General features: G+C 32.1%; 2 protein-coding genes, 1 long non-coding RNA gene and 1 pseudogene across 3 annotated transcripts in view; 1 reads left to right on the top strand and 3 right to left on the bottom strand.

Moving 5' to 3' along the window:
• Nucleotides 1–9,525: 9,525 nt before the first annotated feature.
• On the bottom strand, nucleotides 9,526–10,427 carry LOC112728311 (uncharacterized; annotated as a pseudogene).
• Nucleotides 10,428–11,647: 1,220 nt separating this feature from the next.
• On the bottom strand, nucleotides 11,648–21,878 carry LOC112728310 (brefeldin A-inhibited guanine nucleotide-exchange protein 2). Its single transcript, XM_025778392.3, has 11 exons — nucleotides 20,152–21,878; nucleotides 19,169–19,486; nucleotides 18,591–18,933; nucleotides 18,092–18,514; nucleotides 17,711–18,003; nucleotides 17,035–17,308; nucleotides 15,297–15,802; nucleotides 14,304–14,625; nucleotides 13,806–14,187; nucleotides 12,981–13,663; nucleotides 11,648–12,551 (listed from the first exon to the last, which is right to left on the bottom strand). Exons 1-11 carry the CDS (start codon nucleotides 21,357–21,359, stop codon nucleotides 11,940–11,942), a joined length of 5,364 nt encoding a protein of 1,787 aa, XP_025634177.1. The 5' UTR covers nucleotides 21,360–21,878; the 3' UTR covers nucleotides 11,648–11,939.
• Nucleotides 21,879–43,221: 21,343 nt separating this feature from the next.
• On the bottom strand, nucleotides 43,222–49,122 carry LOC112728308 (LOB domain-containing protein 30-like). Its single transcript, XM_025778390.3, has 2 exons — nucleotides 48,507–49,122; nucleotides 43,222–43,931 (listed from the first exon to the last, which is right to left on the bottom strand). Exons 1-2 carry the CDS (start codon nucleotides 48,858–48,860, stop codon nucleotides 43,503–43,505), a joined length of 783 nt encoding a protein of 260 aa, XP_025634175.1. The 5' UTR covers nucleotides 48,861–49,122; the 3' UTR covers nucleotides 43,222–43,502.
• A 19,725-nt stretch (nucleotides 49,123–68,847) lies between these two features.
• Nucleotides 68,848–70,267, top strand: part of LOC112728307 (uncharacterized) — a 5,284-nt gene continuing 3,864 nt past the window's right edge. The window contains exons 1-3 of the long non-coding RNA XR_003166209.3: nucleotides 68,848–69,204; nucleotides 69,307–69,449; nucleotides 69,541–69,769. This is a non-coding gene — a long non-coding RNA (uncharacterized lncRNA). The remainder of the gene's footprint in view (nucleotides 69,205–69,306; nucleotides 69,450–69,540; nucleotides 69,770–70,267) is intronic.

Below are 70,267 nucleotides of genomic sequence, written 5' to 3'. Positions count from 1 at the left end.
AATAAAGTATTAAAAAAACATCTTTTTTTAAAAAGTTATAATTTAAATTTTTTTAAAAAAAAATTATTAAAAAAATATTTTTTTCGCATAATAAATAAACAAAAAAAATATTTTTATATAATTATACTCAAATATAATTGATAAATAAAAAATATTTTTTTGCATGATTATTTTTATTTTTTTATAAAATCTTTTTAAAAAAATAACTTAAAAAAAAAAGCTTTTCTTAAAATTTCATCCAAACAAATCCTAAATGAGCTTAAAAAATTTTTACATGAGAAAGCGTCTTAAAAATAAAATTATTCATATGTATGTTTTTATTCTTTTAGCTTAAACTTAAGTGTTACTACTTTATTCATAGGTAAAATAAATGTAAGTTTACATTTTCATAATAATCATATCTAGTAATTGGTACATCTCTAAATTATTATTTAGGTTCTGTTAGGTAGACAATAATTTTTGTGAACAATGTGAATAATAGACTTTAGAATTGGTCCAATAAAGTAAAAAAATACTTCATTCCTAAATTATTTCCTAAACCCTAATATTAGAATAATTATTCGCACATCTAATGAATTGAACATCCACCCATTATTAATTGTGCATGAATAAACCAAATCAAAAGAAATAACCATCCAATTAAAAATAATGAATATAATTATCTGCATACCTATTAAATTGAACATCCGATATATCCATTATTCACATTATTTAGTATTCTAATTGTCTACCTATACTTTTCCTTATTATTTTCAACGAAAATATATAACGTTTTAAAGATAAATAGCAAAACATATACCCGTTTGAGTTGTCTGTAAAACATGAAGCAAACACATCTTTTTTATATGCAATAAATTGATTATCTTTATACATATCTTGAGTAAGCATAATAAGAACAAATGTTCATACTTTAAAAACTCTCAAACAACAAACAAATATGACAACAAGGATGATGAGTAGTTTAATTTATCATTATCATTTCAGAGATCCATTTATAAATTTGTATGTTCTCAATAATAATTAAAATAAAGAAAGATAAGAAAATCGATGAAGAACAATAATGTACAATAACAAAAAAATATAATTAAAAGAATTTGGTATGTTGATGAGGTAGATAGGGTTTTGTTTGATTGGTTGAAGAAGAAGAATCAATTTATATTTTATTTAATTAAGGGCATTTTTCCGGAACTATCGGTCCGTTTTCTTCTCCTCTTTCATGTTACTTTTCGTCTTTCTCTAATCACATATTATCAAAATAATTAATCTCTTTCTTCTATGAGAAGATGACAAGTTGAAAAGAACCTTACAATTTTTATATTAAAATGTGACAATACACCAAAACCCTCTAGCTATACCCCTCTATCTCTTCTCAATACAAACAAACAAAACATTATAAAATTACAATTAATTAATTAATTAATGGCAATTAGATATTTAAAAATTAACAACAAAAAGCATCGCTTTCTGAATTTGCAGTCAACGATTCCTTCACCAACTCACTTCCTAGTTCTAAATCCAAGTTGTTTCTTCATCACACCACAATATATTGCTATGAATAATTTTACAGTTAACATCCCTCACATCATATACTCACCACTTACATCAAAGAGCCAAATTAATCAAATGATAATGTAGAAGGCAATCATATTTGATTTATTTCTATATGTGTTCACTAATTAGATTTTAGTTTTGTTTCAACTATTATTATTAGTCGCTTTAATTTATGCGAAACGAAATGGTACCGTCCGTAATAAAACCATACAATTGATTTTTTTTTTAAATTAGCGGTATTTAAACCGTCACAAAACAAATTCACAATATGTGTTTAATTATTGACATGAGATAGAAAGACAAAAAAAATAGGAACAAAATATGGGAAAAAATAAAGTAAGAAAATTTTTATATTTTCAAAAATATAAACACAAATATTATATGTAGGCAAAAACATAACCATAAAATTATATTTTATACGAATAATTTATTTTTGTGTACTAGTATAGTTAATATAAATAACATATATTTGAGAAATAATTTTTAAATTAATTTATATAAGCAAGAAATAAAATATAAAAAAATATATCTCTTTATTATTTATTTCTCTATATATCTTTTATTTCTTTCTCAGAACATCAACCATTTGGCACACCTTGTTGATCAATCTTTTTAGTTTGTTGGTGATACTATATAATTAGAGAATTTAATTGGCCTTTTGGGTACACAAATTTGGTTTGGCCACGCAGTTATGGAATATGAGATTGAGAAGGATAATTATTAGGTAAAGTCTTACAAATGAAAGTTAACTATGATTTTGGTGCTTTGTGTGGACTATGAAATAACTCCATTAATTATATATTTCTTAAGTTGTAACAGATTACGCATAATGACTTTGTTAATTAGTTCAGCAGAGCTGGAAGAACTTTATATATGTGTGGACCACTAATAATAATAAGTTCATGTCAATATAAAATATTAATGAATGGAAATGAACTCATCATCATCATCATCATCTTGCATTGTTATGGTAGATGTGATAGGCATTCCTTAATTTTTCACTTCTGGCTTTGTTGATGTGTTTAGGGAATCTATATCTATGTCTACTTATTAACAATTATTAATATTAATACTAACATCTATTCAGTTCAAAAATTTAAAGATTATTCTCTTGTTCAGAAGTAAGAGTACATTAAAGTTTCAAAATTTATTAGGTGTTGAAGCAATCCCTAGATTATTTCCGTTAGCTTTTACACCAATGGATTGAAGTAGTTCAACTTCAACCTAAAGGCCAATGATTTTTCCAATAGCATCACAACACTACTTGCCATGTACATATTATTATAAGTATTCATATACTTTATCTCGCAGTGTAATTTTTTTGAGGTGAGTAATTTTATAATAATAATAATCAGAACTTTTATTACTAGAGTTCAATTTTTATTATTTTAACAAAAAGTTTTAGTATAAGATAAAAAAAAAGTTTATGTAAAATTCACATTCTAAATTGTTTAAAACAAAAAATTTTATGGGAGAAAACCTATTATGTTTGTTTGGGATGCTATTAAATTTTTTGAAATATATATAAAAATAGTAAAAATAAAAAATATTTTTTTAAAACAAATTATAATTTGTATTGTTTTTAAAAATACCTTTCTTATTTAAAAAAAATACTTTAACATAATAATAAATAAATATTTTTATATTATTATACCCAAACATAACATAAATATTTTTATATATAAGATACTCAAATATCAAACTACTTTTATCTTTTTAAAAAATATTTTTTTTTCAAATAAACTAATTAAATATATAATTATTTATGTACACGTTTCCTTAATAACTGAAACTTTTGGAATGTATGTAGTTTCATGACACACAATTAAGATTTAGTTTAGAGGCATTTTTAGTGTAAAACAAAATTATACAATTATTTAATTATCTATTGTCTATTTTTTGTCTTATTATATATTAAAATATTTTTTTCCCATAAGAAATGCATTTGATTTTTATAATAAATCCCAAAAATCATATATATTAGTTGATAAAATATAGAGAATACTGGGCACAAAAGTTTGTCAAAATTATTCTCTTTTATATATATATATATATGAATTAAAAATGTCCATAAAGCTGATTAATGAACTCATCAAAATTTTTTTTTTCCTGAGGTTGTGACTGAATTCTCCAATACTGCTGAATCTGTTATGGGATGATTTTTTCTTCTAGATTAAGCATGAAGTGTTTTTCACAAAAGTATTGCTTTTATTAGTTTTAGTCAATGATGACTCCAAGCAAACACTGATTCAAATATCAAAGACTGAGGAGGTTCAGAAAGTCAATCATAATTCACACACCAAGTTCAAACCCAGTTCATATGGATTTGATTTATCTAAATTTGTTGAAATTTGTGAATGATATATGCACTTCTCGAGATAAAGACATAGTCATTCCTTAAGAGACAAGAATAAATGAATCAAAGTGTCCGCAGGGAGGGAAATTTTGAGAGAATATTTTAATTGAAATATTATATTATTATAAGAATTAACTAATTTCAAAATATTATAAAAGTATATCTTAATATAATTTCTTTTCTATCCAAATAAATAACTTGAATTTGAGATTATCAAATATAGAATGATATTATCTATTATTTGAATAATTCGATATTGTTTAAATATTCCCAATAAATTTTTATTTTTTATAAGTCTTTAAAAATTATTTTCATCTAATAGATTGATTCTTCTATTATTTTGAGAGGAAGACTAATTTTTTTATAGTATATTTTTTTATATTTAATTATCTTATATTAAAATTTGTCAGAAATTTATTTATTTAATGTACATATTAAAAATTTAATTAAAATAATTAAAAATTAATCTGTTTAATAAGAGTAACTCTGGAATAATTTTAAAGAAAAAAAATTTGTTTAAAACCAAAACATTCATATAAAATTGTTTGATACCAATTTAAGTGTTTACTTGTATTGTTACTAGTTGTAACATCATGTTACTATACTGCAAGATTAATATAATAATATATATGATGCTTATCTTAATCAACTCTATCTTTAAAAACTAAACAAATGGGAACCCACTATGTATAGCCGAATTAAAGAATTATTAATTAAAGTTAATCGAAAGAGCATGGACCACACATACACCTAATTAAATGAATTGAAATAGTGTATTATTTAAAGAATGAAATCCATGTGAAAGGCACCTATTTTGCATCGAAGGAAGCACGATGGTGCATGTTCTCTCACTCTTCCACAAGCCGCTTTTCACTCCAAAGTGGGTTGAGATTGTTGCACACATCTCTTTGTCCTCATCAATGGAAACCCAATCCAATTAAAGCTTTCAAACTTATCTTAATTAATTAATTCAAAATCCCATTATTTAAATTGTCTAAACAACCGACCAAACTGAAGGTTCCATGTGATAGACTATGATAGATTTGGACCCTTTCTTGTCATCTATGCACTTATATATGATCTACCTTAATTACCTTCTTCTCTTTCAATTTTTCAAATTTAGAGTACTTTAACAAAGGATTGGATGGCATAATAATAATGTCAACGATTTTGCTTCAATTTGGTTGGTGGACTCCATGTCCTTATTAGTTCCAATCTAATTCAAAGTGTTCTCATTTTTTGTAATTTGAATTTCAAGACTTTGAGGTTTTGATTTTGGGGTTTATTAATTGTTTCTCTAATTGATGAGATCATATTTATTGTTAGGTCAACTTTGATTAATGAGGGACACAACATCATCATCTTTTTTAAGTGTTAAATCAAGGTGATCTTGTTGAAATTTAGGTCAATTTTGGTGCATGCCATGGCTATTAATATGATAGATTTTGTTTAGAGCCATAACAACACTAGGATATAAGATTAAGAAAAAATTTTGCTAATAAGAGTTAATAACTTTGTTCAAATATCAAAATGTATATATATTTTACTAAAATTCTCTATATATACTAAAAATCAATCACTAAATTAGTTATTATATATTTGTAATATTATTTAGACATTTTTTCAAGTAAACAATTAGCTATGAAAATAATTAAACTTAGTTATCATATAGAATAATAGAATAATCAAATTTGTTTACAGTAATATAATAAATTTTTTTGTGATGAGATGATAAAGACATATTTTTATACATAATAATAATTAGTGATTAATTATTTTTGAGCCAAATATAATAATATGATTCATTATTTACTATAATTAAAGATTGAAAGTTTTAAGTCTGTCTTATTGTTAAAGAGTTAGGGTGAATTTTTATACATAAGGGAACACATCTTATCCTTTAATTATTTTGTGAAATCCTTAAATAATCCTCAAGACAAAAGCATAAAGAAAGAGTGGGGAAATTTTCCCTACTTGGTTTCTTAACTATATACCGCATTTTGGAAAAAGGGATAGATATTGGTGATAATATAAAACGTTATTAATTTAGATATGTAGAGTTATTTATGTTAAGTGAATATTAATATAGGTTGATGCTCATCACCTAGGGAAATAAAAAAGGAAAATAGCACTCCTTAAAGAATTTGGTTCCTACATATTTGGAAGTGCTTGCAATTATACTTTAGAAACTTCTGTAGCAAATTTTATTAAAGTTTGCTAGTAATTAATTTGATCTTTGTTGGGGGTTTAGGGAACTTATATATATAATAAGTAGCATAATAAAATAACAGACACATTGGTGCTTGATTATATATACACACACTCGAAATTAAAGAATGATAGTTTTTAGAAACATGATGTGAGTTGTGAGAGTTCACTACTGTAGTACATTCTAGTTTAAGTTATCAATGAAAAGTGTTTTTCTTTTTTAATTCTATATAATAATAATAATAATAATAATAATTATTATTCGTTTAATTTAGGCCATTAAATTTTTTTTATGTGCAATAAGGGAATGATTGTTGATAGAACCTTAAACATCTCAATAGATTAATGCCTAAGATACTAGTGAAATAAAGTGTCACAATATCGCGTATCTGCTTTAGGTAATTTAATTTGCTAAAAATAAGAAAAGGGTTGTCGATTAAGCCACTTGAGATTTTAAAACCATCGTTAATTATGAGTATGTTTGATTGGGTTTTTTATTTAATATATATGTATGTTATTTTATTTATTTATTTATTTAATTTAGTTACTAGCTAATAGATCGTGTGGAACATATAGTTCTCTTTATATATTATTCTTGTTCTTCGGTGTCCAATCAAAGCAACCTAAACAAGTAAAATAACAACGGATTTTTTTAGTTAGTTATTAATATTATTACAATAATGTATGTAATAATAAAGTTAGGATGATTGAGATGTATCTGATAATGTGTAACTAATTAATTTATAGAAGAAAGAGTAGTTAATTAATTACACCAAGTTTTTTCTTCTTGTGCATGATGATGATGATATTAGGGTTTCAAATTTTAACAGTTGAGGAGAAAACTCGAAAGTGATAGCTAATTAACATATATTGTTGTGTTGATTACTCACTGTATGATAATTTAATTATATCAGGGGACATAAACAACTTTTGGTTGTTTTTAATTCATGAATCCAGAAACTATTGTAAAGCCTTTTAACAATCTTTCAGATCTTCAAAGTTCAAACTTCCAACCCACCAAAATTTTCAGAAAAACAGTTCGTGCTGTATTTATGTAAAAGTATTAAGATTAAGAAGTTTTGATTTATTTTTTTTAAATCAGATAATCTTAAAGAATTGTTTCTATAATTTATCAGAAAACTTAAATTTTATAAACTAAAATATTATTTATTATTATTATTATTATTTTTTCAACCATAAACTCAATTTTCATTAAGATGAAACTAGCATTACTCACGCTTTTTATTACTTTTTTGGTCAAATAGTATTATTAGTAATCTTTTTATATTTCTTCTTTTTTTTTTACGATATCTTCTATTTTGATAGGATAAAGACTAATTTTTTATGGATCAGCAAATCTCAATTTAAAATATTATTGTTGACTAATAAATTATTGTATGTACAGAATAAAATTCAAATACATACTTAATTATTTAAATAGACGAATAAACTAATACTCGACAGGTTGAAGACTAATCCGTCGCGAATCTGAGCTGACTACTCCACCAACCCAAGTTGGTTAATTGATTATCTTTCTATGTTTGATCATTAATAGCATTACTCGTACAATTTGTGTGTATTCTTTTTTTTTTTTCCGTCTTCCAACACTCGACTTTCTTAGTTTTCTTTTACTCGTACTAGGTTCAGTGTATTTTTGGTCATGGAGTGTCCTCTTAAGAAATGATGGGTCTCAAGATTTTAGACTCGAAGCTGTGGGCCAAATAAAGTTTGGTCCTACAAAAGAACAATAACAAAAAACAACACCGTTCTATGAATTGGCTTATTTGAAAAAGTCATGGTTTTTGGAAGATCTATCTCGTGTTTAGTAGGGCATGATTTCACCTTGTAAAAACTGCTTTGAATCATTCTCTTGAAGTTCATTCTCTTTCTCAGACCTGACCCAATATGAAAATCCTAATTCATTGGACTTTTTGATACAATCAAATAGAAAGTCCAAAGGGTATGAAATTTTCCAACGTATTAAAAAATAGTTTTATTATGACCAAAAACAAGTTATTATTATTATTATTATGTAGTGGTCCAATAATTAATGTCAAACAAGATAAGTATGAAATATAGAGCTATGAAATTCATAATTATCTTTAATAAATAAGATGAATTTCACTATGAAAAAGTAGTTTGAACTCTGATTAAGACCAAACATTAAATAATTGAGATACACGTTGCACAAAAAATAAAACTATTGAAATTGAACTGTATATCTTGGAAATTAAATCACAAAAGAGGAAAAAAGACAAGCCATGATAAAAACTCAGTACCTTTAATACATGGCTCGTTTTGGCTCTATCAAATAAAAAAGACAAACATATCAATTTGACTCATTTGATAATCTCTCTCTGGAATGGACAAAAGGATAACACTGCCCATAACTCATATTTTTTTTTTGGTTTCCCACGGTATCCCCAACCCGGCAGGTCAAGGACTAATCCGTCGCGGTACTGAGCTCCATTTAAGGGTTTGCCGCTGGCCAATGGGTTGCCGCTGGCCCATAACTCATATTTAATCTTTCAATAAAGTACACTCAAATCTTCTAATCAGTTTAGATATATTTCTTAGTTTATCATGCTTATACTAAAATTCTTCAATAAAAAAGATATCAATCTTATATTTATAAGGAAAATAAATATATCCTATTATTCTATATATATATATATATATATATATATATATATATATATATATATATATATTCACCAAAAATTAATTATTTTTTTTTTTACCAAAGATAGAAGACTCGAACCCGCAACCTCTTAATTGAGTATGGGAAAACTATGCCATTTGAGTTATTACTCATTGGCCGCCAAAAATTAATTATTAAATCAATTATTTATATAAAATATATATTAAAATATAAAATATACATAAAAATAAATTAAATAATATATATATTTATACACAAATATATAGTAGTTAATTATATATATAACATATATTAAATAATAGCAAGAGCTGCAAGTGCAACTTATGTTTAATATTTAGTTTAAATCAAATAAAAAATAATACTACAGAAAAATAAAACGAATAATTGCTTCCACTTGAACATAAAACACATATCCCATGCACCTTCCATTTTCTTGCTCATATAGGACCTTAGCTTCTATGATCAATCATACCACAAAACTATTGTTTGCATGAAATTAGTCTCCTAGGCAAACAGAATATACAATAATTCTCCTCTGATAATAATTATTTTAAAACAAATTTGATTGCTTCTCTCATCCATTTTGAGGCTCCTTGTTTGGAGTATGAATACATTATGTTAGTAAAGTGAACAAAAACAAAGAAAAATATTTTTGACAACCATTATTATTGTATTTCAAATTAAAATATCATCTATTTATTATTGGATGAGACTTAAACTTTACTATGAATAAAGATTACACTTCATCTAATAATAAATTGATGATATGTTATTAGCATAAAATACAATAATAATTATTTGATACTTGATCAAAAAGAAGAAAAATTAGAGAATAATGAAAGATACATGACAAACCCAATTTTGTTCTAATTTTGTTTGGATTTGGAAAGTCCCTTTTTCATCATGGATCTAAATTCATCAAAATCAACAAACCCATCACCATTCTTGTCAACACTTTTGATCATACGCTTACACTCTCTGATGCTGCAACGATCACACCCAAGATTAACCAAAACTCTCCTCAATTCCTTAGCAGAGATTAATCCATTCTTATCAGAATCAAACACATGAAAAGCATCCATAAGATACTCATCTTGATCAATACTATTATTGTTATTGTTCTTGCCACCTTCTTCTTCTTCTTCTTCTTCTGTTGTTGCTATTCCTTCTCTCATCACAACCATGAATTCATCAAAGTCAACAAACCCATCTCCATTAAAGTCCAAAGCTCTCACCATTCTCTCAGCTTCTTTTTTAGCCATGCACTTGTTGTATCCAAGACATAGAAGAGTTTCACTGAGCTCAGTGGTTGAGATTTTTCCATCACCATTGGAATCAATGAGCTTGAACACTTGTTGGAACTGCCTTGACAGATTCATGTCTAGGAAAGACGCTGAGAATTCATCAAAATCAAAACTTGGTGAGAATTTTCTTCTGGGTCGCTGTCTTCTCCAGCACCAGCATGAACAGCAACTACTACTCGGTGCTGGTTTTGGGAGGTTGAAGAGTGATTTGGATTTTCTATCAAGAAAGGAAAAGAAGGGTGTGAAAGGTTGCAACATTATGATTGAAGGAAGGGTTATTGGACTTTATTATTATTGGTATATGAAATATGCAATGATTTATGTATGATGATAAGAGCTGTTGAATATAAAAGGTAATTGTTGATTCCGTGTGAGAATGATATTTATTTTTCGACAATGCTAAAGAGAAAACTTATTTTATTTAATATTTATTAATTATTATATAAAATAAATTTTATTTTTAATTAATTTATTTTGGTTACCAAATATTTTGTATCTATTTTCATGAGACTATATGGTGAATGTAGCTTTAGAATGTTATGACAAGACATTTTTTGTCACATTCTAGTTAGAGAAATAATTACGGGCATATTTTTATTTTTTTTATTTTTACATCGAATTAATTCACTTTTTTTTTTCTTTTTATATGGGATATATTAATAGTTAATACACATGTTTATGAATTTCACATTTTATTTAATGGAGAAATGGTTTTTTCCCAGAAAACTTTAGAGCTCTTAACTTTTCAAGTCTCTTGAGGGGTTAACCCTTTTTTATGTAATACACAAATCTTGGAATTTCATATTTTATCAGCATGCATGTCTTGAAATTTTTGTTCCTTGAACTATCTATACCTACCATAGCAGATTAGTGATTATTACCTTTGGATTTGGCTAAGGTTTTTGTATGTTATGTGAGTGGTGGGAAAAGTTAGAAAACTCAAGCACACAAGGCGGCGGAAAATTTCACTTTCACGGTCCTAAATTATTTTTGTTCTCTACTGTGGCATCCAAATGACTTCAACTGAATCAATGACAAAGCAGTTTTCGGCTAAGTTAACAGTACTTGGATTTTGTGGACAAGAAGACAGCATTCTTAATAGCGAACTTGTGCTCCATACTTACATGTGGGAAGGCCTATGACATCCTGGAATTGCATGCTGAAAAGCGTTTTGGATATTCTTCTAAAATGTAATTACAATCTTGAACTTTAAAAGTGTTGTACAACATTTGAATAGTTAATAAGAAAATCAAGAATTTCAAATTTAATAAAATACAAATACATACATAACCAATTATGTAATTTGTAATTCAAGTTTGGCATTATTACTTATGAAGACAGCTTTTGTGAAGGAAACAGGTAGCGGAACACTGGAAAATGTGATTAGGGTACAAATTAAGACATCAGCAACAGCATGGAAACTAGATGTCTGTTTACATTTTCACACACAGAAAGCATTCGTCTTAATTATTATGTGCATTAACTTTTCACCAGATAATTAGAAACAAATATTCATAGAATGTAGCTGTTTCCAATCATATTCACATTTTACTTACAACCACCAAATTAATCGCAAAAACTAATTCAGAGTTGAATAAATGCTTCAAAACTAATTCCTCTGAAAAATGAGTAGAAGTTAAGCGTACAACACTAAGCCTCTAGTAATACAAATTAATTCTGACCGCAGAAGCTAAGCTTCTAAAATACAGAACTTGAAAAGCGTAAGCTATAACACAATCATTACTAACTTTTCATACAGAGTTTCAAACTATATTATTGACAAGTAATGGAAAACGACGGAACAAATTATGAACAAAAAATATCCTGCATCTCAAAATGCAGGGTTAGCCTTAACTACTCAACATGACTTCAGCAGAACAGGACCAACTGATAAACTGAGCATATCACAGAGAGCAACCTGGACTTCGTGCGTACCATGTTCGCAACTTGCCAAGCTTGAAAGGAGAGGGAAAAATTTAGACAGGTTCTTCTCAAATGAAGCATCTCCTAAACTACAAATAGCCTCAAGCGTAGCCACGACAAGAGGTGAACGTGTAGCCAGTTCTCTCCGCTTCCCAGACCCTAATGGAATTAACCAATGTGGCTGTCTGTCACGAGAAGGCTGAGTTGTAAATCCAGAACTTGCAACTACAATATAAAACTCTAAGATCTCCTGGCATAGCCGAACAAGATGAGATTCAACCTCACTCTCCTCATAACTATAAGGCCTGTCGATAATGAGGTTCTGTAAAAATGTAAGGCATATTTGGTACGACTCATTCTCAAGTCGTAATAATGGAGGGTCTTGCATTTGGGTCATGGAACCAAACTCTTGAAGCTTTGAACGTAAAGTAGTATCGCTGTTAATCTTGTGAGCATGTAATGCCACCTCATGCAATGCATCAAACAGGACTAGCATGTGTTTTGCTGACAGGCGAAAACGATGCATGTTATATATCTCCATCACTGCCTGCCAATTTCAGGAAGAGTGTTAAACATTATTCCTCAAAAAACACATGCATCAATATTTCAGGGATGCATAACAGTGCACATTGCTGTGTACCAGAGCAAGTTTGAGTGTAAAGAAACAATCCCCCCAATTTTGTCATATTCCTAAATTTACATATTTTTAGCAGAACCAATATATTAAGAATCTAATCGTCATGTAAATAATAAAGATCAAGACCAAAATTCCAAGAAACTGCTAAGTGCTAATTGAAATTTCATAATTTTTAAAAGAAACTGCTGTGCCTTCTTTCCATTACAAAGGTTGTCTAAAACTTGATCCCAAACTGGACAATGTCAAAGTCTAACTGCTACTTGAGCTACAGCTCTTGGTCTCCTCTATTTTTGGAGCAAGGCATTTAAGAACGTCTGAAGAAAGAGAATTGGAATTTACCTGAATCAACAAAAGCTCAACAGCAGCTCGGCTTTTTGCATCAGACAAATACGCAAAAAGATGGCGAGTCCTCAAGTTTGCTAAAGTTTCAGGTGACGCCGAGTCAGGAAGATCTCCGTCATCTTCAGCTGTTGGTGCATGTTCATAATTTCTATTCACAAAGTCTTCATTTTCAAAGAATGAGAAGTCAGGGAGAGTTGCAATAGCTGCTTCTTTTAACGACAAAACCACTTCGAACCACTTTTCATCAGAAAATAGCTCCCCAGCATTACTCATCAAACGTACAAATGCAGCAATACCGATGCCAGCAAGGTTTTGATGAGGGCGCTGTATAAAGCTTACCAGTAGCATCAGGACCTTTCTTAAAAGTGGATTGACAGTGTCGTAAAAGTTGATAAAAAGATCTACAACCAATTGGAGGGCCAATGTGCATGTCTCATAAAGCCAAGCATCGTGCTCAAGATCACCAACAATCTCTACTTCATTATTGACAGGGGAACTACTCCCAGAAGGATCTATAGTATGTCGTACAAAATCAAATATGGGAAAGAGGACTGACTCAAATACTCTTTCCCATAAAGGTAGTGAAAAAAGATGACCATGATTGCGCAAGGATTCAAATAGGATTTCTAAGGCGCTCTTCCTAATCTCAGGCCTTGGATCAAAACTAAGCTCAGATAATCCTGCACAATGTTGACCAAGAATAAGTACTTCTAACAAAAGCCAAGCTTCTTAAAACATGAAAGAAGATGATAATAATCATTTGAGCAACTTAAGAATATTGATAACATAATTTTGCAAGAAGGGTTAATACAGCATCCTCACCAGCCAATAGAGGAAACCAAAAATAGAGATGATCCTCCTTTTGAGTCACCTCTCCATTGTCTTGTTTCCCCTCTTTTCCTGTTTGAGGTGAACGCGGGGAAGCCTTTCTAGAGACTTCCTTATCCTTATTTCTTGACGATGAACCAAAGTCTCCTTCTGCTAGTTTGGTTGCGCAGAACCGAAGAAAAGCAATGGCATTCAGGCTAATCTCTTTGTTGAATCTAGTATTTGTAAAAGCAATTAGACAATTCACACAGTCAGTGAATGTGGTGGTCTCTGTCTCAGTAATGTATGGAAAATAATCTCGAATAATCTTCTCAATAATTTCAAAAGCCAAGAATACAATGTTCTTATGGTCATCATATGCTGCTGTAGTGAATACCTGAAATCAAGTTTATACTTAATAATGAGAAAAAGGAGTTAAAAGACAACAAACAATCGACAGAAAAGAAAAAATGTCCCTATCATAAACAGAAGAGAAAAGTTGATCAACTCTACCGTGAACATGCTCTTCCATCCAGATTTGACATTTTTGACACGAGATAAAACCATCTGAGAGACACATCGGATAATTAGTTCTCTGATCTCAACAGCACTACTCTTTTGCATGACAATTTCAAAAGGCTTCATAAATTCATTTTGAAAATTGTAATTAGCCAACTCTTCCCGCTCTAGAAATTTCATTGACAACTGACGCAAGGAATCCATCGCAAAAATTGCAACTGAAAGGTTTCCAGAACAGCCAATAGTCACAAAGAAATCAGAGAGAACATGCCAGATGCTCGACCACACAAGCCTGATGCGGTCCATATTATAGTGCCTGTTGCAATATAGTCATGTCAACATAATAATTAGAAAAGCAAAGATATTAATAAATCATAAAACATAAGTCATTAGCTTGTTGCTCTGCCTCAACTTTAGTTTTTTCAATCATCAAACCTAATAAGCACTTTGGCAGTTGTTTAACATCTGAAATAGGGAGTTGAAAGAAAAAAGTAGCCTCTTACACAGGCAAGCCAATATGGTGACCACCGGAATTTGAAATGAAAAGTAGTTCGATTCACCAATTTTCCCAAATGCATGAGTTTGAGGACTCAAAAGTTAAACCAAGAGTAAAAAAGGTAGCAACATGCTTAGTTTCTACACAACAAAGAATAATGCAACAACCAAGATCAACATGCCAAAGTGCCATTATCTATATTTTTGTAATAAACCCTATCCATAAATAGTACGAGCCATAACAAAAAGCTCAGACAGAGATTGGGGAATTTGGAATGAACAATCAACCAAAAAAGAGAAAACTAAGGTGGCAGAGTGCCAAAGAATATTGTTACACCCTGAAAGATAAAATCTACCAGAATGCCATGTGCTGTTTTTCTCTAATAACTCGCCCACACCCTTAAACCTTGAGCCATGAGAAAAAGATGATGAAAAGTTTAGAGGAAGAGCTAAGGTGTAGAATGCAATAAGCACTAGGCAAGTAATACATACGCAATCTCAACTATCTTTGTGAGGCTGAAAACTCGGGGATCAGACGGAGATCTTAGTTCGTCCATGGAGACCTTGCACAGAGCCTTAACAAAATCTACTATGGCCTCACTGTTCAACTTCTGACTCCGAGTGAATATGCGATTCATTTCAGAGCTTCCAACTTGTTCCAACATGTGCAAATTAGAAACTATATTGTTCACCTGTTCTGATGTGATGGTTCCAGAAGCATTGCCACCAATTCCAGCACTGTCATACGAACCTCGCATCAATGTGGCAGCAGCATACTGTAACCTACCAGGTCCCTTCTTTTTCAAAACAGGAAGAATGGTTGATTTCGTTTGCTTTGCCTTTTCTGACTCATTCTGAGGAAAGGAAAAGAATGTAGCGTCTGGTGGAGCGCCCTCTCCGAGAAGAAGTAGATGCTCAAACCGGGAAACACAGGTCAAGATATGCTCCCAAGCTTCTTGTAAGTAATTTCCATCCTCATCAGCAATAGTAACTATTGCCTATCAACAATTCAGACAGAAAACCCAACGTCATAATGTTATCAACAACTTAACTTTGAGTCAGGTACGAAAAATGTATTACAACAATTAAAAGATCCAATATGCAAGAACATTTTAATACGTCTGGAGATCTCGCCTAGAAAAATTTCCAGCAAATGCAGCAAACTCCGCAGAAACCCCATAAAATTTCATAATCAACATATTTGCAGAAGAAATGATGGCTAGACTACTTATTTTTAATATACTCAGTGATGAAAGTAAATCCAGAAAGCAGCTTTACAACTTACTTTGATAAAAAGTAAACATGAAGTTCAAATAATAAAAGATGTATACATTCAATACACAAACAATAGCAAGTGATATATGGGTCTAGCTATGGGCACATGATATTTTACAGTAGGTTTTAAATAATTTCATAGTTTTTCCTAAATATAAAATACTCTATTTTTTTGGGCCTGAACGTTGCCGCTTGGGCAGAAAAGTGTGTAAAGAGTACTGTGTAGTGACATTTATACCTGTTCTCCACAATCTACACAAGGCATTACTGAACTAAAATTGATACAGGTCAGTAAGTTTTTTTACTTTTTACTAAAAAAAAATAAGTTTTGGCAAATCCAAGAAATCAATAGTAAAAGGGGGAAACGAGGGTGACTCTTTGAGGTGAATATAAGATCCAACTCTTGCGGACACGCGCGCGCAGGGGTGTGTCATTTGAAAGCCAAAGTGGGAGACAATGTAGGAAAGTTTTGGAAGAAAGAACCACTCCCTTGTCCTTATTTGATAACATATGGATGAATATCGTTTCCATGCTTGGTTTTTCCCCTCTCTCTTCCCCACTTCTCTCACAAGATATCTATTTTTTGCTCCCACATTCTAATGAATACTGCACCACTCATTGGTTTTTCCAGAGATATGATTTGAAGCAAGTGATAGATAGAGTAAATAGGAAAGGCATGCTTCAAAATTCATTTTGTGAAAAAAACAAGCACCTGATGAGTAGGTAGCTGGAAATGAATGAGAACCATTGATTTATTTCAAGATAAATCTAATGGTTAAATTTACAAAGTTCATAGCTGAACCTGTATGACAAGGTCTATAAACTGACCCTTTGGCAAGGGGGGCAATAACTGCATAAAGTATCATAACATACAATATTAACTGATAGTTGATTATAACATCAGCTTATTAAATTTCACATAAACCAGTCCGGAAAGAAGTTAAAGGTAACCAACCTTAATTGCATCTACATTTTTTTGCTTAATGGCAGCAGGAGAATGCAGAGAGGTAAACTTTGCTAGTGAAGTCACAAAAACATCTCGATGTGTCTTCATGGACGTTCCACAAGTAACATGAATAGCATAGCGGAAGCCCTCGAGACACAGAGATATTACAACTTCATCATCACTTTGATCAAGAGGAACACTGAAGGCAGCTAACATTGGTGCCCAACACACCTCAATCATGAATCTAAGGATTACAACATTTGTTGCCGCATAATAGACCGACCTACAAGTAGCAAGCACATAGAAATCAAGTAAAATAAATTCTGGGAACAAAATTTTTCCCTCAATAAATGTGTAAAGGTACTGCAGTAAAAAGAAGAAATCATAGTCAGAAATTCCAAACAAGTTATATAACTGCCATTAAAAGAACTAATCAACATACATGCACACATAAAAGGAATTTACTTTGGTGAAAATTTAAGATTGATGCACCACACTTCAGATAGACATGGAATGAGTAAAACAACAGATAAATACTAGTAAACATGGTAGGATCCATAAACAGCCATGAGATGAATGAACAATTGTAACAGAAGGTTCTCCATGCCACAAACAAAAACATGTTGAAAGGCATGTTTTAGATAATAATTCTGTCCAAAAATATGGAAATTTTGACTGAACATACTCGGATTTGCGAGCTTTTTCTTTGAATTGTTGTTGCATATGACGGATAAGATCATCACTGGTTTCCATATGGCTGTCTTCCCAATGCTTGTTGGTCACGATATTCAATATACTATCCAATCCTAAAAGTCTATTAGAGTTTGCAGCCTGTTTTTGCTGTGGAACCATATTGTCATCTTTCATTTTGATCTCAGTTCTGGATATTCTCTCAAACAAGGACCTCAAATACTCCTCGGGGAGATCTTTTCCATCATCAATGCCACGATTGTTTCTTATGAAATCATCGACAGACATCTGCACAGCTCAAAGACCAAACAGAAAATAAGTCAATATGTCTATCGTAATTATTTGAAAATGAATCCAGACAATTATAAGAGCACACCTTGTTCTTCACCATAGGATTGTGAGCATCTGTGTTGAGCAATATTACAGAATAAGCAAGGACATAGGCTGTGTCGGCACTAGAAAAGGCCTTTGGATTACATTTGGAATAACGTTCAGCAAACTTTTCCATGATCCGATCAATCTTCTGTGCCTCACCAGGCAGTCGAAAGCCTAGAAGAAAGACCCTAATTGCCTCATCAAACTCCATCCCTTGGAAGTCAAATGAATCCACATAGGCATGCATAACCTTCAAGGATAATTCTTCCCTTTCTCCCAGAAAATCACCAATCAAAGTCTTGTTCAACCCAGATGCATCTTTAAGAAAAGCAGCTATATCCTCTGGTGAATTACCCACTTTTTTGGCATTGATGAGGAACTCGATTCCTTTCTTAGGTTTCCTGTTAAAAAGTGATATACCTTCCTGCCATAAACTTGCATTAGCAAAAGCAAAAGCAACAACAGAGCCAAACTTCTCAAAACCTTGTAAATCTGCTTACCAGAAGTTCCAGTTTATAAGCCCGTCGCTGCCCAATATTTGAAACATCAGATGCATCATTTGAGATTTCAGGTGGAGAGTCTTGTCCAACGGGATCTTCTCCATTTCCATTTACCATGGTCAAACCTCCAGCCTCAGCACTGCTGTCAGCTGCTTCAATTTTCTTAGCAGAATGAGGATCTGGAATTATCAATTGTTTGTTCAGCCAGCTTCCCATTGATTTTAAAACAGCAACCAAGGTTTTCATGGCTTCAAGTTTTAGTGTTGCCTCTTGAGGTGGCAGAAGTGTGGTGGCTGCACCAGGAGGGACACCTTGAGCAGTCTTAAGAAGTCCATTGACCATCCTAGGAGGAACTGAACAATTAGATATAAAATAGACAAAGTATAATAAGTGACAATCAAGATCACAGCAATACCATTACGAAAGTAATCCATGAAAACACATTGGCAACATGGAAATAATAGTAAACTCGATAATCATATTATGAACAGAAAAACTGCATATATGATTCATAGAGAAGAAAATCAAATAAAATAAAATACGTATTAAATGTCCGTATAAAATAAAATGGAGCATACCTCTCAAAAATGTTGGATGAATTGACATCACAATCATAGTTGATAAATATGTCGACCAATATCTGTGAATCAATGCAAAGTTTCTCGAGAAACCGAAGCACTATCATCTTTTGCTGAAAATTAGGTTGAGAAACATTTTCCAGTACCCTGAGTATTATCATAGGGAAAAAAACACCAATTTCGGCCTTCAATCCAGCTCTAAATCTTGATACCAGACTGATGAAGATGGAGCAAGATAGCTGAAAAACGATCAAAAGAGTTGAAGCACTGTTCTTCAACAATGATAAACATAAGTACTGCTTGATGGCACCTAGAAACCTGTTTACTCAACCAATTGTACAACCATCAGTAGTGATCAAATAGAAGAAAGAATAGCATTATGTAGAGATAACTTTTATTTTTCATTTTACTGAGATAGAAGATGAATTGCCACTTCAGTTTCCTCTTACAATTGTTTCAATCTCAATAGGGCTGAATACAAATATAATCACTTAAGTGAAATAGGGGCTTTGTATATCCTGCTCAAAATATTCTATATTAAGCTTGGTTTCTAAAGCCTAATCCATGACTTTATATTAGTAAATATAAAGTAATGGTTGATTATCTGCTTCCCAGTCTGTGTTTTATGACACCATATTTAACATGGAAACTACGTATAACTCAATGGAAAGCTTTACTAACATTGTTTTCATAATGAATTATTAGATGTTGTAACCTATAAGTAAGCTAATTCTTACATCAATGTCAGCAGATCCTTGATTCCTAACCGTCACAGATGATAAATTAGTATGAATTACTGACAGACCCTTCCTCAGCACAATCTAGTCATGCTGACCTCCTTCTTTACTAAGTTTGGCACAGAAACTACACATTCTAGATCGTCTACAAACTGAACTAAACCAAGATATGCTTTTCGCCCTAACTGCCAAAAATGTCAATGTTTCAAGGAAGCTCTACAAAGGAGTGACACAAAAATGAGATACCTTTCACTAGTCCTGAAAACAGCTCCAGCGTTCTCCAGCAAAATCTTCAATAGCTCCAGAGCCACAATCTTTCCCTTCATTAACTGGGGATCGGAAGAAGCCTCTTTAGGGGGCGTCTTCATCGACAATTTACAGAGTGCCCTGAATACCAAAAAGGCATCCCTCCTCAACTTGTTACCAATCTTGACCTCTAAATCATCATCCCTCTCCACAATGTCACCACCATCCACAAGCTCTCCCTTCCTCCCTTCTAGAGCCGTCTTATACATACTGATCTCCCAATACTTCGCATCCAACATGTCCTTATCAGTCGAATCCAACAAATCCGTCGGGTTTGTCCCCTCCACCGTCGCCGTAGTCTCAAACGCACCATCATGGCCACCTAGCATCGAAACCTTAGCACTAGGTGTACCAGGGTTCAAAACACCATCAATGTCCTGCATAATCTTGGTGATAAAACCTTGCACAAACTGCGTGGAAGAATCAGATTTTTCTGCTGGCTCCATCAAATCAGCCAACACAATCGGCTGAATAGGAACCGTGGAAGAATCCGCTTCCATTCTCCTAAACACAATAACCAGCATCTGAATCAACGAGGCTTTCGCCGTTGTTTGATTCACCGCGGTTTTACTCGTTAGATATAAATCATAACAGGTTCGCACTATCATAAGCAAGCAATCACCGTGAATTCGCAACGAAATTGAGGTTACCGCGGACAACAGCGTTTTCAGAACCTGCAACTCCATTGTTTCGTCTCCTAACTCATTGCACTTGCAAACCGATTCGATCATATTCGAGAGCAATTTCGCCTCCGGTGAGGAGCCTCCGGGATCCGCCTCGCCGCGCAGGTAGCCGTACGCGATGAGCTTCTGGATTGCGTCTACGGCGGGCTCAGCGATCTTCAGCACGCCGGATTTCGCGGCATTGATGAGAGGACTGAGGATCGATTCCGACTCCGCGAAGGAGTACTCCACGGGACCGCCGTCGTGGAGGGGTCCCGGCGACGTGGAATCGGGCTCCCCGTCGGAAGGAGAGCCCGACGGCGACGCAGCCGTCTCCGCTGCATTGTTATTTCTAAGCCTGTCGATCACCGACTTGCATTCGTGCGCGAGCTTCGCGTGCTTCCTCCATGACACGTTCTTCACGATCGCCTCGAGCGCGGGGACGACGATCCTACTCAGTCGGGAATCGGCTTCCGCAGAAGCCATTCCCGAGTTGCGGAGCGAGTTACGACTCGATAACACGCGCGCTCGGCGCGAGATCTGAGACGTTCGGGAAAATGTGAATGATTCTAAGCTAGGATCCTCATTCCATGAGCTGAGAGAGTGAGTATTGGTGAAGCTCGGTACGCTGTTCAACAATGGCAGCGAGCTGACTCAGTGAGTTGGCGCCAGAGCGAGTTGAAGTGTTTGTGGTTTCGTTTTCCGGTGCGATCTCAAATCGCAGAGAAGAAAAGTAAAAAATGGTTACTGTAATTTTGTTTGATAGAGAGCGTTTTTGGTTCTCACTAGCTCTGCAACTAACTATGAGTTTTGGATCTGAATTGACGCGAAAGCCCTTTCGTTCGTTCCAAATGGTATGAGTTTAACGCTTACCAGCGTAATAAAGGATACAACGTGAGGGTAATTTTGGGTTTTCGCGTATCTTGCAGATCTATAGCTGCCGGAGAATTGGAAAATTCTTTTTTTTTTTATTCATTTTACTTTGAATAATTTAATTTTTCTTATAATTAATCTCTTTAGACCGTTTTATTTATAGACTAATGTAGTCATATTCCCTTAGCTTGATTTTTATAACGTACGTTTATTAATGACTTTAAAATTTTGACCTTCACAATTACTGTTATTTTAAGAATTTGATTAGGTGTCATTACGTTGTTAAAAAATAATTTTAATAGAAAAAAGCTTTAGTTTATTTTTAACTTATTTAATAAAATTTTAATAATAAAAATATTTAAAAATATTTTTTTAAATTATAATTTAGAAATTTTTTAAATATTATTAAATTATTAGAAAAAGAATTTTTTTTATTTTTTAGTGCGTTTGATAAAATTTACTAATAAAAGTAAAAATATTTAAAAAATAAAAAATTTCTTTTAAAAATTATAATTTATATTTTTTAAAAAATTACTTAAAAATATTTTTTTAACATAATAAATAAATAAAAATATTTTTTATATTATTATACCTAAATATATTTATTAAATAAAAATATATTTTTGTATAGGATTTAAATATAAATTTTTTTAAATCTTTTTAAAATATTATTTAAAAAATTATTAAAAATTCAACCAAATAAATTCTAAATGTTGAAGTTCAAATTGTTGAGGAAAATTCTTATTAAACCGCTATTTTTTTCACCTAGTTTCGGGAACATTACTCCTGGAAACTTGAATAATAGGATATAACATAAGTATTATATATCCGGATTTAATTATTATCTAGATTTAAAGTCATATATTTTTATTAGAAGATTTTAATTAACAATTTTAACATATATTTTTACAATATATGTATATATAGGGTTGTGGGATGAAAAAAAAATATTTTATTGCGCCATCTATATTATATAAGAAAAAAAAAGAGCATATCTATGGTATAGATGGATTACTGGATTTGTCTGAAAAAGCAAATCACAATTAGTTAATAGAAAGTCACGTGACAGGTGGAAGCAGTAAGCACCATCCTAGGTAGATTTAAAATATAAGCTCTCTTCAAGAAAGCATGCATGATCATGTTAATAGAAACTGAGATCTGAGTGAACCTCAAGATTTGGCTTTTCGTACAATCAAATGATTACTTAACGTCCCCTCTCTTCCGTACTTTAGTTATTGGGGAGGGTACCTTTTGTTATAAAATGCTTATTTGAATGGCATATCATGGAATATGATCAAATATATATGAAATATTATTTTATAAATTTTTATAATTTATTTTTAGTAATTAATAAGTGAGTTAGATAAATAATATTTTATTAGTATTTAATTTAAAATATTTATCTATAAATAAAAATTTTTTTAAGAGTTTTAACATATCAAAAATAACATATAATAGAAAATAGAATAAATAACATAAACAAATTAAATAGCCTCTAATATTACATTAATGTCCTACAATAAAATAGTTTACGTGTAGCCTGAATGATTCTATATAAATCGAATTAATTATATTCGATTTACACCTTTTAGTAATAAATCGGATCAATTGGATTCAATTTAGCATATATATAGTAAATTGAATAAGCCTGATTCGATTTACTATTGAACAACATATATATAATAAATCGAATCAGATTGATTCGATTTACTACTTGTACAGGATATTGACATTTACCACTTTTAGTACATATATATAGATATATAGATTCATGTGTACTTATTATCATGTTGCAACTTAGTGTTTCCGAGAATATTTGGACAAATTATAAAATTAAAAATATAATTTTGAAAAATCTAATCAAAACAATTATCTTGATAATGCCAGTAAATTTATTTCCCACATTTTTTATTCTTATTATCTAGCCATTGGTATAAGTATTTGTTCTGTCTAAGATGAACTGGCTGAGCTGTGGGTCGTTCGAGATGATGTGGCTGAGTTATAGGTCGGTCAATCCTTCAAACACCGTCGGGGGAATATTTGTAAAAAAAATTTCGACGCTCAAGTCAAAAAAATCTTAAGTATAAGCAAAATAATAAGGGAGTCTTTCTTTCTTCTTCTACTTATACCAGTGATAGTTCTTTTTCTCAACCTGCCTGCTCCAGTCCCATGGAGGTCCTTTTAAAATGAAATTTTGTGCGGTTGAGTACTTGTTTACCGAGATATTCTCGACCATATCTGATGTGTTTGTTATATTTGATTTTCGAAATGTCTTATTAGTCGTTGTTCCTATCCGAATTATAGGGCACGTGAGCATCGTGATTTCTGTTTTCTTGGGCCAAGGTTAATGGTTTATATAAGTATTGAATATCAAGTAGCTCATGTTTATATACAAAAGTAGGGAGTAGTAAAATCACTTATTAAATGCCTTGAGTTAATTGCTAGATGCTTTTTCATGAGAACAAATATCCCAATTTTTACTTGAGTGATGTTAGATAGCTAAAGAATAATTACAATATAGAAATATCATGTAAAAATTTTCACTCTCTTGATAAGCAAGTGACATACACCTCCTTATCACTTATCCTCCTTATTACTTACCATTTTGCTTTAGAATCATTAATGTTATTTCCAAAATCAAATTCAGTTTCTCTCAAATCAAATTCCTAACATCTCTCAATCACATTATTATCCATTAAATTCAATAATTCTTTGCAAAAATTATGAAAGTTAAATTAAAAATTTTTAACAACTTCTACTATACAACTTATATTTTACATATAAAATATTAAAAAAATATAAAATACAAACAAAAATTTAAAAATATTTTTTAAAAATAATTATTAACTCGTCATATTAAAATCAATAAATAAGCATACATATGAATAGAAAAAGTATAGGGTACCAAGAGTTGCATCTGCCAACTATTACCAACACTAATTAAAATTAATTAAATATAATTTGTTATGTCAATTAGGGATTTAGTGGGTCTAGTACAATGCAATTTGAAATAGAAAGGAGTGGTAACGTACTAACGTAACATGAGACTTTCACGCCAATTACGAACGCAGCAAGGCACACCGTCACGCAAACCTAAGCCTCGTTCTTCTCGCTAGTTGCGTCTCCGTCGGGTTGCTTTTCATCTCACCAAGACGTTGCCATTTGTTCCATCGACGGTGACTGCGCCTTCACCTGAAGGCCACTTCTCCTTTGTGAAACTTTTCAAGTCACTGAGACGCCGACATTACCCTTCAACGGTGAGTGCGCCTACACCCGGATCCCGCTTCTTCTTCGTGGAACTGTTCAGGTCACTGGCACGCCATCATTACCCTTATACGGTGATTGTGCCGTCACTCTGATCCTACCTTGTTGCACCACTAGGCCCGTTGAATAGAAGTGTGACGTCAGTGGTACAAGGTGTCATGCAACCATCTTCTCCTCAACCATATCCGGTAAGGTATATGTGTCTCCATTGAAGTCAAATGAACTAACCATTATTTCCGTGGAAGAGACACATCTGTGGTTAACAAGCCACATCCAAACAGAAGACACATCCGTGAAAAGAAAAATCTGTTACTATCACATGTCTATGATAGCCATCTCCAGTGTAAGACACATCTATGCTGAGACAACTCCGAAGATGTCACGATGAAATTAGGAGGAACATGGAAAACACATATGCGATTACATGCAAACACGAAAAAGACACATTCTTATAAGACACATGTGGCAGAAGACACATCCATATAGACTAGACACATACGAGAACCGGCAATTAGCGAAAACTTTGAAGACCCACTTACCTGTTGTTGTTGCGCTGGTGTCGGAGGGAAGAGACACTACAAGGGGGGCTCGAACTCGAGACAGAGATCGACGCTGGGAGGGTGATGCAGCGGCAAACGAGTTGCGAGGATGCTAATATCTCCACGAGGCCAGAAGAGTCCAGCCGCAGCATGTCTTGTGGTGGAGCTACTGAAGGGCGTCGCGATGAAGGTTTCATGTGTGGATGCGTCTCCACGACGGAAACATGTAGCCGTGCCGGGTGTCACTTTGGCGAATGTGGGACCGTACTTGTTAGTGGCGGCAACTGGTTTTCCAGCGGCATTGACTCAGTCGACGAATGCGACCGGCGAAGATAGCAATCCGGAGTTCTATGTATTGCTGCAAGTGGAGATGGGGAGTGGGGGTGTGTCTCAACGGTAAGAACAAGTGAAAATGGGTAAAGTAGGGTTACAGCGGTAAACAAGTGGTATTAGGATTAACTGGGTTAATTTAGGATGTGTTTTTTTGAATAAGTAGGCTTTGGCTATTGGCAGATTTCATCTTGGTAATGTAGCACGGTTAATATGAATATTAAATAAAAATATTAAAATAATTAAAATCATGACCTACTAGTACACATATGAGATAATTTGAAGAATAAAATAAGACGTATAGTTTAAAATTTGATAATATTAATTATAAATATTTATTAATTATAGACATCATAGGTATGAAATTATGAATATTATGAGTACAAATTATGGATGTTATTAATATGAAATTATGGATATTATGTGGATGAATTTATGGGTGTTATGAGTAAATTTATCAATTGAATAAATTAATTTAAGAATTTGACATTTTTTTAAATTCAATTATGACAAATTTAAAAATATTTGTGTTAATTTTATAATTACTTATGCAATAACTAAAAATTAATATGTGTATGAATATAATATCTAATAAACATGAATTTAATTTTTAGATGTTAGTTGTATGTAATTATGGATGTTATGTATATGAACGTATGAATGTTATGTATATGAACATAGTAGTACAATATAATTATAAATACACATAAAAACAAAAAAAAGCAGTTTATTACCATATCTCATCAAAACTAGGTGATTTTTCATATTCTCAATTGGTTGTTGACTGACAACAACCTCGTCGGGTGAGTCCGTCTGTTGTTCAAATTCTTCATCAGCACATTCTACCATAGGTACCATATTAAGATCGAATTCAATTGCCATACTATTTGCAATGATAAAGATGACTTCTTATAAAATTTTTTGACCTATTCTAAATTTTTAATTGTGCTTGCAATGGTATTAGAGTTGTGAATTTTGAATGAAAATAATTGAATTAACGGAAACAAAACCATATTAAAGTAGCTTTTAGATTTTGTATCTCCATTGAATGATGATAAATGACTTAACAAAAATAAAAAATCAATTAAAATTAACTCATTTAATATAAATTATCATTACCGTTCTTTATAGTTATTATTAGTCTTTATTGTGTTCTTAAATATAAAAATCAAATCATAAAAGAAAATATTAAGTATTGATTACAAGAATGCCTAATAGTAAGAAATATGATATTATAATTAATGCCATTAATAAATGGGGCTGATAAGAATATGATAAATGGATTGATAAGAGAGTGAGATAAAAAATAAAACTGTTATTAAGTTATATAAATGAAGTAAATTATAAAAAATTTTGGCTAATTATGACTGAAAATTTTTTGTTACCAAAATTTTTTCTTTTTACTTGGAACATGCTATTTTACATGCTGCATTATTTATTTATTTAAGACCAACAAGTTAGCACAATTATCTCATTTACAATTGATTTTTGGCCAACAGCCAAATATATTCCATTTGAAAATATTTAGATGTATGGTATATATTCCAATTGCTCTACCTAATCACACCAAAAGAGAACCCAAAAAAAATTTGGGAATATATATTGGACATTATTCTCTTTCTATTATGAGGTATTTACAAATACAAACAGAAAATGTATATAGAGTTCGATTTGTAAATGGTTAATGAGACAATGTTTCTAATATTAGGGGAAAAAAATAAACGGCTGACAAAAGAGCTAAATTAAGATGCATCATTGTTAATACATTTAGATTCTTATTCAATATAATGTAAATTAAAAGTTCAAAAGATTATATATTTGTAAAAAATTATAAATAAATTGCTTAATACATTTTTTGATACTGAAAGTATGACAAAATTCTATATACAATCTAAAAGTGCTCCGATTCAAATTGATGTCCATATTGGACAAATAGCCAATAGTGTAAACATATGCCAAAATCATGATAGACTAATTGGTTCTAGAAATAAAAATTTTCATAAAAGAAAAAAATTGTGATAAAGAGGCAAATACTCTTTCTATCAAAGAGGACAAAAACAGTAAACATAGTTGAAACACATGCAGTTGTCCAAAATCACGATATAATTAAAATATCGGAAGATGTTCAAGTACCTAAAAATTATCAAGATGATAAAATCTCAATAAACTATATCGTTATGGAAAAAAAATAGAATCGAAAAGAAATAATTGTCAACAATATATTTGCATGTCATGTAGCGCTAAATATTATACATAAAAATGAGGATCTTGAAGCAAAAACTCTCAAAGAATATTGACAAAGGGATGATTGACAAAAATAGAAAGAAGCCATGAAAAATGAATTATACTCACTTGCGAAATATGAAGTCTATAAACCTGTAGTCCAAACACCTAAAAGTGTGAAATCTATTGAATACAAATGGGTATTTGTGAGCAAACGAAATGAAAATAAAAAAATTGCATTCTACAAAACTCGACTTGTAGCACAAGGTTTCTCACAAAGGCTTAATATAGACTATGAGGAGATGTACTCTCATGTAGTTGATGTAATTACTTTGAAATATTTGATTAGCTTATTTGTATATCATAAGCTAAATATGCACTTGATAGATTTGTTCACAGCCTATCTATATGAGTTATTGGATCGTGATATTTATATGAGAGTCTTTGAATGGCTAAAAATATTTAAATTACCAAAGAGAATTCTCAAAGATTATACTCGACTAAATTGCAAAAATCTTTATATGGTTTAAAATAATATGGAGGAATGTGATGCCACCGTCTTATAAAGTATTTGATGAAAAAGGGGTTCAAAAATAATAATATTTACCCGTGTGTTTATATAAGAAAATCTACATATGGATTCGTTATAATTGTTGTGTATATTGATGATTTAAATATAATTGGATCTCCTAAAGAGATTCCAACGATCATAAATGTTCTAAAATAAGAGTTTGAGATGAAAGATTTTAAAAAAAAATCAAATTTTGTCCTGGCCTTCAATTGAGTTTGTAACAAAATGGATATTATCCATAAAAAGACTTACATAGAAGAAATTTTAAAGAGATTTTATATAAACGAATCACATCTAATAAGAACCCCAATGATTGTTAGATCATTAATTGTGAAGAATAATCCATTCCGACTAAAAGAAGAAAATAAAGAAACACTCAATCCTGAAGTATCATATCTTAGTACCATAAGTAGTACACTAATGTATCTTGCTAGCTAATAACACATGTCTCGATAAAGAATTTGTTGTAAAGTTATTGGCGAGATACAATTTCTCTCCAACTAGAAGATACTGGAATAAAATAAAAAATGTGTTCCAATATCTTCGTGGAACGGTTGATATAGAATTATTTGATCTTTATAGATCCAAGTCACAATTGGTTGGCTATGTAGATGTAGGTTATCTATTGGATTTCCATAAGAATAGATCACAAATAAGATACTTGTTTATATTTGAAAACATAGTTATATCATAGAGATCTATACAGCAAACTATAGCTGTAACATTTTTCAATCATGCTAAAATACTTGCAATGCATGAGGCAAGTCATAAATGCTTTTGACTCAGGAGTTTGATTGGATATATTCAATCATCATGTAGGTTGTCTGATAAAAAGATAGTCCTTACAACATTGTATGAAGATAATGCGATGTGTATTGTTCAACTTAAAAATGGATACATCAAAAGTGACCGAACAAAGTATATTTTTTCAATTTCTTTTTTACACGACCTTCAAAATCTTAGAACAATTAACATTCAACAAATTCATTTCAAGTGATAATTTGACAGACTTATATACCAAGTCATTTTTTATCTCAATCTTTGAAAATCTAGTACACAAAATCGAAATGTGTTGTCTTCGAGATCTTATATTATGTTATCAAGAGGGGAGAGATAGTATTTTTATTATAAGATTTTTATCCCATTGGATTTTTCTTTATGAGATTTTTTAACAAGACAGTTTTCGTTACAAAGGATATTGTACTATTTTTTTCTCGATCAGATTTTTATCTCACAAGATATTTTTTATAGGATTTTTAACGAGACATATCTCTAATAACATTTAAAGGAGAGTGTTATAAAATACTTATTATTGTGGATGTCATATCATGGAGCATTATCATACATAATGAAGTATGTAACTGTTGGTACTAAAAATAGATTTTCTCGACAGGAAGGCGTTTCGACTACCGATTGCTTCGATTACAGAAGTAGAAACGAGCAAGCCAAAGTCGAAGAAAGATGGTGCAAAGAACATCGAAGTCGAAAAGCAGTTATTGTCTTTCTTTGAACATCAAGACTTGTTACTCGATCTTCAAACTGAGTTGAGAACATATGTGTGAAATTTGAGGAGCAAGCTAAAGAAAACGTGAGAGTTGAAAACCAAGAAAGACGTGGAATGTCAAAACTTAGGAGTTAAGGTTCTTCATAGTCATGGTAAGATCATGGCCTAAGAAAAAATAGAGAATAAGATCGTGGTCAAGATGTTTTAGGCAAATCTATCCTCATGATCTATAAATAGGCGAAACTCAGAAAAGTTCTGAGACTTCAATAAAAAACACTTCACTATCACACCGAAATTCTGCAAAAATTTTCAGTCCCAGCGACGTAACAGAAGATCATGTAGTATAAATGCAGAGTCCACTCTTTTTCAAAAGAATCGTATCTGCCCCGAAACTGATATCTTGATACAAACTTGATTCGACACTTTGTCGATGATTACCAAAAATAAAGTGAACCAGTAACATTATCAATTAATAGAGCTTGAGTTTCCATAATATATTTTTACTAATTAGTAAGAGTGTTAAGTAAATAATACATTACTATTATTTAATTCAAAACCTTCATCTATAAATAGATCTTAAATTTTTTTTAACACACTAAGAATAATACACACTAAAAAACACATCTAACTACCTATTTCAAGTAGTTTTTTTACTATTTAAAAAAAATATTATATATGAAATATTAGTATAATGTAATATTATATCGAGTGACATATATTAAAAATTAATACAAAGTTCTTTAAATCTCTTTTATAATTTTCCAACTTTATTTCTATTTATTCATCTTAATTTCACATCACCTTTTACTTGTTATAAATTTTGAAAAATTTTTAAGTATATAAAAAATATTGCATTGGTGTTCTAACTGTTTTAATCATTAGTCTCATCAATCATGTATATATTTTATGATCAAGATCAACAAATAAAAATAGTAAAAAACTAATATTTTTTACATGTTTAAAAGTCTTCCATAAACTTTTATTTTTTTATTTTTCCGAAATTTAAACTTAAAATCTTATATGTATGTTATTCGATATCAATTCCTTTGCTTAAACTATTTGATGCATTTTCTGGTTACAGCCTTATCCAAAATTTTCTTTGTTTCAACTTTCAATTGATCAAGCTAAGCTTAATTGGCGACTTAGAACTTTCATTTGTATTATTAAATTGAGTGAGTTAGTTTTATATTTTTTTCGTTCGGATTCAATTTAGATTAAGAACATTTCTATATGCACATCAAAGTTGTTTTTATCAGACTCATTAAATTGAAATTTCGAATTCATCAAATAACCAATGCAATTAGTTTGAATTAAAGATATATTATCGGTATACTTCAAGTCATCGGAATTGCTTTGGTTTTCATTTTCGTAATTATAATTCTGAAAGTCTAAATTGATTCCAAACACTTGGTATGATAGTTCTATCAATTATTAATTTATTATATATCCATTTTGTATTTGTTAGAGTATTTAACTTCATTCTACAAAATATAAATATAGATTAATATAAATATTTCATTGTCCGATGAAAATACAAGACCAAATATAGTTTTTTGAAAAACAAAGATAATATAACGCATATTGATTGTCATGTTAAAATAAGTTGGGATAAATAAAATTTGGAAGTCTAATAATCCGAAAATTTATTGGATCTACTTAATATTTAAACAAATATATATATATATATATATATATATATATATATATATATATATATATATATAACAAAATTTTAGAAATCTTTTAAAAAATACATAATTTGCAACACAAGAATCAAAAGCAATTATTTTAAGTAACACAAGTTTCACCATCTTTTTTTCCTCAAATTCATGAAAGAAAAAGGGCTTCATCTTTTTTTTTTTTGGTGCTACTGATAGAACGTGTGTCTGTTTTTTTTTTTTTCCAAATATTTTATCATGAGGATAGAGCCTAAGGTCGAATAACTCTTGTCACCGATCATATAATAGGGTTTTTTTTTTTTTTGGTTAGAAAACAATTGGTTTTTATAAGATATCAATTTATGACACTATTGGGCCTTAAATTCGTTACAACCATTATTTGTTCTTTAAATTGGTTGTTGAAAGATTTTATCATTAAATTTATTTTTTAAAAATTATAAATTAATTATTTTTGTTCTTCTCACTTAATTAATAGTTTTCATCAACAATTGATGATACAGGATGTTAATTCATATCATACATGATACTTAATATATCCAATTAGATACTAAACAAATATATTTATCAAAAGTTATTAATTTAGTATCGAGATATTATATTAGGATTAAGATTTATATAATTACAAAATAGACTAAATTGATAGACTTTCATAAATATATTTATTTAGTGTCTAATTAGACATACTAAGTGTTACGATAGGTAACCAAAGATTGTTGGGCTGGACTCGCTGGGTTGGCTCAATTGTCTGAGGAAGGAAGCCTTCAAGCGGGTCTGCGCCTTGGGGGCCTCCGTCCGACTTGTGAGTATGAACGAATGGGGGTGGTACCTGCAAAGACACTCCGATGCCTAAGTCAGCAAGGGTGTGAGCAGGTATAGAGAGTATTGGGGCTTAGAGATACCTGAGAGGTGTCAGTGTATTTATAGTGGTGAACCAATAACCATCGTTGAAGTGGTGCCACTTTTTTAGTGTGTTAGCCGTCCCTTTATCTCAGGGAGGTTAAGATATGGCTCTTGGAAGCGGTTAGAGAGATTCTAGGGGCAGTTACTCATTCAAACGAATGTTTATCTGCCAGCTAACTCTCGTCCCCGACTTCTTTAGGGTAAGTCGTGGTAAGAACCGACTTTGCAGGAGGAAGGTCGGTGCTAGGTGAGGCTCAACCCTTCGGATTGAGCCTTTTATTTGTACCTGGGCCTTATCGTTGGGCCAGGGTATGAACATTGCCCCTACTCGAGCCCAATTTCTTTTAAGATTTTGGGTTCGTGTATTCTACTCGGGGACGTAGCCGACTTGGGAGGAAATCGATGTGTTTGTTCGAAACCGACGTGACTTTCGTGACTTTTGATTTTTCACATTTACGTCTAATCAAACGTCGCGTCTGTTAGAGGTTCGCGTAGGTATTGATTACCTTGGTAACGGTGCACCCATTAATGACTGCCCCGTTTTTACCATTATGCCCCTAACGTGTTTATAAATACTTTTTTCCTCTTTCATTGTTTCGTTTCTGCGATTTTTTAAATTTCCTCTCCACCTGTTCGTGAAGCATTCTTGCGTTTGAAGACTTTCATTTCCTCCAACCTTTTTCAGATAAAGGTTAGATTTTTCTTCTTTTCCTTTAACGACATGCTTTCTGTTTGCATGATTTTATTTTTTAGATGGATAGGTTGATCCATAGACCTCTGTTTGATTCCGTACTTCCCCTTAGAGACCATGTTTTTTTATTTTCTTTTCTTTTTTCCTTTTGTAGGTTTTACCAACCCTTTTTTCAAAGAAAGAAAATGTCTTCTGTTGAAAGTCTTGCTCAGTGGGTTGATATCACAGTCCTGGGGGAGGAACCTTGGGTCGACACTGATTTTCTTACTGATCTTCGCGCTCGCCACCGGCTCTGCACCTCTGATGAGGATGAGCCGAAGTATGAACTACTTGCCCCGAGTCCAGAAGACCGGGTCTGTTTTGGGAGGGCTTCGGAGGCAGTCCCTCATTTCTTTTTTATGTATGAGAGCATGCTTACCCACCTGGGCGTTTTCCTTCCCTTTTCTGACTTTGAGATTGATGTTTTACGCCACTGCCGTGTTGCACCTACCCAGCTTCATCCCAATTCCTGGGGTTTTCTGAAAATTTATCAATTTGTCAGCCATGCTTTAGACTTTCCGACTTCCTTGAGGATTTTCTTTTTTCTTTTCCATATGACTAAGCCCTTCAGTGGGCAAAATAATAAACAACAATGGGTGTCCTTCTGGGCTATACAAGGTCGGAGGGTCTTCACCCTTTTTGATGAATCTTTTCATGACTTCAAAAATTATTTTTTCAAAGTGCAAGCTGTAGAGGGTCACCACCCCTATTCCTGGATGAGAATTCTTCCCCTCGCTTCCCTCTGTATTGGTTGGAGGCCTCCCCCTGTGAGAAATATGGTCTGGATGACCTGGATGAGGTGGAGGCTGCCATTGTGGGGTTCCTCCGAGAAGTATGGGGGAGGGCCCCATATCTGGATACTAAAAAATTTCTCCAAGGGTCTCCGACCTTTGTTCAGACACAATTAGGTAGCTTTTATTTGTTTTATTGGATATCCGACTTGTCTGACTATCTTTTTCCGACTTGTCTAACCTTTTGGCTACTACTTGTTTTTACAGAGATGGCGAGGAGGAATTCGAATGAGTCTTACCAGAGGGTCCAGGAGGCTAGGGCGAGGTCCCGGGCCAGGACTGGTGGTGCCAGGGCAGTTATCTCTCCTCCTCATCCTCTCCGAAATTTGGGGACTCCTTCTGAACCTATTGTTATTTCCTCTTCTGCTCCTTCTCAGCCGTCCCCTCCCCCCCGATCCTCCCCTGAGCCTGAAAGGAAGAAGCGCAAGGCTTTAGAGCCTAGTTCTTCTTTCGAGGGTGAAGCCAAGGTGGATGCCCCTGAATTTATCCGGAAGTACATCTATCCTCATGCCCGTATAGGCTTGGATGATGTTTCTATCCGGAACCACCTGACTATTCTGGCTCAGGAGAGTATCAGGGCGGCGGCGGTGTGCACCAAATTTCTTGATATTTTCGAGAAAACTCCTCTTAGCTCTCTTGGTTCGTCCTCGAGGGCTAAAGAGTTGGAGGAGAGACTTCTTTTATATCAAGAACATGAGAAGAAGTTGAAGGAGGAGGTCGCCAAACTAGAGGAGGAGAGGAAGGATCTCCAGGAGAGGGAGAGCAAGTTGCAGGCCCAGTGCAACATGGAGGTCGGTTTAAGGCTGAAGGCGCAGGAGAGCTATTCAAGCCTTTTTGAGGACCTTGTGGTTGTGAAAAAAGATCTGCTGAATGCTCGGACTGCCTATGTCGAGTTGGAGGACTCTATTGTCGAGGGATCTGAAGAGGCCTGGAGGATTTTTAAGGAGCAAGTCGGAGTCATTGCTCCTGGCTTGGATCTCTCTCCTTTAGATCCTGACAAGGTCGTCATTGATGGTGCTATAGTGTCTCCTCCTGCCCCTCAAGTTGTTTCTGAGTCAGACTTGAAGACTCAGGGGCAGAGGATTATTGAGTCCTCTCCTCGCTCAAAGGATGCTCCGAGCTCTTCAAAGGTTCCTCCGACTTCCTCTCCATCTCCTATGGATGCCTCTCTCCCTGGTCCTGACGTTGCTCCGACTACTCTTCCTGGCTCTGGTGGTGATCCGTCTACTCCTCTGAAAAAATAACTTTATTGGCTATATGGGGGATCGGCCTGTGGGTCCCTCCTTTTTTAAACTCTTTATATTTGTTTGTTGGTGGTGGTGGTAATTGAACAATTTCTTCTGGTCTTTTATGGCCGTAAACAAAGTATTTATAAGTACCCCTTTTTTGGATAAGGGTTTTAAGTTTTAACAAAGAAATACCCTTTTTTGGATAAGGGTTTCAGTTACCTTTTACATGTGCATGCTTTTCGATTTTGATTTTTCGAAGTCCCTTTAATCTTTTCTGAAAACCTTTTGCTTGTCCGTCCTTCTAGGCCTTTAAGGGCTTTAGGACATTCTTTAAGCTTTTTCCTAGGTTTTTTTTATCTCTTTTTTGTTATTCCTTATACTCAACTTTGTTTTATTGAGTTCTATAACTTAGGTTATTTTTGCGATGCGTTTTCTTTCCTACTCGGTTTTTCATTTCGACTCATAAGTCGGAATGTCTCCGAGTTTCTCACGATCAACTTTTATAACCTCTTTACACTGACTTGTACCTCGTCGTTTTATCCTGACGACCATCTAGGTCGGTTCATGGGATTTTCATGTTTTGTCGAGCTTAAGTCGGCGCGTTTCGTAGGAAGAAACAATAAACGAGAAGGAATTTATAAGAGATATTGTAAAAGATCTTTATTAATTTGGGAAGGTACTTTACTGTTACTAAGGGTTTTTGACAGCCTATTTTCCCTTAGCCTCTACTATGATGCCTCGTTAAAAACCCTTCTCCAGAAAAAAACCCTTTGATTTTGGGAAAAAATCATGAAGTTGGGAAAAGAGTACATCAGGGAGTAGAGTTCGCTTTTAACTATAGTACCTTTTCATGTTACAAGCATGCCACGACCTTGGTAACTCGGTGCCACTTAGGTCGGTCACCTTATAATAACCTTTTCCTAAGACCTCGCTAACATTGTAGGGTCCCTTCCAATTGGTGGCGAGCTTTCCTTCCCCCGATTTATTGACTCCAATGTCGTTTCTGATCAAGACCAAGTCATTTGGGGTGAAGGTTCTTCGAATGACTTTTTTGTTGTATCTTGTAGTCATCCTTTGCTTCAGCGTTGCTTCTCTTATCTGGCTTCTTCTCGGACTTCGGGGAGCGAATCGAGCTCTTCTTTGTGCCCCTGTATGTTTCCGATCTCATCGTGGAGAATCACCCTTGGACTTTGTTCGCTGATTTCTATTGGTATCATGGCTTCTACGCCATAGACTAATCGGAAGGGCGTTTCTCCAGTGGCAGATTGGGGCGTTGTCCTGTAAGCCCATAACACTTGTGGGAGCTCCTCAGCCCAGGCTCCTTTTGCATCTTGTAGCCTTTTCTTCAACCCTGCCAGTATGACTTTGTTGGCTGCCTCGACTTGTCCATTTGCTTGCGGATGCTCCACCGAGGTGAACTGGTGTTTAATCTTCATACTGGCCACCAGGCTTCTGAAGGTAGAGTCGGTGAACTGGGTTCCATTATCTGTAGTGATGGAATATGGTATCCCATATCTTGTGATGATATTCTTGTAGAGGAACCTCCGACTTCTTTGGGCTGTGATGGTAGCCAGTGGTTCTGCTTCTATCCATTTTGTGAAGTAGTCTATTCCCACAATCAAGTATTTGACTTGTCCCGGAGCCTGGGGGAAAGGGCCTAACAGGTCCATCCCCCATTTTGCAAAGGGCCATGGGGAAGTTATACTAATTAGTTCCTCAGGGGGAGCCACATAGAAATTTGCATGCATTTGGCATGGTTGACATCTTTTCACAAATTCCCTGGCATCTCTCTGCAAGGTCGGCCAATAGAATCCAGCTCGGATTACTTTCCTGGCGAGCGACCTGGCTCCGAGATGATTTCCGCAGATCCCACTGTGGACCTCCTCTAATACCTCGGTGGTTCTCGAGGTCGGTACGCACTTTAACAATGGTGTTGATATCCCTCTTTTATAGAGAATATTTTTCACCAGAGTGTAGTGTTGTGCTTCCCTCCGGATTTTCTTAGCCTCTTTTTCCTCCTTGGGGAGGATGTCGAATTTCATGTATTCGACCAAAGGGTTCATCCATCCGAGGTTTAGTCCAATTACCTCAAGGACCACTTGCTTTTCCTCCGTTTTTACCACAGAGGGTTCCTGGAGAGTTTCCTGGATCAGGCTTCTGTTATTCCCTCCTGGCTTGGTACTTGCTAACTTGGATAGGGCGTCTGCTCTGCTATTTAGATCCCGAGTTATATGTTTGATCTCGGTTTCCGCAAAGTGCCCAAGATGTTCTAGAGTTTTTTCCAAGTACCTCTTCATATTTGGGTCTTTTGCCTGATACTCTCCACTTATCTGGGAGGTCACCACTTGGGAGTCGCTATATACCATCACTTTTGTAGCACCGACTTCTTCTGCCAGCTTCAACCCGGCAATTAGGGCTTCATACTCTGCCTGATTATTTGAAGCTGGGAATTCAAATTTGAGGGAAACCTCTATTTGGGTTCCCCTTTCGTCCACTAATATTATGCCTGCACCGCTCCCTGTCTTATTTGAGGATCCATCTACATAGAGTTCCCATGTAGTTGGCTTTTTCTCTTGATCTCCTGCGTATTCTGCTACGAAGTCGGTAAGGCATTGGGCTTTAATTGCCGTCCGAGTTTCATATCTCAAGTCGAACTCGGAGAGCTCTATTTCCCATTGAACCATTCTTCCTGCGACATCCGTTTTTTGGAGGATTTGCTTCATGGAGTGGTTCGTGCGAACTCTTATTGTATGCGCTTGAAAGTAAGGTCGTAGCCTTCGTGAGGCTATTACTAAGGAGTAGGCAAACTTCTCTAGTTTGTGATACCTTAGCTCGGGGCTTTGTAGGACTTTGCTGATGAAGTACACCGGATGCTGACCGACCTCGTCTTCTCTTATCAGGGCTGACGCGACAGCCTTGTCTACTACAGATAAGTATAGGACGAGGTCTTCTCCAACTACAAGTCGGGCCAGAATCGGAGGTTGACTCAAGAATCTTTTGAACTCCTGGAACGCCTCTTCGCATTCAGGAGTCCACTCGAACTGACATCCCTTTCTCAATAAGGAGAATAGTGGAAGGGATTTTAGTGCTGATCCTGCCAAGAATCTGGAGAGGGCTGCAAGTCGGCCGTTTAGCTGCTAGACCTCTCTTAAGCAAGTCGGGCTTTTCATTTCCAGGATAGCTCTACACTTATCGGGATTTGCTTCGACCCCCCTTTGTGTCAGCATAAACCCTAGAAATTTTTCAGCTTCCACCGCGAAGGTACACTTTGCGGGATTTAGCCTCATCCCGTGTGACCTTATGGTGTCAAATACTTGCGAGAGGTCTGTTAAGAGCTCGGCCTCTTTCTTGGTTTTCACCAGCATGTCGTCTACATAGACTTCCATTAAGCTCCCAAGGTGGGGAGCAAACACTCTGTTCATCAGCCTTTGGTATGTGGCTCCCGCATTTTTTAATCCAAATGGCATGACCACATAGCAAAAATTTGCTCTGGACGTGATGAATGATGTTTTCTCCTGATCTGGCTCATGCATCGGGATTTGGTTATATCCCGAGTAGGCATCCATGAACGACAAGTATTGATACCCTGAGCTAGAGTCTACAAGGGTATCAATACTTGGGAGTGGATAAGGGTCCTTGGGACATGCCTTATTTAAGTCGGTATAGTCGACACACATTCTCTATTTGCCTTTTTGCTTCTTGACTAGAACTACATTTGCTAGCCATGTTGGATATTTGACTTCTCTGATGAAGCCGGCTTCTAGGAGTGCCTGCACTTGCTCTTCCACTGCTAGGACTCGTTCTGGGCCGAGCTTGCGTCTTCTCTGTTGTACAGGTCGGGACCCTGGGTATACCGAGAGCTTGTGGGACATAAGCTCGGGGTCTATCCCGGGCATGTCGGAGGCTTTCCAGGCAAAGAGGTCGGAATTGTCTCTTAGGAGCTTAATCAACCCTTGCTTTAGGGTTTCCCCTAGGTTGGCTCCTATGTTGGTGTTTTTTCCTTCCTCTTTGCCGACCTGTATTTCCTCAGTTTTTCCTCCCGGCTGTGGTCGCAGCTCTTCTCGGGCCCTTGCACCGCCGAGCTCTATGGTGTGGACTTCTTTGCCTTTTCCCCTCAGGTTTAGGGTTTCATTGTAGCACTTTCTTGTCAACTTCTGATCTCCCCTCACCGTTGCTATTCCTGCTGGGGTCGGGAATTTCATGCAAAGGTGCGGAGTTGACACCACCGCTCCGAGTCGATTAAGGGTAGCTCTGCCGATCAAAGCATTATATGCTGACCCTACCTCGATGACTATGAAGTCTATACTCAGAGTTTTGGATTTTTCCCCTTTTCCAAAAGTGGTGTGAAGGGGCAAAAATCCCAGTGGCTTTATTGGCGTGTCGCCTAGTCCGTACAAGGTGTCGGGGTAGGCTCTTAATTCTTTCTCATCCAACCCTAATTTGTCAAAGGCGGGCTTGAAAAGGATGTCCGCTGAGCTCCCTTGATCTACTAGGGTTCTGTGGAGATGGGCATTGGCTAGGATCATAGTAATTACCACTGGGTCATCATGCACAGGGATTATTCCTTGCCCATCTTCTCTTGTGAATGAAATGGTGGGGAGGTCGGATGACTCTCCTCCGACCTGGTAGACTCGCTTGAGATGTCTTTTGCGAGAGGACTTGGTGAGTCCCCCTCCCGCGAATCCTCCTGAGATCATATGGATATGTCTCTCCGGAGTTTGTGGTGGTGGGTCTCTTCTGTCCATATCGTCTCGCTTTCTCTTCCCATGACCGTCCGACCTTTCTATGAGATATCTGTCGAGCCGACCTTCTCTCGCCAGCTTTTCTATCACATTTTTAAGGTCTTAACAGTCATTTGTCGAGTGACCATATATTTTATGGTACTCACAGTAGTCGCCGCGACTCCCTCCTTTTTTATTTTTAATGGGCCTGGGAGGTGGCAGCCTTTCAGTATTGTAAATCTCTCTGTATACATCCACTATGGAAACCTTTAGAGGAGTATAAGAGTGATATTTTCTTGGTCTATCGAGACCAAGTTCTTCCTTCTTCTTGGGTTCCCTTTCCCTCTCTTTTGTTGAGGGGAGATGCCCAGGTCGCCAACTCGAATCTCTCAGTTTAGCATTTTCCTCCATGTTGATGTATTTTTCAGCTCTTTCCTGTACATCACTTAAGGAGGTGGGGTGTCTTTTAGATATGGACTGTGAGAAGAGACCTTCTCTAAACCCATTGACTAACCCCATTATGACTGCCTCGGTGGGCAGGTCTTGGATTTCCAAACATGCTTTGTTGAACCTTTTCATATAGGCCCGTAAGGATTCTCCGACCTCCTGCTTTATTCCCAGGAAGCTTGGCGCATGTTTTACTTTGTCCTTCTGGATGGAGAACCTCATTAAGAACTTCCTTGAGAGGTCTTCAAAACTGGTGACCGACCTCGGGGGGAGGCTATCGAACCACTTCATCGCTGCTTTCGACAGGGTAGTCGGGAAAGCTTTGCATCGCGTAGCGTCGGAGGCATCAGCCAGATACATCCGACTTTTGAAATTGCTTAAGTGATGCTTCGGATCTGTGGTTCCGTCATAGAGGTTCATATCAGGGCTTTTGAAGTTCCTCGGAACTTTTGCCCTCATTATATCCTCGCTGAAGGGGTCCTCCCCTCCTAGGGGCGACTCTTCTCGATCATCACGGGGGTTCCGACCTTTGAGGGAGGATTCTAACTTCAAGAGTTTTCTTTTTAACTCTTTTCGCCGTTCCATCTCCTCTTTTAGGTTCTTTTCAGTCTCCCTTTGTCGCTCCCGTTCTTGTTCCAATTGTTCTAGGCGGCTTTGGTGGATATGGACTAATCTCATAAGTTCAGTTGCGTGGGACTGTCCGTCCTTCTCCGATTCGCGCCCTTCTGAGGAATTCACCTTCGGATTTTTGACTCCGGAGGTACCCTCTCTATGCTGATCGTTGGTTCCCTGGTGGAGGGTTAGGTCCACGTCATTATTTCCGGTGTCCAGATTCTCTTGTTCGGAATCCGTCTCCACATGACCCTCTTCAGGGGATCTGTCCGCCATCACTGGTTGATCTCTCGGGTCCCCGGCAACGGCGCCAATGTTACGATGGACTCGCTGGGTTGGCCCAATCGTCTGAGGAAGGAAGCCTTCAAGCCGGTCTGCGCCTTGGGGGCCTCCGTCCGACTTGTGAGTATGAACGAATGGGGGTGGTACCTGCAAAGACACTCCGATGCCTAAGTCAGCAAGGGTGTGAGCAGGTCTAGAGAGTATTGGGGCTTAGAGATACCTGAGAGGTGTCAGTGTATTTATAGTGGTGAACCAATAACCACCGTTGAAGTAGTGCCACTTTTTTAGGGTGTTAACCGTCCCTTTATCTCAGGGAGGTTAAGATATGGCTCTTGGAAGCGGTTAGAGAGATTCTAGGGGCAGTTACTCATTCAAATGAATATTTATCTGCCAGCTAACTCTCGTCCCCGACTTCTTTAGGGTAAGTCGTGGTAAGAACCGACTTTGCAGGAGGAAGGTTGGTGCTAGGTGAGGCTCAACCCTTCGGATTGAGTCTTTTATTTGTACCTGAGCCTTATCGTTAGGGCAGGGTATGAACACTAAGTATTATATATGCTGTCAGTTAATGTTTTATATCATTAATCGTTGATGAAAATTATTAATTAAGTGATGGAATAATAAAAATGATTAATCTGTAATTTTTGAATGGCTAATTTAATGGATAGATCAGAATAGAGAGTAGGTTGACAAAAAATAATAATAGGGGGAGAAGGAAGCAATGTCCAATAACTTATCTCTTGTTTCTCTTTTGATTTCACAATAACATTATTTATTTATTTTTTAATGTAAGTGTATAAGTTTTGCTAATTATCATAGAATAAACATAATAAAAGTGGTAGGGGATAATTATATTATTTTGTAATGTGTTAATTAATTATTAACAAATAACACAAAGATATATAATTGATATGTACTCATTCTTTATCACAAATCATTAACATTTAATTTGCAAGGCAGAGCCCCAATTTTTAGAAACATGTTCATATTATATCTTTGTACACTATGCACAACTGCATATTAATAGATAACTTGTGCTTTTGCCTTCTAGCTGTTTGAGGTGTTCCATTTTTTTTTCTTTTTAATCCTCAATTTATAGTAAATTTATTTATTGGTGAAAACCCTAATTTTCAATTCAATTATGCAATTGAATTTAAACAACAATCATATTAAGTGTATATAAAAAATTAATTATTAAATTAATTATTTATATAAATATATATTAAAATATAAAATATATATTAAAAATGAGTTAAATTATTTAAGTATTTATTTATATATATAAAATGACTAATTATATATATATATATATATACCATATTTTTGTTTAAATAAATATTAACGATTATATAATATGACTAGTAGTCTAGTATAGGCTTGAAATTATATGATTTATGACTTGAAATGTACAGGCTAGTAAATAAATGAGATTTGTCTCATATGCACTTAATTAAGGGAGAAATTCTAAGAGACTAAGAGTGTGTTTGGTTGATGTATTTTTTATTTTTTAAATTTTATAAAAAAATATTTTTTTTTCACAAAATTTTTAAAATAAAAAAGAATAAAAATAAAAATAAAAAATAAGAACACAAACCAATGAGACTCTTAGACTGTAAATTCGTCATGCATGCAATGATCGCATTGGTCAAAATAATTATGTTACAACATTCATGAATCTTGTATTAGTAGAAAGAAAAAATAAAATAAAATAATGCTGGTCTACATTTATTAAGTTCACTAGCATTTAAAATAGAGTTTAAAAAAATGAAAGAAAAAAAAGGGGTAAAGAACAAATAAAAAATATATATGCATATAAAGAAGAATTATTATATAGTTACTTTAATTTCATTCTGAATAAACATTGTAATTTCAACTAAGATGTCTTCCTAATCTTCCACATAGAACAAAAGATCAGTAGATTAAGTCCACGATTGTGTTCATTTTGAATGAGATTGTGATGATGAGGGGGCACTAGAACATGCCACAGGAGTAGTAGGATCAACTCCATGTCTACGCAAAAGTTCATGAGCCAGTGTTTGAAGATCGCCACCATCGCGGCCGCCACCACTAGACTGTAAAGATGATGTGCCACTACTAAAAAATTGGCGTGGTGCGTCAATGGGCCTATTGTGCATGGCCCAAGAAGTTTGGGCCATAGGTTCAAAGAGTGAAGACAAATCATACGTGGCCGGCACGGTAGCCGTGCTGGCAGGAGTAGGTGGTGGAGGTGGGAGGTCAGTAATTGAGAGAGTTGGAGGGGCTAGGGTTGGTTGCGGTGGAGTAGGAGGTGGTTGTGGCGGATGAGGTAACTCAAGGGTTGCAAGATAACCTTGTAAATATGAAAGTTCTGCTTGTAAATTCACTATCTGCAAAAAAAAATCAATAATGCATATCACTTATTTTGTTCACAGACTAAAAAATGTCACTATATATTTTCTTGCTAATATTTACCTAAATTTTTTATTTTGCCAGTTTTATTTTGTTCCGGTTTACAATAACATCTCCTATATTTAATAAGAATTTAATTTTAATATGTTGTTAATGTAAAATAGTTTTACACATACATTTAATTATATAATATCAAGTTAGTCAAAATAACTATCTTTCACATTGATTGCGTGAATGATCATCTAAAAAAACATATATAATTATACGATTACGTAAAATATTTTACACTATTTATACATTAAAATTAAACTGTATTTAATATTGATAGAAATTATTATAGCAATATATATAAATTGATAATACTAAAAATTTAGGGCAAGGGAATACCATATGCACATTCCCGTGGTCCAATATTTTAATTGGACCTTGAAAAACACAAGATGTTGAGTTTCATGAAAGTAAATTAACTTAACAATTGTAAGTATGAAAACGTGACTTCAAAACAAACTTCTCGAGGTTATTAAACAAAGAATTTTGTGCAAACCAAGTCACTCGGAAAAGATAAACAAATCAACATGATTGGAGACTTGTAGAATTTTTTTAGTAACATCTTATCAATTTCTGTTACTTCTATTTTTTTTCTAAATATTGTTTCAAAAAAGAATTAATTACTGTTTTAAAATTTAATTTGATATCTTATTATTATCTTTATTAATAGATAATTTAGATATAATTTAAGTATAAATACGGTACTCTAAAAGTACTCTTATGTATATCTTTACTAAGATAAAAAATTATGCATTCTAATTTGTTAGGATCGTAAATTATGCTTTTTAAATAAGAAATATTTGATATAGTTTCATATAAAAAATTGTATATATATGTGTTCATAACTAATAGAAAAATATGTTGAATTTTCTACTATCTTCAATTTTATTTCAAAAACTAACTTAAATAGGAATGAAAAAACATCATTTAATTGGTTCAATAATTAACCTACTTTTGCTCCAGGTTTAAATAATAGTGTAGTAACGAATAATTTTATTTTTAGCCCTTCAATTTTTTTTGGGTTTTACTCTTTATAAATATTATTAATTCTTTTAGTAAAAATACTAATTTTTAGTAAGAATATAATTTGTTGTAACTTTCAATAACAGATTGTCGTGGTCTAACATATTTAGGTTTTGATCTCTCAAGGGATCAAAAATTGGTATAACTAAGGGATCAAAATTCAAAATAATATTTAAACTTTCATGTTAGATTTTAAAATATTTTAACAGTAATATGCTCAAATATTGTTTATTATACTTATACAATTATATATCCTTTTGAAAATAGGACTTACATCAGCAACCCTATTTGCGAGTATCCAATTCAATTCGTTAATCTGCCTCCTATATATATTATATAAAAAATGTGTTAGGCTAGGAGTGACTGTGGAATCAAAAACCTTTTATTCATATACAAAAAATTTAACTATTAATTCAAGATCTTCAATTATAAATTTAACATTTTTATTTATATGAATGCCAAATCTATTTAATAATATATAAATATCAAATTATAATCTTATAATCTCATCAGATTATTGAATATTGTATTTTTTAATGATATGCGAGTAAGATCAAATACGCGTAGATTAAAAATAGATAAAATTAAAATTAGCATGTTATAAACTCAGGGATAGAATATGGTTGAAGTTTAATTAAAAAAAAACCCACAAATAAAATAAAATTTTTTGTCTAAATCCTACTTTAACCTATCCATTGTCATCTTTATATAAAAAATTTCAAAAAATACTTGCAAATCTTATCAAAAACAAGACGTAAATAATAAATAAAAATATTAATTCTCTTTAAAATTTTCGAATTTTCTACTTTGGACAATTATGAGGGCATAGGGATTGGATACTTAATAATTATTTATTAAATAAAATTAATCTACAAATTTCTAAGTTAGAGAGGAAGACTCCTATTAGTTGAATAGTCACATGAAAGTATATATAGGAAAAATTTTAAGTATACTGAAAATACTGGTATTTCAGTTGTTTTAACCGTTAATTTCAATTAATATATATTATATATATTTTTTATAATTCATATCAACGGTTAAAACAACTAGAATACCGGTATTTTCGATACACTTAAAACTCTTCCTATACTATATATAACCTTTAGATACTCCTGCATCTACATACATACTGTAGTTTTTGGGGATAGTAAAAAATTCTGTGTAAACATTGTCTTATATGAGGACATATGTATTTTTAAAAAAAAATTAGAAAATCATTAAAATTATTATTTTTAAGTTATAATTAGTTATCAATATATTAAAATATGAACTAAAATATATTATTGAATTTAGACTAAAAAATTAGATTAATAGTTAAAATAATAATAAAAAATAATAAATTCTGATGATTTTTTAGATTTTTTTTTTTAAAAGGAAATTTTGAACCATGATATATAGGATGTTAGGATTAGCAGGAAAAGCTAAGCAACCATGCATCATATATCAAAATCGCCATTTTAGCTTTTGCTTCTAGTTGTTCATTATCTCCAAAAATAAGCAATTTGCAAAACAAGCTAACAAGTTTTCTTAAGTAAGTAGTAATAAATTTATCTAAAAAAAAGAATGAAAATTAAAACGGAAAAACAAAACTCCCCAATTTAAGGAAGTTTGCTGGTTGTGATAGTGTCTCATCTTTCTTCAACCTCATACCTATTCTTCAAGAATAAATAAAAAAAAAGGTGGAAAATGCAACTATTATTATTATTATTATTATTATTATTATTATTATTTAAGTCATTTTAAAAGAAGAAATTGGGCAAGTAGGGACAAAAGGATGTACTATGCCCCTATGAAAATTGCCTAAGCCCAAGAAACTAACCGACAAAATCCCTAAAACCAGCGAATACCAAGACATTAGTAGTAATGACCCAAATAATAATAAAAAACATAGACTTTATATATATTTAGAGTCTAGTAACATTTTATGTAACCGCCGACCACATCATCATTTCTTAATCAATTAAGATTTTATGGATTTCAGAAAGAAAATAGAATAGAAACTGTGTCCCCTCTATATAGCTAGGTGGTGGTTGTTGTTCCATGGTTTCCTATGCCCTATACCCCATTTGTTTCCTCTTTCCCACAAAACCCAATTTTTGTTCCTCTTTCATGTGGCACAACCACAAATCACACTTATGTAAAGGGATGTGTTGAAGATTGGAAATATATAATTAGAAGGTGTCTATGTTTATGGGATTAACATTCCAACTCTAATAATATAAATTTTATCTAATATATTAGAAGAAAAACTAATTTCAAACCCTATAGTTATTTATTTAGTTAATTTAGTTTTTGTGACAGTTATATATCTGTCAGCATTATTATATACTTTAGTGATAAGATATAGAATTTTTGTGGCTATTAAAAGTATTTTAATGGTAAATATCATAATTATCACTAAACCTTTTTAACGATAAAATATAAGATAATTAATAGTTAATTATTTATAAATATATTAGTAACTATTTTTATTGTCACTAAAAATAAAGTAAATTTTCAATGAAAACAAAATAAATTGTTACTATAAATAATTTTTGCCACTGTGATTATAAAGTATAACTTCTTTCCTTATATATTCAGACCTCTATAAATAGTTTTGCTCATGCATGAGGTCTAAAAACCCTATATATGATAATAACTGGCTATAAAACAAAAACTTGGGCAATACAATGGACATATTTGTGCTTCAAAATTTCTATTCCAACTTGGTATATATAAAAAGTTTAATAGAATAATATTTAGAAAAACCGTCAGCTAATGTACCTATAATCTATGACCTTCAATTCATTCTAATTCTGAATACCTAGAATTCCATATTAAGTTGCTCATTCATTATTCTAAAAGTCAAGAAAAACGTAAGAAAGAATTAAACTCTAGTCTAAAAGTGCTGACCACATTAATTCTAAGTCTCAGCTATATAGCTAGCTACCATAGCTGGCAAAAAGCTTAGGGAGAAGATACATACAATTATACATACATACATATTGATAAGACCACTAAAGAAGCAAACAAATACTAATAAATATCCCAAAATATACGTATTTTTATATCTACTTCGCTCCATCCTTATCTACTAAAATCATATGAAAAAGAAAAAAAAAATCTTTTCTTGCTTTAAAATATATATTGCCCCTTAAAAATTTCCTTCAAAAAAAATTTGATGTGATTCATGCAAATGGGTTTGTCAGATAAAATATTCATAAATATTTATATATGAACAAATAAAATTTTATTAATATTATATATAGGCATATCATTCAGTACACCCATTTATATGTATTACATCAAATTTGTTTCATGTTAGAATTAATTTGTGTAAAAAATTAATATATTTAATTATCATTTATATCAACATATATTAGCTTAGATGAATATATATTGAGTTTTCTATATATATAACATGCTTGTAATTAATTAACACTAATAACCCAACAAAGTAAGTAATATACACTAATTAATGTGAAATTTAAATTAATTTGTACCTGTTGTTGAAGAGCAAAGATATGAGCAACGCAGCCATAGACAGGGTCTCTAAGTCTTGCTTGAGCTTCATAACAAATAGTGACAACAGCATCAAGTCTTTTATGAACTGGAATATTCATGAGAAGCTTTGAAACATTGCTAGCACCAAAAACCTTGTGAACCGCCGCAAAATGTGTGGCACCTTGCTCCGAATCAAAGTAGGGTGCAAATATACACCCGGGTACACACTTTCTCCTTAAGAATTTGCAAGCCCCACAAGGGCCACCGCCACCGCTGCTGCCACCACCACTACTGCTTCCACCACCACCACCACCACTAGGGCTGCTTCCGCTACAACTAGTGTTCATACTCATCTTAATTAGGGTTTAATAATTATATGTATATGAAAAGAATTTTAATGTTTAGGTTTTGAAGGGCATGTGATGATTTGTTGGGTTAAGTAAAATAAAGGGTTTTGAGGATCATGTAGAGAGGAATTAAGAAGAGAAGAAAAATGAAGAGAATTGAATGAAGGAGGAAGTGAAAAAAAAAAAAGAATGTTGAGGTGTATTTGTATGAAATTAGGGTTTGGTGTAAGATTAGTATTTAAAAAAGGGAAGTGAAAGAAAGAAAGATAGATAGATAGAGAGAATAGAAGAATTTAAGAAGTAGAAGAAGAGGAAGTCTTTAAAGCCAAGCGAGTATGAAAAAGAAAAAAGAAAAAAGAAAAAAGGAAAAAAAAGGAAAAAGTAAAAGAAAGGATTTTTAATAACACACCCCACACGTTTAGTTGCTTGCGTGAAGCAAACATGCGATAAGTCCCCTTAGGCCTTAGCTTACTATTTTCCTCATCAATACATACACACACAAGCACTTTCTTATTATTATTATTATTATTATTTTTTTTTTTTTCTCTTTAATTTTTCATTTTCCTTTGAATTCATACATAACACATCATGATGAAGATCATGTATTGATGTGAATGTTAAAGAGACATGTATTGATGGGAAAGAAGGAAGGTTTTGATTTGGAGCAAGCAAACAAGGATGATGCAAATCTTGAAAGAGGTTTTTTTCCAGACCCACTATGGAAGATTCATTTGTTTTTAGTAAATAATGAATTACAATATGGGGGGGGGGGTATATTACTTATTATCAAATTTTAATTATATTATATTATATTTTAGTAATAAATAAATTGGTATAATATTTCTTTTTTTTAGATTGTATAAAGAGTAGTGCTAGGGAGCCAATGACTTAAGCGTACAAAAAACTAATTTTGGATAACCATCCGGATATCATGATAATAAACATCTCATGTTATAAAAAACTAATTTTGAATTCATAACAAATAGTATACATATAGATCTGGAACTCTAATACCATGTCCTGAAACCACTCATCCCAAAAGCGTAACCTGATAGAACAATGTAACATTAATAATCATATCTTTAATACTTTTTAAACCTTCATTGTACACATTGTACGTTTAGGTCATTGATTCCCTATACTTTCTCTTGTATAAATGTTGGTTAAATTTGATAAGTACATATTATGATAAATTAGGTCGGTTTTACAATGACTACATTTGTGGTAGATTACTGATAGTTATTATATTTTATGTTAATTATTAAGAGCTAATAATTATTTTAATTAAAATCGATGATGATTAAGACTTAAGAGTACAGTGAATAAATTTATTTATTTTAATAACAAACGGTGTCATTTTCAAGAGGGGTTGAAAAGAACAATAATAATATTAGAATGGATAAATTTTATTTTTATTATTATTATTATTAAGAAATTAGGATAATTAAGAGAGATGAAGACGTAGAATTAAGGGGAGTGTATGTGTATATATTTGTTACTGCGAGTTTTAAGCTGCTTAGAGGGTAAAAGACGCCAACTCTATTTTCTCTCTTATATATGCATTTTATTTCATAATAATTAGAGTTGAAAATGACACATACTCTTGTCTTTCCCTTCTCTATAAAATGCCAAAAAGAAGCTTAACAACCTATGAGTTACACACTTATATATACTACTATACAATATGGTGAAAACTCAGTTGCAGTCAATTTTACGTGAAATTGATACTTGAGAATCGCTAAATAATTTGACTAATTTGACTAAATTTTCATCTAACGACTCTCAGGTATCAACTTCACGTGAAGTCGACTTCAGCTGAATTTTTACCATACAATATACATACGAAAAACTTTTGTATTAGTATATTGGTGTTTCAATCATTTTTAATTATTAATTTTAATTATAAAAAATATATAATATATATAATTAAAATTAATAATTAAAATTTATTAAAATATTTGTGTATCGATATACTTAATTTTTTTTATATATATTCAGATTAAAAAATGACGTCAATTACCCCCCGCTTCTCTTTCAATTTGGTGATTATATTTTTTTCTTTTTTTTTTCTTTGACTATAATTGGGGAGTGGGAAATATATAAATTAAAATAGCTGTGGCTGTTGAAGAGTGAAGAGATAGTGGGTGAGTTGCATACCAGCTAATGTAGATGTAAGCTTGCAAACAGCAACCAAATTAATTTTTTTAATTTAAAAAATAATGTGTATATTTGGATTTTCATTTTTTAATTAATAATATAGAAATAGAAATAATGAGAATTTGTTGGAAGGGTTACCGAAGGAATGAAGCAAACATAATATGTTTAATTTTTCTCTTTTATAATAATATGTTTATTTCATAGTATGTTTTATTTAAAATTCAAAGAAATATTTAAGAAGATGAATTAAGATTATTAATATTTTTATTTTATATTAACTAAATTTGATATTCGAACGGTAAAAAGGAATAGAACGGAACATTTTTGGAATTTTAAATTTTTTCAAAAATTAAATTAAACTCAAAAAGTTTTTTAGTTCATAGCTGGGTGAGTCAACACTTGGATTTGGCGGTCAAAGGGTAATAACGGAAGAGAGGACCGAATGTTAGGACGCCACGTGCGGAGAAACTTAAGTGGGACCCACTCGCCGTTTCCTTTGAAAGAAAGAAATTAACGTCACTATATATACATCCTTACGTAAATTTTTTTAGATATAGACAAAATTTTGGTATAATATTTAATTATTAAATTTTATAATATTTTTTAAAATTTTAGAAATAGGATAATATGTTTTTTATATATTGTATATTTAATATTAAAATTAAAGAATATTATAAAATTATTAAAATTATTATTTTTTATTATTAGATAATTATTAATATTTAAAAATATGAAATAAAATATATTATTAAATTATTATACTAAAAAAAATAGACTAAATAAATTAAAATTTACTAAATAATAGTTAAAAATTAATAATTTTTTAATATTTTTTATTAACATATGTAATATATCTCTGTAAATTGTATATTTAAATATTAAAATTTAATATGTTCTAGCAAATTGTATATTTTTAAAATTTTAAAAAAATCATAAAATTCAATATTAAGTGTTGTATTAAAATTTATTCAATATCCAGAAAAATTAATCACATCCTTGCAATATTCTTTTATATATTCATTTATTTATTATTTTCTAAAATAATTATTTAATTTTTAATGGATTTTTTAATTATTTAAAATTAATTTACATAAAGTAAAAAATTGATGTGTTATTTATGATAAAAATTTTATGTAAAATTTTTGAATAATTTTTAAATATTAATTTTACATAAAAATAAATTAATATGACATTCTAATATTGTTTATATATCGTTAATGATGCGAGAATGATTGCTTGAGAAGGAAAAGCTTGTCACCGCGCCGTTCGGTTTATGACTGTAGAGTGTATAAATCATAAACAGTGGTTGTCACTGCTAAGACACGTGTGTTGTTTATGACTTTCATGAATCAATTTCTTAGATTCACTCAATTATACTGCCTCATTCATTATTACTCGTTCAATCGATATTATTTTTCTTAATCAGATATGTAGCTTATTTATTAGCTTATATAGTTTAATATTTAGAATTTTAGCATAACAATAATAATAGTTGTATAAATAAAAAAATGGATGGATATATTTAGTTCTCTACGATATTTTTTAATTTATTAACAGATTAAATATTAATTTGTTATAGATCTTAACTCTATTTAAAGATTTACTGTTAATCGATAAATATATATAGTTGTATGCATAGGATGAAATTTTAATCATTTATACTTATTTAAGCGAACGAATAAGTTGACTAATTGACTAACCTAAGTTAGTTGAAATAGATGGATATATTGTACGTGTAACTACTAAATAAAATTTATCAATCAATAAGAATTTTTTTTTTCAATATTAAAAGAAACAATATTTCAAAACTTGATTAATTTAACTATTTAAGATAGAATGTAAATACGGTTATAATAATTAAAGGGAAAACAAAAATAGTCAACACGCAATGCAAGTAAGACAACGATTAATGAAAAGATAGAGAAGAAGAATTATGATAACAAACATAACAAAACTACTCTTACTATACCATCACAATCGTAAGCTTTTGGTTACTAATATAATATAATAATGCTTGGATAAAACAAATAAATTATCTTATAGTCCCAAATTATCTAAAAATAATTATATATATCTTTGAGAGAGTCAGAGAGATAAGATTTGTAATAAAAATTACACATTGGGCTATGTGTGCCTATCTTGGTGCAAATCCGGTGTTTTGGCAGCAATGTAATAATACTATTTCTTTCAAAATTAAAAAATAATTAAGTTGTTTCGCATTCAAGAATTGATGAAACATTGGCAGTGTCATAATTTTTTTTTAATTTAAATCGATAAAAAAATATTATTGAGGTAAAAAATTAACTAACTTAATTGATGATGCCTAATATTATTTTATTAGGTTAAACATCCAATTAGTTTTGATTATGTTTGATTAGTGTTGCAAGCTAAAGAAATAATTATGCAGCAACCCAATAGGATGGAAAATCAAACCAGTAACTAGGTGGACTCTAAAACATAAAGCTCAAACTCAAATTGTTCACCCAAGCTGATCCCTTCAAATCAGTACACTCCAAAGTCAATGTTCACTTTTTTCTTTGGGCAGACTCAGAGAAAGGAGAGAGATAGCTTCGTTCCTTGTTCATTTTACCTAAGAAGAAAGATAGAGAAAGATTAAACTAAAAGGCAAAGGTCTAATCACTCAAATCAAACTATTTCAAGTTAAGTCAGAAGCTAAAGGTAATTTATTTTCATTTGCATGCAATTTACTTTATTCACTCCTTCTCCAACTTTCTGCTACTCTAATTTGGAATAAATGGAAAAAGTGATTTTTGATAATCACTGCTGTGAATCAAAGGCCAAAATTATTTTTTGAGGACAAAGTTGTAGCTTAGGGGTTTAGTTATCATTGAACAACATTTTCACTGCTTACCTAAGGCTTTCGGTCAAGCAAAAAAGCTCAGATTCAAAATTCCTAATTTAGGGATTAATTGAAAATAGTGAAATGGTAAGTTAGTGAAGCACACAGTTCGAGGAGTTGATTTCGAAGAGAACAACTCAACAACATGAAAGGAGATATAAAAGAAAAATCTTCATCTTTCTGAAGACAAGGAGAAAGAACCAGAGTTTTGAATTTTTGGTCTTAGGAACTAATCTGTGAAGAGTTCAACATGTTGGACAGTGTTTTCTAGAGAAAGAAGCATTCTGCCAATGTGAAGAACTTAATCAATGTTGCACAATCCGGTTCATCTTATTGCAACAGAGGCTGTTGAAGCATCAATCTCCTTCATGTTTTACATATTGTAATTTCATTTTTAAAGTATATCTTTTTGCAATTTTTGAGTGGTAAAAGGCTAAAAGAGAGAGAGCTCAAGAAAAAGCCAAAGAGTGACAAAAAGGTTGAGTGATACACTTGATTAAAAAGCCTAAAGCGATTTTAGATTTCTTTTGATTGTTTCAAATGTCTTGTGTCTTGTACCTGTGAGGTACCTCCTTTTTAAGTTGGGTTAGCACTTAGAGTGAAGAGTTAGGTATTAGCATAACCAAGTCAAGTTAGGATAGAACTTGAGAGGGAAAGGATTGTGTCAATCCTGTGAAATTGTTGTATGTAAATATGTAATACTTTAACTATAGTAAAAATTTTACCATTGTTGTAGTGGAGACTGGATGTAGGTTGCATTGCACAAGACAACTGAATCAGGATACATGCTGGTGTCATTCATCTTCTCTTTCTTTATGTTCTGTTTTCTGATATTTATGAGACAAAACGAAAATGTCTCATAAAGTTTCTGCAGTTCATACAGAATCCAAGTGAAAACTTATAAGTAAAGGCTTATTTCATTAATGTAAGAGAATGTTATAGATTCAACCCCCTTCTCTAAACTTTCTATAACCTTTAAATATAAATAATTATATCTTTAATATATTTTTTAAATAAAAATTATTTTTATATTTATTTAAATTTTTGCATAAATTTTTTTATTTGATATATGCCATTTTTAGAAAATAATAAGAATTAAATTTTAAAATTTTAAGTCATAAAAATTTTGATATTATATGATTAAAAAAATATAAATTATAAAAAATAATATATAAATAATTTTATTTTTAAAAAATACGTGCTAATCCAATATTTTACGCAAGGTCCAAAACACTTGGAAATTGGCCATGGACTTTTATTTTTATTTATTTATTTCATGTTAATTTCTTTTAGAGGCAACCGAATTTTCTAGATTTTTTTATCATATTCTAATATTATATTATGAAATTATTTATTTTAAAAATTTAAATGAATAAAAGGTACATAAATAATTATATATTTTTAATAAAAAAGAATCTTGATTAACATCTTTTGTGAAAAATAAAATTTTATATTAATCATTAATCAAATTTATATATAACTTGATCATTATATTAGAAAACTTTAATTTTAAGAGAGATGTAAAAATAATGTGATGACGTAAGTTCTTATGTATGTATCTAAACTTCTGTAGGTTTAGCGTTTCCTACTTTCCTTACTTAAGCGAGTCGATGAAAGGAAATAATGGTTGGTAAACCAACAAATTCGTATGTCAGCACACTATATATACTTAATTAAGAATTAAGAATAAGATATATGCAGATATATAAAGTTATTATTACCCCGTAAACTACTCATGCATGTTGGGATCAAGCTGTAAATATATAATGAACTATTGATGTTGAGAATAAATAATATGACTATAATTTAATTTATTATGTGTTAAATAATTTATTATTATATATATTATTTAATTAAAAAGTTAATATAATAAAATTTTTGATTAAATTTAAAAATTTATTATTATAATAATAATCATAATAATAAGATTAATAGATTTATTATTATGATGATTTTTTTATAATTTAATTTAAATTATTCTATTGATATATGATTATTAAAAAAGATATCAATAATTCGGATAGTCAATATATATATAATGATTTTTATTAGATAAAGACTAATAGATTTTATTTATTAAATTATATATATATAGAGGTATGATCATTGAACTGACTCATTTTGAGAATTTTAATGGTTATAATCAATGCATATTTGTTAATAGAATATTCTCAAAATGAACGTGGTAATAGAGTTTTCTTTGAACTGTCATGGTAATTAACAATGTATTTATTATACTTTAATTCTCAATACCTAATTTCCTAGGGTGCTAGTTGAATGTATATTAGATATGATTTATGTACTTGTATAATTAATGATTGATCAATAAGAAATCCTTCAATTCTTAACAAAAAGTTTGGGCTCTATAATTATAATAATGGAGATAAATAAAACCTTAGCTAATGAGATTGAATGAATGAAGAAATGAGTTTCTTAGATCATTTACAGTCCATTATAATAATGATAACAAATTAGAATTTGACAATTAAATCATACTCTAAAAATTAACAAAAAGCGGAAAAGATGAGAAGAATTATACTTTGTTTTTCTCAGATTTTTATAAAAATATATTATTTATACTATTGGGTCGTTGAGAAGTGTTACTAGACGGCAACATTGATCAGTAAATTTAATGTAACTAATTTACTACACGCTTAGTATTGAACTTATGGAGTTACAGACTAACGAGTGTTCTAATCTTTACTAAAGAGTTATTTAATTATTATTTTAATTTGATCAAATAAATAATTATATTAATTCAAATATAATAATAATATTAAATGAGAATCAAGAATAATTTGTTATTCTATTTCAAAATTTAAAATTTAAGTTTTGAATGAGATCCTAATTGATTTTGTTTCAAATTGAATTATAATATAATATAATTTTGAAATATATAAGATTCAGATTTAAAATAAGATTAGATTTAAATATAAAATCAGTGATAAATCTCATACTATGTATATATATGACAAGAATAAAAAAAATACATAAATATTTTGTTCATTTACTTTTACATAAAAAATTATATATATATATATATATATATATATATATATAATTTTTTATAGTGTGCAAAAAATTATAGTGTGCAAGAAATTATAAATTTTTTTTTAATTTAGATCAAATATTCATTGATTAAAGAATTAACAGTAAAAATTAATTTCAGTATGAATATACATAGCACCTTTGTACCATTAAAAAAAATTATTTTTACTAAAATATTTTTAAGTATTTGTATTTAACCTATGTTATTCAAATAAAATTTTAAATATAAAATATGTTAGAAACAAGAGACTAAACTAAAGAAAGTATTTTTGTGTATTGTTCAGTGTGAATCAAAGTACAATGCACAATATATAGCTGCTAGAGAAATCAAAGTAATAAAAAAATAGAATCCTACAATTAATATACAGATACGCTATAAAAATACAAATAATACTAATTGATCTAATTTGATTCTAATTATGCTCTTAACAAAATATATCTTTAAAATTATATTATTATTTTTGCTCCGTATTATAAATACATAGTAAACCTTCAAATACCTGTTCTTAGATTAATTAGTGATGCGTATTTAGCAGTTAAAGTTTTAACTTGTCTAAAACTTAAATTACAAGGAATCTATATTTTCAGTCAAATTCAAGTGGGAGCTAAGGATATTATCTTGAGTTTGGATAACAGAGTCCGAAAACGAGTCGGATGATGAGCTTTCGTGAAGATATCAGCAGTCTGATCCAGTGTGCCAATAGCGATGAGACGAACAACATCAATAAGGATACGTTGCCGAATAGCATCTGACTGGGAGACCATTTTCTAACCACAGCAATGGCAATGAGAGCTCGAACAGACGTAAGACGAGCGACAGGAGCGAAAGTCTCTTCATAATCAATACCATACTCCTGTGTACAACCTTGAGCAACCAATCGGGCCTTATAACGATCAATAGAACCATCAGAGCGAGTCTTGATCTTATATACCCATCTACTACCCACAACTTCATGATCAGAAGAAGGATCAACCAACTCCCAAGTGTTTGCTGCCAATTTGGATTTGTAGAGGCTTATTGGAATGACCGAGGTTCATGATGATAAAGAATAGTAGAAAAGCAGTGATAATCAAGAAGATGAGGATGTGGATTTCTTACCCTAGAAGAACGAGTGGAGGAAGGAGGCATGACAGCAGGAGCAGGAGCATCGTCCGGTCTGAAATCATCGGGAGATAGAAAAGACGGGAGAGGAAGGGCCTCGAGGGATGGACTTGGGGGTAGACCCTGTAGTATCATCACTAGGAAAGAGATCAACATCAGGGTTAGTAAAAAACGGTGACGGAGAAGAAGAGATAGACTCGAAAGAGGAAAAACGAGAGAACATATGATACTCCCAGAAGACAACATGATGAGATATACGAATGTATCGAGAGATAGGATCCCAACAACGATAACCCTTATGTTCAGAGCCATAACCAAGAAAACAACACATGCGAGCCCGAGGTTCAAGCTTATTGTGTTCATAAGGTTGAAGAAGGACAAAACAGACACAACCAAAAACACGGAGGGAACTGTAATTGGGAGACGTATGATAGAGACGCTCAAAGGGAGTAGTGTTACCAAGAACAGAAGAGGGGAGTCTATTGATAACATGAACAGCAGTGAGAACAGCTTCATCCCAAGCACGCTCAGGACAAGAAGAAGAAATAAGCACTGCACGAACTGAGTCAAGAATATGACGGTGTTTACGCTCAGCTCTACCATTTTAATGAGAGGTACCAGGACAAGAAAACTCAGACAAAGTGCCATGTTCAGCGAGAAAATTTAAAAGTTTGGAGTCACAATATTCCATAGCATTATCTCGTCTAAAGATTTTAATGACCTTTGAAAACTGAGTTCGAATCATAGTGGCAAAGTTAATATAAATCTGAGGCAGGTCATGACGATTAGTCATCAAATAAACCCAAGTAAAACGTGAATAATCATCAATAAAGACTACAAAATATCGAGCCCCTCCCACAGAAGCGGTAGGAGCGGGGCCCCAAACATCAGAATGAATAAGATCAAAAAGAGAGCAAGCAATAGAGGGATTATTATAAAAGGATAAGGCAGGTTGTTTTGCAGTTTGACAAGAAATACAATCAAAAGACTCATTTTGAACTTGACCTAAAACACCTGTAGACATAAGAGGACGCAATTTTCCTAAGGAGCTGTGGGCAAGACGACGATGCCACAAATGAAGAGTAGATGGAGAGGAAACAGCACAAAGATTTGACGTAGAGGGAACATGAAGGGTCTCGAGCTCAAACAAACAACCGACCTTACATCCAGTCCCGATGATCTTTTTCGTCCGAGGATCCTGCACACAACAACCAGAAATAGAGAAAATGACATCAAAATCGAGGTTAACGAGTTGACCGACAGAGATAAGATTAAAATTCAATTTTGGAATAAAGTAAGTATCAGGAAGATGAATATTGGACTGTGAAATAAACCCTTGATGTGTTGCATGCAGCAGGGAACCATTAGCAATGTTGACAGAAGGTGCATTTGTGGTGGTAGACAATGATGAGAAAAGATGACGCAAAAGAGACATATGATTAAAACAGCCAGAATCAAAATACCATTTAGAATTACCTGGAAGGGTGGAAAGAGCAGCAGTGGTATTACCAGAAAATGAGAGAAGTTGCTTAAGAAGAGATTCAATATCTGATGGAGAGACATAAGGTGTATTGAGAGAGGTAGATGGGGTGGAGTCAGTAGCAGCAGCAACAGTAGAAGCAGGCACATCCGGAGTGTGGTTGGGACGAGGTTGATACTTGTTCTGATCTGAACGTGGTGGTCTAGTAGGACATGTAGTAATCAAGTGACCCGAAAGCTTACAATAATGGCAAAATAGTTTCGGGCAGTTGGACCCAATGTGACCCTTTTGTTTGCACTTACGACATTCAATAGAGGGACAGTCGGAGAATGAGTGCCCAGGACGGTTACAGTTTCGACAGATTTTGCCCTTTCTATCGGTAGCAACAAAGACAGTTTCACTCTTAGAACGAGTCAATCCCAAGCGTGTTTCTTCAGATTTAAGACGAGGAAGAGCATCTTCAAGGCTAGGCAAGGGATTCTGATGAAGCAGAGAAGCCCTGATTGGCTCATAGTCATCAGTAAGTGCCATCAGAAATTGAATGAGACGTGTCCGGTTCTGATATTCCTCATATGCCTTAGCATCAGTGGGATTTTTAAGAATAGGCTCACAAGAGATCAATTGATCCCAAATAATTTTCATCTGAGCAAGAAAATCAAAAACTGCTTGGCCACGTTCTTGCTTAAGGCTATGAAGCTCTATTAGCAGTTGATACTGATGAGAGAGATCAGAAATAGTGTAACGTTTTGCCAAATGATCCCATACCTCTTTAGCAGTTTCAAAACGCCCAAATTGTAAACGAATTCCAGGAGTAGAAGTGTTGCGGAACCAAGTGATAATCTGGTGATTTTTACTATCCCAATCTTCCAATTTTTTTACAAAGTCCTTCTCAGCATCCTCCTTGGATTTGGAGGTCCCATCTTTGGAGTTGTCAGTCACAGTTGGCTTAACAGGACAAACAATATCACCAGTCACATATTGCCATAATTTTCGCCCTTAAAGAAATCCTCGCATAGCTTCAACCCAATGAGCATAGTTGGAGCCATTAAGGATAACAGGAATAGGCTGAAAAACATCCGGTTTCTCCATAATAACAGAAACAAAGGCAAAAAGGAGAAGAAACTGTAATTTCGGGGCAGAAAATGAGAAAACGGATAGCAAAAATGGAAAGAGCTCGCCAAAAAATTTTAGGAGAGGGTCCCACCATTCGCCACGTCAGCTGCCGCGTCGGATAACACATCAGCACACAGGGACATGTGGCGCTGCGTGATTGGAGACAGATGACAGGTAGGCGCTGACTGGGCGGGGCGAACACGCGGGTTGGAGAAGCGGTTGGGCACGCGGGTCGGGCATGCGGGCCAAGTGCGGATCTGTCTGGCTGCTTGGTGACATGTGGCGCAACTTGGAATCGTTGCTCGAGGTGCTGATCCAACGGCGCTGGAGGCGTATGGAGGGAGGGCTGCTTCAACCGGACATCCAACTTTGACCGGCGCGTGGCGGCGCGTCTGACGGCGTACGGTGGTGATTCCGGTGGCATTGAAAACGTCGCAACAAGGAGAAGGTTAGGGTGGCGGTGGTGACGAACCAAAGCGTCAAAAAGGAGTCGAAAAGTGAGCACAAAGTACTGCCGGAGGAAACAAAATAAAAGGACTAGAAACCAATTGTTTCTGAAAAAAAATAACCTAAGCTCTTGATACCATGTTAGAAACAAGAGACTAAACTAAAGAAAGTGTTTTTGTGTATTGTTCGGTGTGAATCAAAGTACAATGTACAAGGGGGTATATATAGCTGCTAGAGAAATCAAAGTAATAAAAGCATAAAATCGACGGTAAGTTTAATTTTTTTAATAATTTTTTTGATAAAATTAGTGATGAAATTCTAAATTTTTATTTAATTTTTTTTTTTACAATTAATAGTCAAATTCTAAAGAATAGAAGTCAAATATGTTAAGTTATCAAGTGTACAAATAAAATGAAAAGTCAAATAACAGAGGACATGATACAATCAAACAGTCTATAAAAAACCATAGTCATTGAAAGTCGTCGTCATCTCGTTGTCCCACTTGTTGTGTTGCTGAGGCGGCAGTCTATGCGGTGATGTTTGTGCCCCTCCATCAGCGTCGTACCACCAGCGAGCATCTGATCTTCGTAAGGCGCCATGTCTCACTCCATCCGCTGAAGCCGCTCCAGCTCTTGCCTCCACTCCAACCTTAGGTCATCTGTGTTTGTTATGCGTGAGATACCTTTCCTCAGACTCCCGCATCTGCTGAGCCTATTGGTGAAGGTTCCGGGTGAAGAGCTGCACCTGCTCCCCTAAATCTACTATGAAACTAAAAAATAGCCACAACACATCAAATTTTAAAAATTCCAACATAGAATTCAAACATACTATTTTGAAAGTAAATATTGATTTTAAAAATTGAACCAAAATTTTATTAAGAGCTCCTTGAGCCATTTTTACAAAAATCAGCAATATGTACATTTTAATCACAAAAATCAGCAACAGTCAATAAATTATTAATCACAACTTCAAACTAATTGACGTAATCAACAACTGCTACATAACATCCTATAGTCTAATATAATCAACACAGAAAATGATGAAGTTTGGATAATGAGAGTTGGAAAGGGGGTGCTACCTAAAGGGAGCAGTGGCAGTTCGGCGGCACAACGGTAGAAGCGGTGGAAACACAGCGACAGAAGTGGTGGTTCAGCGGGAAGACAAAGAACGACGCTAGATGACGAGAAGTGGCCATCGGAGGGGCTTCCTGAGGTGATGAGACGGTGTAGAGAGAGAGAGAGAGAGAGAGAGAGAGAGAGAGAGAGAGAGAGATTCAAAATGAGGAGAAAAAGAGGTCGCGGTTCGAATTTAAGATACTATTACCGTCGAATTATCTACGAACAAATCTTCTGATAAATCTTCGCGTATGAACAAAACGCAACATTTTACTATTCCAGATTACGGTCAGATTTATTCCTTATAAATGTGACAGTAATCGCCTATTTTTTGCTTTTTCCCTCCGTTTATTATCATCGGAAAGAGAAGCCGACAGTAAATTTGTATCCGACGAATTTATTATCAAATCCACCGGTATAGTCGCCAGTAAAGCCGCGATACTCTGCGAGCTAAATTCGACGGTATTCAGCGTCTTTCTTCTAGTGGAATTTTTTGTGTGAAAGTTCTCAATGGCCTAGAGAATAATGAAGGTTGAATTTATAACTTCTTTTAATCTTATACACTTTTAAACTTCAAACCAGGATTTAAGATATTGTTGCATTGGAGTCTTTTTAACAATTATTATGCATGAGACAAATTCATTTTATCTCTCATCGAATGAATCAGGAACAAAGCTAAGAAGAGGAAGTTAACTCTCTGTGTTGCTATAATTTCTATGAAGTTGATTAAGTAGGAGATAATTTTATTGTCTCATAATGAGCAAATCAAACAGAGCAGAGTAGAAAAAATAACACAGCCATATATCTTGATTCAACTATCATGTGCAGTGTGGTTTACATCAGTTGTGATAGAATTTTTACTATCTTTATCAAATATTAGAAACACCAATTCTTAAGAATTCTACCTAATCATATTAATAAGGACAAACCAAACTTTTAACCAAACTTGATTTAGCTAGGTTCACTCCTTAAACTCTCAACACTAAATGTTCACCTAACTTAACAAAAAAAAATCTCTCAAGTTCATGAAAACAAAACAGAAATGATTACAAATGATATTGACATAATTTTTGAATTTTCTCCAAATTTATTCTCTTTGTCTTTTTTCTCACTGACTTTTACTGATAACTTAAAGATTTGTCTTTTTTTTCATTGATTGAAACAAATAAATAGAAAACTGAAGAACAGAAATTTCAATGTAAAACCACGAAAGAGAAGAAGGTATAAATAAAAAGTTATGAAGACCTAAACAATATTTTTACTCTCATTTTTTTCAATTTCTGGCCGTTTACTCTTTTATAAGACTAAAGCTTCTAAAACTTGAGTTTGATGAGGATACTGAATCTAAATAGTAGAGCACCTTTGACTTTGTCTTCTTCCCAAAAATCAAAGCAAAAACGCAGAAAAGAGATGAGACTGCAGCAGAATTTTGTGGCTGATAAAGTTGGCTTAGATTCTGACTTAGCTGTTATTCTCTTTCTTCTTTTTCTTTTAACTTCAAATATTTGAACCATTGATTCATTCTTTAGCTTCAAGTTTTGAGTGTGGCTTTTGATTTACAATAAAAAAAGACAACCTCTATTTTTTTCTTCTTATTTAAAAATGTGCTACAGAAAAGATGGTTGCTTCAACAAATTAGAGTAATTACATAAAGATAGTAACTCAACTTCTTTTGATTTATTTCAGTACCAAATTAGATTTTGATTTTTCTTTTGCCTCCAACTTTAACCTTTTTTCGCTTTTTTTTTTTTCTTTTCAATGTTTAAGTTTGATAAACTACTTTTTTATTTTGCTTGAATCCACTTTTGAACATGTCATTTAGCTTGTGAATCATCTTTTCATCCTTGTTTGAGGATATTGCATGTGGGTTATGGGTTTTAAGAGAAGAGAAATTGTTTGTATTTTATTTTTCTGCACAATAATCACATACATTGCAAAAAATTTTAAGTTTTTAACGCAACTAATAATATTTTGTCATCATCAAATAACTATTATTGTTCTTTTCAAACTCAATATTGTAAAATTAAAAAATATTAATTTTTTTAAGATTTTACTAAAATATAATGAAAACTTTATGAAATTAAAAATCGTTAAATAAGATTCTTATTTTAAAAAAATAAAACAAAAAATTATTGAATAAAATCAATTTATTAGCTAGTTAGAATTAATATTAAGTGGACTTAATTTAATTTTAAAAATTAATTTATAGAATAAGAGATAATTTCACACTTATAAATTATCTAAAAATTTTATTTTTAAAAAAGATAAATTTGTTATACACTTCATCCTTTATGTTTAGAATGATTATCTGAAAATAAACATTTATATATAGATGGTTCAATAATGAATTAAATAAATAAGTGCTGATACTATATTAGAATTAAAATTAAATAGACCTAACTAATTTAATTCTAAAAATTAGTTCATACGATGAAAATATCCACGCTTAGAAACTATCAGAAACCCTTTCGATTGAACTAGCTTCATGACATATGTCAATATTAATGAATTTAGATTATCATGTGATGAAGACAAGTCTAAGTATCTTTAAGCGATGTATCAAGTTTTCTTTCATTGTATAATCCATCAAAATACTTAGTGGTTAATTAGATAGGTTAACTTGTATTATTGATGCTAAAAACTCTAGTATCCGTCTATATATATATATATATATTTGTCTTTTCAGTTAATTAACGTTTCCACCTAGCTAGTACGTAGTGTATGTCCACTTGTTTTAATTAATTATTTATTGAGAAAAATTAACTTTCTTGTTTGTTCATTCCTGTAATTAAGAAATTGTGTATTAGCTGATCCAGACACACACAACTCCTGAAAAGTACACTTACGATTCAAAACAAAAAAGTAAGAATTATTAATTAACTTAAAAGTCATTATCATGTGGTTAGTTTAAGCAACTTTGTCCCCAAAAGGGTCTCAAAATACAAAAGAAAGAACCCCTCTTGTGCATTTTGCACAGCACATTGCATACAAATAGGCCCTTAATTTAATTATTTGAACTCTCTTTACAAAATTGTCTGGGACTGGGTAGTGTCTTCTCTAAGTAACTAAGTTGGTTTATGCTTAAACTTCTGCTAATTAATAACAACAAAATATAATTTCTCAATATTTTTTAAAAATACTATTTCTTCTAATAAATAATAAATTTAATAAAAAAACTAACCAAATAAAATATTTTCAATTTCCTGATATTTAAAAAAAATTAGATTTGATAGATTTATTATATCATTTCTTTATTTATTAATTAAAAGGGTTAACTACCAATTTAGTACTCGAAAGGTTTATTCGTTGACAAAAAATTCTTTAAAAGATGTTATCGACAAAATAGTCCCTGAATAATTTGAAAATACGACAAAAAGAACCAATAAATATTATAATTTTTATAAGTAACGAAAAAAACTATTATATTTAGCAAACGGTTTATTATCTATTAGCTCTAAATTTTTGTGGCAATATTTGAATAATAAATATTTAAAAAATACACAAAAATATTTGGAGCAAAATTTGATCTTTAACTTTTTTTTTATTTTTAAAAAATATAGTCATTCACAATATTTTTTTAAAAAAATCACTTTACAAAAAATTACCAGATTTTATGAATGAAAAGATCTTATTTTTTTAATTATAAATTACAAAAATTTGCATTAAAATTTGATCTCTAAAGTCATTTTTTAAAATATATTTAATATATAATTTTTTTTCGTGTTTTAAAATTTTTCTAAGACTTATTTATCATTAATGTCTTTTAGAATTCATTTTGTCAGCGATGCAAACTTTCGTATTTAAATAGTTTACTCTTAATTAATATAGCATATTTAATAAACATTGCTTAAAAACATTTATTGAGAGGATAAATTGACTTTTTATACCAAAAATAAATAAATAAATTAGGGTCTATTGGAATCAAGGACCCACTAGTTCCTCCCACTCGTGCGGTCAACACCTGGGGATGATTAAAAAAATTAATGCAAATTGATTATGATTACTTACAGGAATTTCAGTTTGAATAATCATGTTTTGAACTACAGGATGTCACCTGAACATGCGGCAAATTAGCTGCTAAGTACATTTAATTAATGTGCCTAAGAAACTATAGGGGAAGAAAAAGGAACTTGAAATTAATTAAAATGGGTCAAATAATGGGCCTGCACCAGATCAATCATGACATAAAAAAAAATCACTTTTTATATATCATTTAATTTATTAATTCAGGTTAGTCAAAAAATCTATAAATCTATGGCTATATTTTATTATATCTTTTCTTTTTAAACAATTTCAAATAAACCATCTTGTTTTATTATACATAAATAATAAGCAGTAGTTATGCTTCTATTGCATGCAAGAGCCATTTTATGTTGAGCTATTTATTTTCTTGTGAATGAAGTATTCATGTTATGTTTGTTGTAAAAGTAAACAATCATATATGGACATGGCACCTTTAATTTCCTTATAATAAGGGATACTTTTAATTATTAACAGTTGCAATAACACTGATCAATATTTGACCAAAAAGGACTTTTTCAGGCGGGGAAAAGATTTTGATTATATTCTATTTCTTTTGAAGTTTAGATTATTTTCTTGAGCCAAACTAAAGTAATTATTAAGATCACTTTAAGGTATATATTTGTTTATTAGTTGTGAAACTTTTCACTACAAAAGCAAGTCATATATTACTTCCTTTTGGTGGCATGCCATGAATCATCATTTACAATGTTTTTGTAAAGGCATAGCTTCAACCATTATATATATTCAAGCTTTTCATAATAAAAAAAAATTTAATTACTTTGCTAGTCTCTATAGTTTCACAAAATTTTTAATTAGGTCTCTATACTTTTTTTTTCTTTTAATTGAGTCCTTGCACCAATTTTTTTTTTAATTGGGTCCCTATACTTTTTTTTTTCTTTTTATTTTGGTCTTTGTACCAATTCTTTTTTTTTAGTTGGGTCCCTATAAAATTAAGCCAATTACTACTAAGAGGGACTTAATTGAAAAAAAAATTGGTGCAGGGACCCAATTAAAAAAAAAAAGTATAGGGACCTAATTAAAAATTTTATGAAACTATAGAGACTAACAGAATAATTAAACCTAAAAAAATATAATTTTATTAAAAAATAAATAATATTCAATTTTTTTAAAAATTTAACTAACATGATTAGAATCAAGTCAACCTTAATTTGCACTGTGAAATGAATTATTTCATCACCGTACAGTAATATTAAGAAGATAATAATCTAAAATTACTTTATTTAACTTAATATTCATAATGTTATACATGTAATATTTATAATTATATATTTAGTACATCTCATATTACTCAATTATTTTAAAAATAATTAAAAATATAAAATAAAATAAATAATAATTAAAATATAAAATAAAATGATTTTAAACTCCTTTAAATTAATTGTTTAGTATAGATCTAATCCAAAGAAGTAGCTCTAGTATAAGTTATATATGGACTTAATAGTAGCAGTTGATTTGTACTATAGTTAAATAATGAGTTTGCTTCAGATTCCGATTATGCATTCAAATAAGCATCATATTCAAGAAATTAGGTACTACCAATATTGGGATTCTATGTCAAGAGTCAAGGATCCAAAAATTAATTGAAAGGTTTCAACATTATAACACTAATTTATATCCGATAGTTTAATGAATTTCCCTTTATACCTAAAAGACCAATATATGACATTTCAATTACAATATAATCAAATCAGGACCAAAAAAAAAAAGTGAAAAAAGTTTTCATCAAACATGAAATATAGAATCCAAGACTGAAGAAGCAATCTCATCTACCTTTTGATGAGAGAAGCTATATACCAAATGAGTCTTCATATCATGCATGTTCTTCCAAGATAAATAAATAAATAAAAAAACAAAAATCAAATATATATGAAGAATATTAAAATTGGTTTAAAAATTGTAGCAAGCTGAATATAAAATTAAGTCACTTGATGTGGTTAGTGACTTGTAGTTTTGGTGATTATTATGTATTTATGCAGTATACCAAAAGGTATGGTACTCCTATATAGTTGTATACTTTTGAGTTTGAACCAAGTTATGAAAAATTCTCATATCACTCACCATACTCTCATTTATTTGATGTAACATTTCATGACCCAACCTCTAAATTTTTCTGTTACCATTCCTACTCTGGGCACATATATAGCTAGTGCATGCCCTCTAAATTAAAATTCGAAAAATTAAAATTTAAAACATTGTTAAATTAAAAAACATTATTTTAATTTTAATGCTAAAATTATAAAGACCTCATAATCACAAAAATCAATGCAATTATATATATATATATATATATATATATATATATATATATATATATATATATATATATGTATGTATGTATGTATGTATGTATGTATGTATGTAAAAGTATTTTTTAATTTTAGAATTTCGTTAATTTTTATAGACTTTTTAATTTATTTTATGTTGACTTTTTTTTGGGTAAAAAGAATTAAATTTTATACTTTTTCACTATACAAGTTCTAATATCTTATCATAAAATTACTTATTTTAGAAGTTTAAATTAATAAGTAAAAGTATATTAATAATTGTATATCTAAAATCATTAATAATAAATTTACCTAAATTTAGTTTTTTTATTTATTTAATTATTTATTTGATGGTGAAAGAACGGCCCAAAGATACAAGAAAAAACTGCCCTTTTAGAATTCAAACAAATAAAACATTTCTCTTATCTGCTTTTAGGAACGAAAACAAGAACGGAGGAGGGTCTAAAAAGAGATGAAGACCCACTGGGAGACAATGTGCATGCTTTACCAAGGCGTCGGCACTGAAATTCGCTTCTCTCAATGTGTGGCTGATGTTGAACTCTCCAGGTCTAGCTTGAAACTCCTTTACTACTCAAATGATAGAGAGATGCTGCCATGAATAGGGGGAGAAGTATTTTGCAGCAACCTAACTGCGCAAGTGGAATCAGTTTCGAGTTTAATTCGGTGAAGTCCCATGTCGCTTGCAATCTTTAACCCCAAGTAAATTGCCATAACTCAGCTTCTGTAATTGTCACTTTCTCTACATTCATCATAAACCCAGCCAATACCATGCCATCTGAGTTCCTGATAATTCTTCCATAGGTAAGCGAATTAGAGGCTTGAAGTACTGACTCATCCATGTTGATCTTGTTCCAACCTTCTTCTGGCGGTTTCCACCCTACCAGAACTAACGTTACTGGTCTAAGCTTCCTGATGCTTTGTTTGATAAGTTCAAGAACGTAATTGTAATTCTTTGCTACACCTTTTACTTCCGTCGTAACTTGTTGGACAGGGGTGATCTCTCTTTTGAAGATTAACTCATTCTGCTTTCTCCAGATAATGTTGCAGGTTGTAATGAAGAAGGTGGACCATGGAGTTCCATAATTAGTGTGAGAGTCCTTGTTCAGGTTTTCTTTGAGTCAATTCTGAAGATTTTGACTAAAAAAGGAGTCTTGAGGGGTTTCTGATTGAGCTACGTGCTATTCCAAATGCTTTGGGCAAAACGGCAATCCCTCAATACATGGAGCAAACTCTCTTCAATATTCGGACATCTGTACTATAATCGGTAAGTCTCCTACTCTTCCTTTTTTAGCATTCGTTAAAAGTGCATTGTGACTGATAAGCCATGAGAATGTTTTTAATCTTTGCGGAGCTCTTAGTTGCCAGCACAATTTGAAATTGTCTTCCACATAGTATGTTTTATATGCTGATTTGATTGAAAATCTGCCTTGATAATTTGGAAGCCAACTTGTTAAATCTTGTCCTATATTTCAGTATGGGACTTTTAGAGTGCGATTTAGATCTATTACCTTCTCTGGGACAAGATGGGATAACTTATCCCAATCCCAATCTCCTTCAGCAGTAGCGTAGCTTCCTAAGGTCTCGTTCTCTTTGTCAGCACTGATCTGAATTAACGAGAGCTCACTTAGATTAGATATTCCTGGAATCCAATGATCATTTCAAATTTTTATGCTTTTGCCATCTCCAATTTTTTAGATAAGGTTCTGCTGAAACTGATGCCAAACTTTAATAATCCCCCTCCATGCATTTGAACAGTTTGTCT

Source organism: Arachis hypogaea, chromosome 12 (assembly GCF_003086295.3).
Source record: "Arachis hypogaea cultivar Tifrunner chromosome 12, arahy.Tifrunner.gnm2.J5K5, whole genome shotgun sequence".
In the NCBI taxonomy this organism is placed as follows: Eukaryota; Viridiplantae; Streptophyta; class Magnoliopsida; order Fabales; family Fabaceae; genus Arachis; species Arachis hypogaea.
The sequence above is the reverse complement of the archived record's forward strand: the minus strand, read 5'-3'. Positions and strand labels throughout refer to the sequence as shown.

What these genes read in the sequence shown, in the direction of transcription:
- LOC112728310 (XM_025778392.3), bottom strand. Translation starts at nt 21,359, where the DNA reads ATGGCTTCTGCGGAAGCCGATTCCCGACTGAGTAGGATCGTCGTCCCC. An exon ending in GTTTTCAGGACTAGTGAAAG is followed by an intron (nt 19,487 to 20,151) that starts GTATCTCATTTT and finishes TTGAGTAAACAG; the next exon opens with GTTTCTAGGTGCCATCAAGC. An exon ending in AAAATGTAGATGCAATTAAG is followed by an intron (nt 15,803 to 17,034) that starts GTTGGTTACCTT and finishes AATTGTTGATAG; the next exon opens with GCAATAGTTACTATTGCTGA.
- LOC112728308 (XM_025778390.3), bottom strand. Translation starts at nt 48,860, where the DNA reads ATGAGTATGAACACTAGTTGTAGCGGAAGCAGCCCTAGTGGTGGTGGT. An exon ending in TCTTTGCTCTTCAACAACAG is followed by an intron (nt 43,932 to 48,506) that starts GTACAAATTAAT and finishes TTTTTTTTGCAG; the next exon opens with ATAGTGAATTTACAAGCAGA.